This window comes from Filicampus tigris, chromosome 6 (genome assembly GCF_054856515.1).
Source record: "Filicampus tigris isolate MCC_2025a chromosome 6, RoL_Ftig_1.0, whole genome shotgun sequence".
Lineage (NCBI taxonomy): Eukaryota > Metazoa > Chordata > Actinopteri > Syngnathiformes > Syngnathidae > Filicampus > Filicampus tigris.
The window spans coordinates 10,272,897-10,343,909 of NC_141222.1; the positions used below are offsets into that span (position 1 = coordinate 10,272,897).

At 40.8% G+C, this 71,013-nt stretch overlaps 3 protein-coding genes and 1 long non-coding RNA gene across 7 annotated transcripts in view; 3 read left to right on the plus strand and 1 right to left on the minus strand.

Annotated features, from left to right (window-relative positions):
• The first annotated feature begins 12,856 nt into the window (after positions 1 to 12,856).
• Positions 12,857 to 42,306, plus strand: abcc6a (ATP-binding cassette, sub-family C (CFTR/MRP), member 6a). 2 transcript variants are annotated; one of them, XM_086033508.1, is made up of 31 exons: positions 12,857 to 13,263; positions 16,618 to 16,794; positions 16,900 to 17,025; positions 21,711 to 21,848; positions 23,879 to 24,001; positions 25,065 to 25,126; positions 25,255 to 25,386; positions 26,467 to 26,673; positions 28,013 to 28,190; positions 28,589 to 28,750; positions 28,836 to 28,928; positions 29,376 to 29,579; positions 30,715 to 30,861; positions 32,763 to 32,850; positions 33,340 to 33,409; positions 33,501 to 33,627; positions 34,064 to 34,240; positions 34,305 to 34,472; positions 34,660 to 34,843; positions 35,250 to 35,334; positions 35,436 to 35,553; positions 35,645 to 35,852; positions 35,942 to 36,252; positions 36,433 to 36,632; positions 37,765 to 37,891; positions 38,480 to 38,581; positions 38,702 to 38,848; positions 38,935 to 39,093; positions 39,221 to 39,387; positions 39,466 to 39,660; positions 41,024 to 42,306. In XM_086033508.1, exons 1-31 carry the CDS (start codon positions 13,222 to 13,224, stop codon positions 41,130 to 41,132), a joined length of 4,533 nt encoding a protein of 1,510 aa, XP_085889634.1. In that variant the 5' UTR covers positions 12,857 to 13,221; the 3' UTR covers positions 41,133 to 42,306. The 2 variants fall into 2 exon arrangements, with proteins under 2 accessions (XP_085889634.1, XP_085889635.1); XM_086033509.1 differs by lacking the exons at positions 12,857 to 13,263; positions 16,618 to 16,794; positions 16,900 to 17,025; positions 21,711 to 21,848; positions 25,065 to 25,126 and having other exon boundaries at positions 23,974 to 24,001.
• Positions 42,307 to 42,956: 650 nt separating this feature from the next.
• cep20 (centrosomal protein 20) lies at positions 42,957 to 47,012 on the plus strand. The gene is made up of 4 exons (XM_086033774.1): positions 42,957 to 43,104; positions 43,514 to 43,711; positions 45,314 to 45,398; positions 46,654 to 47,012. Exons 1-4 carry the CDS (start codon positions 43,077 to 43,079, stop codon positions 46,763 to 46,765), a joined length of 423 nt encoding a protein of 140 aa, XP_085889900.1. The 5' UTR covers positions 42,957 to 43,076; the 3' UTR covers positions 46,766 to 47,012.
• Positions 47,013 to 51,754: 4,742 nt separating this feature from the next.
• Positions 51,755 to 54,066, minus strand: LOC147145728 (uncharacterized). The gene is made up of 3 exons (XR_015087313.1): positions 53,948 to 54,066; positions 52,105 to 52,207; positions 51,755 to 51,888 (listed from the first exon to the last, which is right to left on the minus strand). It is a non-coding gene; the product is annotated as an uncharacterized LOC147145728 (long non-coding RNA).
• myh11a (myosin, heavy chain 11a, smooth muscle) overlaps positions 53,854 to 71,013 on the plus strand; it is a 28,999-nt gene continuing 11,839 nt past the window's right edge. Inside the window, exons 1-16 of one of the 3 annotated variants that reach the window (XM_086034643.1) lie at positions 53,854 to 54,010; positions 56,996 to 57,361; positions 57,958 to 58,114; positions 61,527 to 61,554; positions 64,829 to 64,928; positions 65,043 to 65,069; positions 67,899 to 67,991; positions 68,134 to 68,197; positions 68,410 to 68,508; positions 68,692 to 68,835; positions 69,391 to 69,486; positions 69,716 to 69,834; positions 69,917 to 70,069; positions 70,164 to 70,337; positions 70,419 to 70,592; positions 70,730 to 70,844. In XM_086034643.1, coding sequence (XP_085890769.1) covers positions 57,020 to 57,361; positions 57,958 to 58,114; positions 61,527 to 61,554; positions 64,829 to 64,928; positions 65,043 to 65,069; positions 67,899 to 67,991; positions 68,134 to 68,197; positions 68,410 to 68,508; positions 68,692 to 68,835; positions 69,391 to 69,486; positions 69,716 to 69,834; positions 69,917 to 70,069; positions 70,164 to 70,337; positions 70,419 to 70,592; positions 70,730 to 70,844 — 1,885 coding nt within the window. In that variant the 5' untranslated portion in view covers positions 53,854 to 54,010; positions 56,996 to 57,019. The remainder of the gene's footprint in view (positions 54,011 to 56,995; positions 57,362 to 57,957; positions 58,115 to 61,526; positions 61,555 to 64,828; positions 64,929 to 65,042; positions 65,070 to 67,898; positions 67,992 to 68,133; positions 68,198 to 68,409; positions 68,509 to 68,691; positions 68,836 to 69,390; positions 69,487 to 69,715; positions 69,835 to 69,916; positions 70,070 to 70,163; positions 70,338 to 70,418; positions 70,593 to 70,729; positions 70,845 to 71,013) is intronic. The other 2 variants (XM_086034641.1, XM_086034642.1) reach the window with 2 other exon arrangements.

Genomic DNA, 71,013 nt, shown 5'->3' on the forward strand with positions numbered 1-71,013 from the left:
TAAAAGCCTCAAAGTACATGTTTTCCTGCTTTTTTAGATTGTTTTGACTGATGAGTGAATAAAAGAGCAGCCCAGAAACCTGGAGAAAGAGTGTCTGTGCTTCACCACGTGTCTCTTTGTGTAATGGTTGCATGCTTCTGTGGACAAATGTAAGTCTGCACAGCCTTGCTCCGAGGCTCTGGTCAGACAAGTGCATAACTGTGGTGGGACGCAGGCAAAGAGCCCCGAGACTACAGTGAGTCAACAATGTCTGCTTTCACTGCAAGGAGACGTGACAGGTCTTGTCTCATTTGGTCTCTGACTAGGACACCTAAGTGTGTGTTGCACGTCAGTGTCTGTTCTCTTGTATGTAATATTGTTTATAACTGCTCATTTACCAAATCATGAGCAGGGCTGGTCTATCTTTTGGGCCTTAGTATATTTTATTTCAGGAACCTGGTAACCTTTAGGCCTTGTGTGTTCAAGAGGGAATCTAACACATTTCTGGACTACTCTCCCAAGAATGTTTTCAAGAAGCTTGTCTGACTATCCTGTCTCATACCAACTCTAACCATAAAGAAAAAATTCTTCTAATTACACGTATAGTCAAATGTACCCAGCCACATTTATTAGAAATGTCTTTTATGACTCATCACCGGAAGCTGAAATCACAGTCAGGTATGAAATTTGGAAGTGTGTTTCTTGGACTTTAGATCACTCCTTACACTTCCCATATAGAGTATATGCCAGAATTGGGCATTCTACTAAAAATTTTCGGTCCGTTTATCGCCTTCCACCTTCCGTCTATCCGCCATTAGGAGATTTGACTTTACGAAGAGGCCCCATGGCTTTGTGTAATGATTGAAGTTGACTTGATAGAGTTGAGACAATTTTCTTCAGCATCATTTTCCGCTTCACTTGCAAGATGGAATCAAACTTCCCTTAGGTAGGCAAAGTTTTCACATGATGGTATTTGATGGGGGGGAAAATGACGCATAACTTTGTTTCCACTTCAGTATTTCATATTCTTTCAGACAGATTGGCCAATAGTTGTATTTCACGTGGCATCATGTGGTGACATGGGCTACGTGGCCAATCGGGTTCATTAACACGGTATTCAACATGTTTTGATTGAAGCAGGTGTAGGCAGCTAGAGGGATGAGCTGCACCTAACCTTTTGGGGACTGTGAGTTGCGTATATGACTTCATTCAGTCTAATGAGCATCATTTGTCAGCTGCTTGACAAACAATATGCCTATTTTCCAAAATGTAACATGTAAATAAGACGATATGAAAAGCCTGGTGTCCATGAAGGAAGTGTTTGTGTGAAAAGTTAATGTCAGTATTATCAATGCATGGGTTAGGAAGAGATCTGATGAAAGGCAGCACGAGATCTGATGAAAGGCATCAAAAAATATTTTATTTTCAGATGTGTATTTTAGCAAAAAGCCATCCAATATTTTTCACACAGTGTACTAAAATCAATCCAGAGTAAAGTGATTTGTTTTGCATTAATGGTTTGTTTACGCTTGAAAATTTTGTGCAGTGAAGAGAATGCCACACAGTCAAAACCGCTGCTTTCATGGACACCGGGGAGTGTACTGTTTATAGCGACGTCTAGTCCAACTTAAATGGCCTATGTCTGTCTGGCATAGTTCCGTCTGTGTTTTTTTTTTGTGTTGTTCACACCATAGATGCACATTTTAGTGGTCTTTATTGAGACACCTGTAGTGACTTTGGAATCGAACACTAAAAAGAAAAAGAAAAAAGTATCCCATAGAAATGTATCCATCCATCCATTATCTATACCGCTTATCCTCAAAAGGGTCGCGGGCGTGCTGGAGTTTTTCCCAGCTGTCTTCGAGCAGTAGGCGGGAGACACCCTGAATTGGTTGCCAGCCAATCGCATGGCACACAGAGACAAACAAACAACCGCACTCACAATCACACCTAGGGGCAATTTAGAGTGTCCAATCAACTTACCACGCATGTTTTTGGAATGTGGGAGGAAACCGGAGTACCCGGAGAAAACCCACGCAGGCACGGGGAGAACATGCAAACTCCACACTGTGAGGCGGACGTGCTAACCAGTCAACCACCGTGCCGCCCCCATAGAAATTTAACAGAAGTTAATTAAACATGTAATCATATCTACGTCTGGACTGATAATTCAATATCAATATGTATCGCTATTGACACGTGATCGATTGAAATCGTTATCGAAATGCCTTCGATAAAACTTTCGATAGCAAAAAAATTAGAAAACAAACCCGATCGTGGCATGGTCCATGATCCGCAGCAGCGCGCACTCGCCTCCAAACGCGAAGAAGTTAAACCAACGAAGAAGAAGCCGCTAACCCAATATGAAACACTTATATTGGGATATACTTTTCAGCAGGCAGAGCTGGGCATCGCCTAACCTCCACCACGTTCCGTCCTGCATATTTAATCGACCACGTGGTCCCGGTTCATCCCTTGTCGGCGACAGCCAGTCGGCTTCGAGAACGTAATCTTCACGTCACAAGCAGGCGCCGCACGAGCAGACACGCCGCCAAACAAAGAAAAAATATCAAACTAAAACAACAGACACACACACGCACGCACGGCATGGCGATTGGTGATATAAAAACAAAATGGAGCACATGTCATTGTGTCTGTGGGACCGCCAGGTACACAACACTGTTTTAGTTTTTAATTTTTCCTTACTCGGCCGCATGTCAGGAGTGCGGCACCTGCGTGTGACGTGGTACAGGTTCAGTCCATTCTCGATGCCGTTTAGCTGACCTGGACCGACTGAGACCACGTGGGTCGATTGAATATGCAGACTTGAAATAGGCGATGCCCAGTTCTAATCATATCATAATCAACTGGACCAGGCACAGGTTGGTGTTAAACTTCTTGCGTGTCTCTGTTACAGTGCCTAGCATCGTGAAGTAGAGTAAAAAAATCATTGACAAAAAAAAATGTTCCATCACCTAGCATTGCAAAGTATGGCTTAAAAAATATTGATTCCAGCCTGAGACTGCTAGGGACAGGCTTATTTTTAAAAGTCAAAACTAATTTAGACCCGAAACATGCACAACACACATTTATACGCATACTCACATATCATCGCTGTCCTGTGAAAAACATGTATGTCCATTTTTTGCAATTTGTTTTATTTTTACGTGAATGGGGTTTCTGCGTTACAGACATCCATTAACATGAACATTTTTTAAAAATTACTGAATTGGACAAACGTGTTTTTCACAGGACAGCGACGATATGTTGTAGCTTTATAGAACAGTGCAAAAATGATTCTGATATGTGTACTTAAAAGTAGAGCTGGGCGTTCCGCCTATGTGGTGGACTGGTCCCCGCCTATCCACCTATGACTGACACCCATTTTGTAAGCGATAAACGATAGACGGGAATCTTAAAAATATGGTCGGACTAAGCGTAGTCTGGATCCCATTTTTTCCGTCTCTATGTCTATGTGTGATAAGCACTTGCACCCAAACTCTGCACAAATCGTTAGTCAAATCAAGGCATAAAATATGATTGACAGTGTGTCGCTTTGCTATGTGATCAACAGCACTATGCTGTGCAACCGGGAGGGCTTATTTGTGAAAGTCACAATTTTATTTTGATTTTCAATCTGTTTAGCTGCCTATTAGGTAGGAAATAAAGAACTTGCATATATTGTGCATCTGTTTTCGAACACTTCAATTCAAAATGGGTACTATTGACTACTATAGAACATTTTTTTCAGTGCTTGTGCAAGCCCAGAAATGTTCATATTGCTTGGTAATAGTTCCGTTTAAACATGATATACTGTAGTGCTTTTGTTAATTTCCTCGAGCGACCTCGAAAAAGACGACAGAAGAAACAACTTGATATATTTCATATTTTAGGGGGGCAAGCAAGACATTAAGACAGTAAGAAGTGGAGGGAAAGAGAGAGGCGTGAGATAATAAAAAATATATGAAATATAATATATTTTGAGGGATTTTGTTTGGGGGTGCACAACATTTATTTGAGGCGTCCAGGCTCCCTCTTGCCCCTGGCTTCACCCGGGATGTAGCATACATTTGAGGTTCATGGGGCTGCTACTGAGTTGATTCTATCAATGCCATGTTACTGTAAATGTATTGTACAATGAGTAGCACCTGGCTATGGTATATGTACAAAATACTAAATCTACTCATCCATTTCTTATCCTGTTAGGTTGGGAGAGAGCTGGACTTCTTGGCTGACTTTCAAGAAAGGCAGACTACACCTTGGACTGGTTGTTAGTCTGTATAGGGCACATAGAGACAGACAACCATTTATTCAGATTTGCTGTCATTGATCTTGAAAGGACCCCAAATACAGTCATTTGAAATTTAAAAAAAAACCCTCAGTGAACTGTGGCTTGCTCATGTGGAATTTTGACCTGCAGTTTGTCATTTTAGCATTTTACCGCATCAGACTTATGCTATTTGTACCCCACCCTGAAGACGACAATGTTTTACAGCTCCGTGGGAGAGGATAATTTCTTTATAAATGCCATAACCGCAATCCTGGCCTTCTCAGTTTTTCTTGCTGATATTTTTAGAAGTGCTTGCTCAGCAATCATCAACAGGAAAGGCAAGGATTTTTTTTTTAATGCCACTCTTACCACTCCAGTGTGGTGACTCGTAATGATATAATGTCATTGTGCGTCACTGGAAGCCAGATTGAGTGGGAGTCTGGCTCCAAGTTCTATTAGGGAGAGAGCAATCCACATTATTGGGAAACTAGTGACAGAGCACTGTTCCATGGATTTCCACTCGCTTCTATTTTCGGGTAGGAGCACTCATGTTTTGAGTTAAGGGAGAAGCCACAGTATCCTGATGAGCATTATTAAAATAATTTTGCAGTGTTTACTCTGAAGACTTGCATTTTTAGGCTGAAGCCCTCAAGTGTCTGCAGATGCTCTATGAAATTAGTGATGGATACATGAAGAACAAGTATTACGGTTAGCAGAGCTGGGCATTATACTACAATGTCCAGGTCCGTTTATCGTCTGCGGCCGGGGTACCCTTCCGCCGTCTGTCAATCCGCCTTTCTATCCTCACCGCGGCATGGAAGCCTCATCACGGCCGGACTAAATGCGTCTCCTTTTAGGTCCCTGAAGCTGTCAAAAAGCCTCGCCGCGATAATAGACGAGGGATGATTACATAGACGGAAAAAGTGGCCTTCCGACAATGCTGAGTTGTTGTTTTTTTTTTAAGGTTCCCGTCTTTCATTTATCGCCTACAAATGTGCGTCCATTATATGCTGATAGACGGACCAGTCCGTCACGTAGGAGAAATGCCCAGTTCTGACTGTTAGTCTGTTAATACTTACGGTGTATACAATAAATTGTTTATCCATTTGTTCCTATAAAATATGTTCTACAATACTGTATAGTCAACTGCCAGTCCTTGGTCCTTAGTTGCCATCGTTCAGTGAGTGGTATATCAATGGCAGTGTCACTCACTCACATAAAAAAAACAACAGCTGACATAAAACCATTAAAAAAACATCACCTGAATTTGGTATATCTAATTTTTTTCCCCAACCTTTTACTGAGAACATTTATTTTGCTCTTCAATTGTATATCCTGAATTACAATGCATTTGATTGCATGGGAACCGTTGGCAGTGGAGTTTACTAATTAGATTACATTACATCATTACATTAAATAATAACAAGTCATTTAAATAGTCACTGGGAAATAACAAGAAAACATTTTGGCAAAAATACAGTGGACGCATGACGCAAGGTCAAAACATGGACAAAACAAGACCAAGTCAAAAGAAATAATGCTATTTTGGGGAACCACCCACAGGTCCAGAGACATTCTGCCACATTGCTGTTACCTAACTTAATACCTTTCCTGAATGATTCATTGAGGAAGACAAAAAAAGTTGTTTTAAAGATTATGTAACCCAAATTAATACCTTTTACTGATACCTTTTTAGACAGTGTCATAAAATCAAAATATAACAGGCACTGATTTAGTTAGTTAGTTAGTTAGTTAGTTAGTTAGTTAGTTAGTTAGTTAGTTAGTTAGTTAGTTAGTTAGTTAGTTAGTTAGTTAGTTAGTTAGTTAGTTAACATATTTTAGAGCAAGAACATTCTTACAGTAGTTGACTGACTGTATTCAAGTGTAAACGTTTTCTTTTGTTGGATAACCACTGCCAAGTTTCATTCAAGTGTCTTAGTGGAGAAAAAAAAGTATCAATACAGTGTGTGCGGTGATTAGAAGATGTTCTACTCAGATTACAGTAGAGACTGTGAACAGAAAGAGTAAGAAGGTTGAGGAAAAGCAAATTAAATTTGTTATGCAACAGATGCCTGCGTTGCCAATTTTCACGCTTCTTGTTTCTTACTCTTAATGTCACACTTCACAGTAAATTTTCGTTAAAATGAAGCAAAAGCTGGAGACAAATGAAGACAGAAGGCCATTCATAAAAGTTGTGTGGTATTCTGATAAATTATCCCTCATGTCTAAGCAGATGTTACTAATTTATACCTCTCTTGGCATCCTCTGCCCACTCACATCCATGCCAACACAATCCATAACTGTGGAGTTTTGCTGACTTCGGGTTAAGGGGAGAAAAGGAGTAAAGTGCTTCTAAAATGGTCTGTGTAGATTCTCTGCTGGTTGAGTAGAAGCACCTGTGGCTAAAGCCAAACTGTGGTAGGGTTTTTACTTTCTGGACCTGGATTTGACACCGGTGCATGGAACACAGTAAAGACAGCCATTGTCAAATAGAGGAAAGAGGGCACAACGGTGGTAATGCTAAAAAACTGAATCAATGGAATCATCTTAATTGACCAAGTATGTTAAAACATACAAGAAATTAGCCTCTGTTAGTTGTGGTCACTCTAGTCATACAGCAATCAAGCCACTATCACAAAGTATACATTTAGGATGTGAACACAAAAGTATAGAGACTCTAATCTACTTTATAAAGCTTACAGGAGTGCAGCAATACTGATACGACAACAAATGTGCAATGATGCAGTCACAAAGCTGCAATGATGAATGCAGTAAGCTTGGCACAACAGAAATGTGCAAAACTCGCAAATTGTCACTATGAAAAGTGAACTGTTTAAGACAGGGTTGTCAAACTCATTTTTGTCGCGGGCCACATCGTAGTTCTGATTTCACTCGGAGGGCCGTTACGACTGTTAATCCGTGTAAATGTATGATCGCCTTATACTCAACTAATTGATGGATCACTAGTTTTTAAATCAGAAGCAGTAAATGGTTTGTTCAACAATTTTTCAATGTATTTTAAAGCAAGGATTGGTAATAAATGCTTGAAATATCGAATATGTTGTGTTAACAGTGAAGACAATTAAAAAAAAACATGTCAGGTCAACACATGATTAGTCTTCGCGGGCCACATAAAATGATGTGCCGGATCTGGCCTTGATTTTGACACAATGAAGGATGAAGACAAGAGTGATTAAAATGCCTGCTGTATAAATTTGTCTCAAAGCCTCTGTGGCAGGCAGCCACAGGATGTACGTCGTCTGTTGGGCCTTTTTGAGGATGGAGTAGGTGTTGGCCTTCTACTTCAGGTCCTGAGAGACAGTGTTTCCCAGAAGCTAGAAAGTCTCTATGGTTGACATGGGGCAGTTGAACAGCATGGAGGTGGGGGGCTGCTGTGGCAACAAATGTTTGAATCACCTCAATTAATCCCTTCTCTTCAACTCTGTTGATCGGCCTGCAGTTCATCGCTATTCGCTTTGCAAGAACATTCGTCAGCCTGTCAGTCACAGACTTGCTCGTACGCGGGTTGTTCTTGAATTTAGTTTAGCGAAGAGCTTTGCAAAGGCTCGCTACATTAGCGTCTTCGTTGCGATCATTAGCTGTGGCTTTAGTCGCGGCTGGTTGCTTTGCATTTATGTGGTAGGGTTGAACTGCTTCTTTGGTAAGCAAAGTCCTTCTTACAAAGAAGGCATATCACTCCCCCTTTATCAATAGTGCCACCAGGGCATTTTTTAAATTTACCATTCATCGGACCAACAACTCTCACATGCAGCTCCATTTTCAAATCTTCTCTCTGCTCCTCAACTTGCCCTCTGCCCTACAATAGGAGTCTATCTGGTTATGCCAAACACAATGACAGCCAATCAGTGTCCACTTCAGGCTGTGACACTGACCATTGTTTTTTACACCCCCACAACTCAAGCACAAGTCCCACGCATCAAAACGGATCTCATCATCATACAGAAACAGTAATGTTAGGGATACACTATTACAGGTACACTATTTTGACACCTCTATATTTTTCTGTACTTCACAATTAATGATGGAAAAACCTACTGAAATGATTTATGATGTTCTCACTTTTTTACATCACAAAATCACGGCATTTGAGGAGTGTGTATTTTTACATCCACTGTACAGGCATTATTGTCTTACCAAGAGTTAACAGCTGTGACCTTAAATGAGATTACATTATACTTATTTAGACAGTTTACCTTGCTTGTCAGTTTGCTCTATGTTGAGTCCCCTTTCACCTGTTGTTGTTTTTATTGAAATAGCCACCACAGCGCGAGCGATATTAGCTCAGAGTAAACATGAGCATGTACATTTATTTCAAATCTATTGACACATTACCCGAGAATGTTTTCTACTTGTGAGTGAGCATCTTAGCAGGTACCATGCCAGGAAAGGTGGTAAATACCTTTGGCCTCATATCACTGACAGAGTAATGTGAGGCTAGTCTGGAGTCCAGATACTGGAATTAAAAAGGTCTCGTACACCCAAACATTACACAAATAGCATATGATGTGCCCAACACAACGGAGCTCCTGTGTCAAAATCCAGTCTCATCTTAAAAATTAATGAGGCTTTAAATGAAGCTGGCACCATAAATAAAACAACACGGTGACAAGCGGAAGACAAACCCTGTTTATAATTGCTTGCGTAGGCTGATCTGAATTTAAAGGCGGCAGGAAGATGAACTCCTAATTTAAGACCCTTTATTTAATAGTTAAGAGAGAGCAAAAACAGAACAAATGTTTTGCTCACTTTGTCGCTTTTTGGCGCCTCCCTTTGCTTTGCTGTTGCTAAATTTGTCTTCCCTTGCTAGAATGTATATGAAGCCAAAATGACACCATTATTTTGACTAGACTGTTTTTCCTCCCAGGAACAGAGGCCAGAGGAAGTGTAGATGACCTAGACTGGTTAACCACACCACACCACCACAGGCTGGCTCAGGCACTGCCACCCCCGCAGCCAACCTCTGCATCAAGCGTCTGCCAACTCGACGTTACTACTACTACTACATGCCATGACCACAAAAAGCCCAGCTTTTACCAGCTACCCACTAGCTCTGCGCCGGGCCGCCTTTCACTCCCTACTGCTGTAAACAGTCTGTCGCCGGGCCATCCGCTGACACCAACCTTATTTTGGTTATATTTACAGACCAGACGTGCATCGGCTTGTTTACATTGTCCCGTCTTTGGCCTGTACCAGCAGTTTGCACATTTCTTGGTTTTGCTTGTCCACAAATCTGTACCAATTTTTTTTTTTTTTTTTACTTCTAGATTGCAACACTTCTGACCTCACGTTCTCTGGGAATGATCAGGTGAGAAGCGTTGGCCCAAAAGCTGCTCTGACATTTGTTCTGGATGCAGCAGTAGTGATGACGTATCCTTAAATAGGAAATACTATTTTGTACTGCATCTGTAAACTATTCACAGCGTTTCACTTTTTCCACATTTTGTTTTGTGCCTTTGTCAATACTTTGTTGATGCACCTTTGGCAGAAATTAAGTCTCAAGTCTTTTTGATTATGTTGCCACAAGCATGGCACACCTACTGTAGCATTGGGCACTTTCGCCCGTACCTCTTTGCAGTACTTGTTAAACTCCAGTTTGGATGGGGAGCGTCGGTGCACAGCCATTTTCAGCTCTATCCAGCAATGTTCTATCACATTCAAATCTGGGCTCAGACTGGGCCACTCAAGGACATTCGCAGAATTTTACTGAAGCCACTCCTTCGTTGTCTTGGCTGTGTGCTTAGGGTCATTGTCCTGTTGGAAGTTAAACATTCGCCCCAGTGTGAGGTCCAGAGCAGTCTGGAGCAGGTTTTCATCCGGGATGTCTCTGCACATTGTGGCATTCATTTTGCCCTCATTCCCGACTAATCTCCCACATCCAACCGCTGAAAAACATCCCCACAGCATGATGCTGCCACCACCATGCTTGACTTTAGGGATGGTATTGGTCAAGTGAAAATGGTGCCTGGTGCTTATTTGGCTGAATATTATTGTTGAATTTACCGTTTTGTCTCATCAGACCAGAGAATTTTGTTTCTCATGGTCTGAAAGTCCTCCAGGTGCCTATTGGCAAACTACAAGTGGGTGCCATGTCCCTGTTGATAAGGAGTGGCTGCCGTGTGGCCACTCTACCATACAGGCTTGATTAGTGGAATGTTGCAGAGATGGTTGTCCTTCTGGAAGGTTCTCCTCCCTCCACAGAGGGCCACTAGAGCTCTCTCCGAGTGACAATCGGGTACTTGGTCACCTCCCTGACTCAGGCCCTTCACCACCAATTGCCCCATTTGGACTTTCGACCATCTCTTGGAAGAGTCCTGCTGGTTGAGAACTTCTTTCATTTTCAGATGGAGGCTGCTGTGCTCATTAAGAGCTTAAATGCAGCAGACATTTTTTTGTACCAATTACCACATCTGTGCCTCAAGACAAACCTGTGTCGGAGATCTACAGACAATTCATTTGACTTCATGTTTGGTTTGTACTCTAACATACACTGTCACCTGTAGGACCTTATAAAGACAAATGTGTGCCTTTCCAAATCATGTCCAATCAACTGAATTGAGTTTGCATGTAATCCCTGTGATTGAGTGGGTGAACAGCGGGTATTCCGGCTTCCTTCCACTTTCCAAAAACATGAATTTTAGGTTGATTAAAGGCACTATATTGCCCAATGTTGTGTATTACTTTTTTCTCTATACAGTATCTCACCACAAACTGACTGCTGACCATTTCGGGGCTACCCCGCCTCTCACCCAATAATCAGCCATGGGCTAGGCTCCAGGTAACCTGCAACCCTGTCAATTATATAAATAAATAACTAAAAAAGAATGGGAACCTATGACAAGTCAACACATAGTCAATTCCTTCCCTGACTCCCACCAAGACATGAAGGGAGGGGAGGGGTGTGTGGCTTTTGTACAGACTAGAAAGGGGCATATTGAGAGTAGTTAGTTATTCACTAATTTCTCTGAAACAATTTGATCAAATTGAAAATGCAAGATAATATTTTTAACATTTCCCTGATTTAAAAAACATACATAAATTGAGCTTGTCGGTGAAAAATAGACCATCCCGGCCGGATGATCCCTCAAACTGTCAAAATCTAATATCTGCCGATTTGATTTTAAACAACCTTTTTTTTTTTTAAAATCAGTCATGAGCAACGTATGTATAATGCAACATACAGTTTGGCATTTAGCATCGGGTCTTAATGAATAACAACTCCCTAGTCTGGTGGAGAACATAACGTGATGATGACTAATTTTAAGAATAATAATCTCATATTTGCACGTCCAGACGTAGGATCAGGTAGTGGTCGTCCTCCTTGCCAAACTTTCCATGTTTCTCTCTGTGGCTATGATGCTGCTTGTTTTAGTCCCAGCAAAGACTGTCATACTTTCCTGCACAGCTGTTGTGCTGTACTTTTCCCTTGTGTCTTGACCAGGGTGACCAAAATTGCGCAATTGGAAGACACTTTTCAGTCGACCACGAGGAGCTCTAAAGATTTTTGCCCTTTTTTCAATATACGTGGGTTCTATTAATCAATATGTCTTGAGACTGCATTCGTTTTTATGGTCCACACAGGAGACATGACATGCATATTTGTTGAAGTGTTGAAGCTTTATGATCGGAAAAAAAATGAGAGCACTGTTTGCCTTTTTAATCTATGCATTCATCACATGTAGGACAGGAAGTTAAGACAATCATGAACATTTTTAATGCACAGGGCATTAATTTTTTCAGGCTTTTCTCTGTCCCTCACTTGTAGTTGCTATAGTCCTGCAGTCTTTGGCCACAGTGAAGAGCAAATGTCCTTCTTTGACCTTGCTGTCCACTGAGGATGACATGCAATTACGATAACGCGTTGTACTCTCAAAGAGATAGCTGGACTACAAAAGGGAACTGAAAGTGGAAATGTTTAAAGGAATAATTCCTTCGCTGGCTGTTTTTGTGCTGATGTGCTTCCCAGTTTTTGTATTTTTGACAGCGTATCATGGTGATTTTAGGGTTTCTTCTACTACTACATTTCCCAAACTGGCTTCGATTACTTATTAATGAACTTTGTCCTCTATTTGTCCTGTGTCAGCATTTTTTTTTTTTTTTACCAATACTTGGAAATTCATGTGACATTAGCAATCCCACAGAAAATCACGTACCCATATTTTTACTTGGACTGAAAAGCTACTAATACCAGTATGCTTCAACTGTGCACTCACAATGTGGTTTCTGCACAAATGTGCAAGTTTGTTCAGCTTTACATGAAGACATGTCACCCAACAGCGATTGAGTTCATAATATCCTGACTTTGACAGTTTTTGAATGGTGCTTTAGCCCCACTTTAAATTGTACAAGTTGCACAAACTGTGTGGTCACACGAGGTGATGTCTGAGATGTGGGCTAAGGAGCTGGGAGAAGGCTGGAGAGGAGGCAGTGAGTGAAAGTAGGAGGAGTTTTTCGGGGTGGGGGACCGTCATCCCATTGAGGGGAGTAGCTTTGGTGTTTTGATTGAAATCTAGCAGATGTGGGACAGAGGAGAGGGGTGTGCGCGCGAGAGAAAGAGAAATATTTCCACCCACCTAACAAGGAGACACACTCATAAACAGGCAGGCAGACAGGGTGAGACTCAGAACGACACAAGCTCTCAGGGCAGCAGCAGTTCAAACCTATGCAAACTTTGATTGAGAGCTGATGTTCTATATAGAAGCGGAGGACAAGTCACACAGACACACTCCAACACTTGCTAATAAACACTGAGCCATTCAGACACATTAGCAAGGAAAGGCTTTACTAGAAATATTGGCATCCAAGAAAGAGGAGAGGTCCGTCAAGGACACACAGTGAATTCTTTATCCTGACTCGGACACACACGTGTGCTGAAGGTGTGCTACCCAGTGTGAGGAGCAGGACTGTTCCAGCCCAACAAGTGGAGCATCATAGAGGAAGCAGCAAGCGAGTGGATGGATGCCTTCTGCCGACTCAGTGGCCTGGACCCTCTGTGGGTGAGTCTCAACAGGCCTTTTGTGTTTTCTCTCTCTCTCTCTCTCTGTGTCTCTCTCTTTCGCTCGCTCTCTCGCTCTCTCTCTCTCTCTCACTCTCTCTGCTGTTTATCATGTAGATTAGTGTCCGACTTTGTGACTCTCGTCTTGAATGGTGGGTATTAGCTGTTGTTGGAGGTAAAAAAAACAAAAACATGAGCCAAATGAGGCTGACACTTCCTGTCCTCAAATAATCAAACATGTTGTCAATTAATCTCGCTTCTTGTGGTCCATGTGGGAATTTCACAGATTTTCCACATTATATTTGGCAGGAGAATATGCATGTTGCGGCCGACGGGAATCTAAAGTTAGGACTAGGGGGTGAAAATGTTGCTTCCTATTCATTAGGAGTTCTCCATATTTCATATCTTTGCGAAAAACAATATCTACGTTTGGGCTGGAATGTTCATGGTCAGAACTTGCCTCTTTTCTCTCCTCTTTCATCACGCCCCCTTTGTGTTTCTGGTTCTCATTACAGCACTTTCTGTTTTTGCTCCTGCAAGCATTTAAACAACCATCACATGTTGCTGGGAAAATGAAAGTAAAGTATGACTGGTATCACATTAAAGTGAAGATTTAATGTTTTAGCTGTGTAACATAGCAAAGAGTATGTTTTGCACTGATCTTGTGTTTGCATTTGTCTTCCGTTTGCTGTACCTTCACTTTTTAACTGTAGTAGTAATGAACCTTACACATACCTCTGAAACAACGTCATTGCTGGCTTTTAGGTCACAGCCTTGAGGTAGTGATGGGAATTTCTCTAAAGCGTACAAAGACCAGCTGTCTAGAAGAAACAAGAAAACTGGAAACTTGGAAATGTACTGTCCATATACATTATACATACACAATAGGATCAATCCCAGCTTTTATTGAAACATTTCTTGCATTGCAGCTTTATGGGCACAGCCTATTAAATCCATATGGTATAAGGAGGCTTTAGCAGTTTTGTCTTCACATCAGTGTGTTTGTCACATGAAGCATGCCTTTTGGCATGCAAGCCGATGGTTTGCTGAAACCACTTCAGTCAAGGGTGAGAAAGTGGATAAGACGTGAAATGTACAAGAAAATGTTTGGAGTGCATCTTCATGAAAGCGTTCTGTTCATCTCTTTGCCATTGACCACAGGAGTCAGAAGAGTCTGTGAAAGTTGCTGCCCACTCACTGGCTCTCAAAAGTAATACTGTTTAAATGAACCTAAATGCACTTACAGAGTCCACAGATGCACAGTGAGTGCAAGTCCTTTCATTACGTAACACTGACCTTTGATTTACTTTCTCTTTTTGGTAGTTTTTTTTATTTTGTTTTTTTTTATAAATTTGCAGGGATACTTACCGGTATATGACTGTCGCAAGACAAACATACAGCTGTAGTTCAACATGAAACAGGTAGCTGCTAGTCAGACCATGATTCACACCCTTTTGGCTCCAGAGGCTATGAAAAGTGGCAAGACTATGGTAAACAGAGATTAATCACTATTCATGCTGTAACAGTCACCCTTTTGATGTTTTTACATGCTCTTTGAACAACAAAAATATCAAGAGACACATTTTTATCAATTTAGTAATCAGGAGTTAAGTTGGATATATTTGTTCTCCCAGTATTTTAATTCCAAAGTAATCCATGTTTGGAAGAGTTTGGTGTGGAACGACCATAACCTCAGTCCCATCAAAAACCTTTGGGGTGAAATATATGAGAGATTGTGAGCCAGACCAACATTAGTGATCTTTCACCTCATAATTGTGGATGAATGTACAAAAGAAGCCTACAGATACATCTTCCACAAGTTTTACCAGAGGAGTTCAAGTTGTTAAAGTGCAAAGGTGGGACAAATTACATGGCCTCCATTTTCGTTGACAGTGACACTGGCGTAAAAAGTAGCGCATCTTCATTTTCTTTTCGAGGCAAGTCTAGTTTTGCGTGCTTGGAAAAATTTGCTATTACATACCCCCGGCATACCTGACAATTTGGTGGCAGAAAATAGACTAGACGCTAGGTCAGTTAGAAGCAGGTCTAAGTTGTGGTGCAGGTGGTGAAAAGCGATTTATTTTATTTTATTTGATCAAAGCGCAGGCTGAGAGATTTTGATTTCCACTGATTGTGTGGTGGATGTTATCATATTTTGTTCATACATATGACATCAGCATGCATCGAACCTTCTGAATCATTATGCATTATTATCACAAACTTTTATATAGTAGCCCCCTGACCACGGGACAAGTATGTGTGTGTGTGTGTGTGTGTGTGTCGGGGGGTGGTTTCACACACAGATGCATGATGGGGGGTGGAAGGCGGTCTCCAAGTACACTTCACAGAAGCCAATTTAACATGATCTGCAAGTGAAGATCTTCTTGCAGTTGTGCAATCTTCTGCATGGAATCCAGTGAGTCTGTTATGCTTCCGCCATATAGACCGCGCCCCTCTCTGGAATGATAGGAGCCACTTCGACTGGCCGGGAATCAAGTCACCTGTGTTCACTCCCACAATGGCGCAAATGTGCATTTTGTCCTGTGCACGTCAACGAAAATACAAATAGAAAGAAAACTCCACCCATGTGCACAATTAGTCTGGGCTTGGTGCTGGACTTGCGCTGGCCATGAAAATCAGGCCCCATATGTTCTTTCATTTTCACTTCATTTGCAATGAGTATGTTTCCAGTCCACATTTGACGAACTGGTGCACCTTCAAGGGTTTAATGACAGAGCTGTGCCTGGTTGGTTGTTATATAACGACATTATGGCTTCAAGCCACTCTCCCTTGTTTAGCAAAGCCAATCTGTGCTGCCATACGAGGAACTTTTAAACCACTTCCTTTGGCATCTTGTTAGAAGAGCCAGACACACTGCAGGCCATTGAGGTGATGAACAATAAAAAGCAAGACGACAACAACAAGCCACGCACTGTGTTATTTTGTTGCGAAAGTCTTTGGTTCTGACAATCTTATGTAATCTATAAATAACTGTACCAACAAATGGTTAGTTGGGTTTTTGTTAGTAAACTCAGTTTCTAGTCTAATGTTTGATCTCTTTGACTTGAAAAAGACAGTGACAAGGTCAAAGACTGACTAAGGCTGACTCAGCTTTTCAGAGAAAGAAAGAACACCTCCTCACACAGTGCAGCCTGGACTCACTCCCAATTTTGTTGACTGTTTGTGGTTTCACTCTGTCCTGCTAGGAATGCTAAAACATAGTCTGCATTCTCTGGATTTGGGCCTAGTCTTCTCACATTCTCAGATGATTGCAGTGTACAATTTGTAGTTCATTGATCATTTTAAAGCATAATATTCAAGGAAAAAATCCTCTTCTTTGTTATCTCTCTTGCAGGACTGGAACCGCACATGGTACACAGCCAATCCAGACTTGACGCAGTGTTTTCAGAACACAGTTCTAGTGTGGGTCCCATGTGTCTATTTGTGGATCCTAACCCCTCTGTACTGCCTTCACCTTTACTGCCATGACCACGGACGCATTCAGGTGTCCTCCCTTTGTATCGCCAAGATGGTGAGTCTTGCATTGAATATGTGAAGTCCTCTGTTGCTTGTGGAGAGGATATATATGATTTTTTCTTGAAATAAAGCCTGAACCTGATCTCACTGTACTATTTAGGTGCTTGGGTTTCTGTTGGCCTCCTTTGGCTTTGTGGAGTTTTTCTACATCTTACTGGAGAGGAGCGAGGAGATTGAGCAGCACATGATCTTCCTTCTAAGCCCCATCATTCGCAGCATGACTGTGGTAAAAACGATGGCTTTCCTTGATTTTTTTTTTCTTCCTTTATTTATTAGAGAGGGCAAATGTACGTTGATAAATATTTCAAAATACAAGTGTAAATGCAGCCAATTATAGCCAAAAGAATCACTTCCATGTTTAGCCCCCCTGCCGAAGGAGCATGGGACAATTTTATTTACTCATATTCAAAATTCAATTTTCAGTCTGAAAACCCAAACATTTGGACACAGGTCTAAAACAAACTAAACTAACTATGACAGGTCAGTGTTAGTGTTTATAGACCTCTCCAAGCAAAGTGTACAATGTCCTGCACCCCTACTGTGACCAGAGGAGTTGCATTACCTACATATTTGAAAGGAGGTAATGCAAAACACAGTTTCAGAAATTACCCAGTGTATAAATCAGTATACTGTATGTGTCTAGTGGGTTTTTTTCCCCCAAAGTGACATTGCCAAATTCTGACCTGGCATACACGTTACAGAATTTTGGCAAGTTCATGTGAAAGGGAATCGTTGGACAATCTTGTCGTCATCATGTGAAACTTTCTCTTTTCTTAAAGCTATTTTCTCTAGATAATTTTACCCAGACCATTTGCATCAACATTCACAACAATCAGCAGTACTACAACATGATGATTCTGCCAGTCAAGTTCGGTGTGTGTCAGTAAAAACTATTGATTCTATCTCAAACCACTTGTCAGACATTCCCCCTGTGTTGCCGGGGGCAACAAGAAATTTCTGGGAATGTGGCTCACACGTTAATGCGCAAACACATGAAAGAATATAGAATGTATGTATGTATTCATTGGCAAGACAGAGGTGAAAAGAAAAATAACTTTTGATAGATTTATAGTGTTGCAGTCAATGTAAATATTGCATTACTCTGTAAACGTGCTTGTATTTGACCATCAATCATCAGTTTGCAGAGTAGACTTATACTAACATCAATTACAGTTTCATGTGGGAATAGTGTACATGAAGGCATAGGACACTTCAAGTGTGGTAGTTAGGTGTTAAATTGTCACAAAGACATGGACTTTGCATTGATTCATGAGCACATGGCTATAATGACCAGGGTTTGAATCGTAAAAAGGCGCAAAGCTTTAAAGGGGGGAATCAACCCGAACATATTTTTTTCAAGAATATGTTCCCAGCAGGCCCACAAGTTGAAACATGGCATTCTGATTAATATTGCGTTTGTGGAATATGAGTTAAACAGCAAAATCCACCATTTTTTAGCCATCTCAGGGGGCGGCCATTTTGTTACTTCTGTCGACTGAAAATGACATCACAACTGCTCAGGGCTCAGGTATGACCAATCACGGCTCAGCTTCAGAAAACAGGTGAGCCGTGATTCCGTTACCCTGGGTAGTTGCGACGTCATTTTCAGTCGACAGAAGTGACAAAATGGCCGCCCCCAGAGATGGCTCAAAACAGGTGGATTGACTCATATTCCACAATCGTAATATTTATCAGAATGCCTTGTTTCAACTAGTGGGCTTGCACAGAACACATTCTTGAAAAAAATGTTTGGGTTGACTTCCTCTTTAAAGCTGCACAGTCACAGAATGCCAGTTGCGTACAATACCTTGACAAGACTTGGGTTGATAAATGCAGCACATTGCAGTGAACAGTCAGATGGACATTGATCCACTGCTGCTTGCCTGTCGCTTTGCTTACAAAGCTCCCACTCTCTGTAGGCCTTTTTGGGTTTCTTGCTGCCCAACCCAGACTGTCTTGCCCACCTGTGGTCTTTGCAGACTCACGAATAAACACGTCTTTGGATAAAAGACATTTCTTGTATTGAGGGTTAATTTCATGCATTTATTTTAGGGTTGGGGAGATATCATTTATCACATCAACAGAAGAGCCAAAAAACATAGTTGTGTGAAATATACTCAGGATGGTGATTTTTTTTTTTTAGGGAGTGATACCACATATCGATACACGGGGCCGGAGTGGGACTTATTTTCAGCCCTGAGCTTTCATGGCTCAAACCAGCCCAATTTAGTTCACAACGCGTTTATGAACATATACAATTCTACCCTTATTGTACCTAAGGTTTTTTTTTTACTTGGCTTGATGAAGTGTTATGACTTCTGAAAGTAAATACATGTTAATATATAAATTTTGCATTATCCCTCGAGCAAAATATTAGATAAGGAACAGACACAACACAAGCCGTGTCTTTGTCATGACACTTGCCAAGTAAACTGTGCTGACTGTACCTTGATACACTTTACCATTATGCAACCTTTCTTTTTTTTTTGTCTGACAGTAGGTTGTGCAGGAGACTGAACTTTTGGTGCAGCTTGTATTTCTTTTTTTTTAAGATCAATGTGGCTCACGGAATTAGTGATCTTCAGGTGTTTGAACAAATTGCTAGTGCTGCTTCCGTGTAAAAGAAATTCATAGCAAATGAGTAGTATGTGACATAATGTGAGTATGTATTTTTCGTTAGAATGGTATCAATATGCCGATCCCTGGTGACTGTAGCCACGCATCACCACGAAGACCAGCTGAACATACTGGATGGCATCACTGTGTCAGTGAAAGGGAACTAATATCAGAACTATATAAAGCATCCATGACGTACTGTAAAACTTGAGCCTTCACTATTCCTGCAGAGCGTCCACGTAATTACAAGGTAGGGGTTTTACTTGGGGCTCAATGATGGATTTAGTTCCACCCACTTACTCATACAGTAGATGCAAACAGGCTTGATGGCCTTACAGTAATATGGCTAGTCATAAAAGGGACATTCAAATGCACAGCACAATTTTCAGTCTTTTACAGTGAGGTTTGGGGTAATGCAATTTAAAACTCATCATCTGAGGACCGAAAGTGCCAGAAACCAGGGACTTTGAATTCTTGCTATACAGTATATTTAAAGCAGCATTCGTCCAGAGTCAAGTCTTTCCTGACTACCCATGACAGCTAAAACTTAAATCGGATTTTTTGCAGCTTGGCATGCGTTGTACAGTGTATTTATTGCATGAGCATTATTTTACAGTGGAAGGCATGGAATGTCTGACAAGTGGTTTGAGAGCGAATCAATAGTTTTTACTCACTCACACTGAACCGAGACCTTTGTAAATCATTCCAGGAAATGGTCATTAACAACCTCCACATATTTTGTAGCGAGCATTTTGACACCTTCAAGCACCCTAAAGGGAGGCCCACCTTCTCACTCTCCATTATTCCAGCCCGTCAAAGAAAATCAGTAAATACAACTATATGAAAGCTAGTCTTTATGTATTTCTGAGCACAATGCATGCATTTCTCCCTGTGAGATTGGTTTGGGGTGGCTGAAATACAGCTTTCTGCATGGCTGAAAGCTTTTGCTAGATCCTGTGTCAAGGCTCCCCGTCTCTTTGCAAGAACCTATGTACGCGGTCTGCATTTCTGGGTGGTGTGAAAAAAAATACTATATTCTGCAGAATTATTGATTATATTAAAAAAAATCTTGAATAAGACCAGAAATCTGGTTGTTAAGAGTGCGTACGTTACTGTATGTTGTGGCCTGCGATTGTATGTATGTAATGAGTCTTCTGTGACGAAGAACTCCAGTTCTTACAATTCCCTGAGCTGCGTTGGAAATGTGAGCATCTTTCAGTCAAGTATTCTTGCGTTCGAGCAGCTGTAGGAGTTAAAACTTTTGGCTGAACGACTCTACTGTCTTACTTAAAAGTAAGAGATATTATACGATGGTAGAGCTCACGTTATTTGTCAAAACATGTTGTCCTCCCAGTGCCTACTGAAATACATTCACAACCACACAAACAACAAGTTTGTAGTGGAAAAGAACAGCCAAAGAGCAAATGATCAATGTTAGACCACCGAATGAGAAGCCAGCGATGTTGTTTACATCAGTGAGGGCACACAGAACTCTCCCCATATCAAGTTGTTGATGGGAAAATCCTATTACTCCTAGTCTTTAATAGGCGGTACTGTGGCTCATCCCAGACTAACCAATGTGGTGCTCTAAATTTACTTTTTCCCCACTTGGTGAGCTGGCCCAATAGTGTGACGTCTCATTTGGCCACTTGGATTGGATTGTGGCTCAACATCCCAACGCATGACTCCACTGAGGACAACTGTGTCCCAGCATAGGCTCTTACTTTCTAGAAAAAAACAACATGTTAAGAGGCTTTATCTACTCTATGCTATAAATGTTTTTTTAAGGCAGGGTTGAGCAGGGCAAGAGCAAACCCTACAAACTAAATTGACAAAACAAGTGCTGTTGGTCACACCAAGTTGAACTATTCAACTCTGTTTTTAGTGACATTGGCAGATAGCTTTGTTTTCTTCCACTGAATCAGTGAAGCATCCTGCCAGTGCCTACTCTCTGGTCTCATTAAAGCCAGAGGTGTCAAATCCAGGTCCAGAAAGTAAAAACCCTGCAGGGGAGCTCCATTACCTGCCGGCTGAGTAGGAGCACCTGTGGCTAATGCCAAACTACTTTTTGGACCTGTATTTGACACCTCTTATTAAAAAGCATGTGGTATTATAAAATACTACAGTAGGCCCATAGTAAAATTAAATGTGGGTTTCTGTTTGTTTTGTTGGTTTGTTTTTTGTTTTATAATAGGATTCCAAGTGTTGGAATGACTTTAGCACTTCTTAACTAGCTCTGGTAAGAAGCCACCCTATAAATGTGTAAATCATTTTCCGCTCTCTGTTTCTGTTCAGATCCTGGCTTTATGTATCATCCAGTTGGAAAGAATACGAGGTTGTCGCTCTTCTGTATTCCTCTTCCTCTTCTGGGTCTTGGCTGTTGTTTGCTCCCTGGTGCCACTCAGAGCAAAGATCCAGCTGGCCATGGATGAGGTATGTTGTTATCGTTATGTATTTACTCCAAATTTCCAATCATTGATTACTATGTTTGTTTTATATCAATTTATATGTACAAATGTTGGTCAGGCATGTCCCCAGTGAACCTGTATTGTCAAATACCATGGAGTCATATCAAGTAAAGTGAGTAGCTGACCATAGTCTAGACACAAATTTCCAGGAGCACAGCTTGAGCTATATGCTATGTCAGCAAAGTGGTATTTCATCCTCCATTTTAAGCTAAGATAACTGTACATTAACCATGTGTAGGAGGATGACACTGCCAATTCTGGTCAAGCCTGCATGCGTTTAAATTTTTCTTTTCTTCCTGTGTCAGCTGTGCGACACTGCAATCATTGTTGAATCGGCCTAAGTTTATATTTAGGGGTTCAAAGCGGGCTGCTTCATTTGCATTTCTAAAAAATAAAAAGAAAACACTCAAACAAACACGCATCCATATTTTCGTTTTATCGCCCTCAGTGTGAGATTCCCACACTGCTTGGGGGTTTGTAATGATTGGTCTGGGATAAATGCTGGTGAGCCATCGCAGTGCAAGGTCAGACCAGAAGAACGTCAGTGCTGGAGTTATTGTCTTATTTCCTGTGAACGCTCTGCCAGATGTAAATCCATACATCCACACTTAAAAGCTTTCACACTTTCGACAGACACTTTGGGCCCTATGTTGGTAGACTGGCACCCATGCGCTCGGCATAAATCTGGCATAACTTTATTTTTTTGCCAGCGCAAGTCTCGTCTAGCGTATTTGGGGCCATGTCGCGCCTCTCTTCGTCTACCCTTCCGCCGTCCGTTTATGCAACACAATACAATACAATACAATTTTATTTATGTAGCTCATTTCACAACAGCTACAGCTCTAACAAAGCATTTTACATCCAACAAAAATTAGCCATAATACAGCAAGTGAAAGCAATAAATCAACACAAAACACTATATACATTAAACACCTGAAAACAGACGAAAACTGTCAGTCTCACGTCGGATCAAAAGCCAAATAATAGAATGAATCTGCCATTTTGTCTGTCCGGATCAAATAGAAATTGCCTATAGGCTGGACCGACTCTCATTTTAAACGGGCTTTTGTTAGCGTTTCCGTCTACCAACTTCAACAAAGCCATTCTTACTTGACCTACATTTTTCTCAGCCACACTTCTGACCAGCTTGACCCGTTTTTTTCTATATGTGGAAAGATCCATTTGGTCACATTATATTATCTTTCTGGGCACAGCTCCATAGTTTTCAAAGAAAATGTTTGTTTACCATACAGTTCTGGATTGCATACATAACCATACATTTGCTGCACAACAAACTAGCTGTGACTGTGACGCTGACTTCAAGAGTCAAAATGTGCCAAAACAAACAGCTTCTGTGTGACAAGGATAACATTTGCAAAAGGTCCTACATTACAGAATATTATGAATGAGTAGTTTATGTAACAGCTGATCCCATAATTTACAGTTACATGATGGATTTTAAAACCACAATTTCCCTATTTGCACTTGTGTGTCAGGGTGACCGAGGAGCACATTTAGATGTTGCTGCATTTATATGTCTACCATCTTGAATTTTTTTTTGTTTTCAAAGCAACCTTAATCTAAACATAAACATTTGTGTTGTGATTTTTACAGTTTAAACCATATCCTGTGCTATAAAATTTGCGGGGAAAGCAAAAAATGGGAAAGTCAATATAGTGCTATGACTCTGGTGACACTGCATTCAAAAGCATAATGAAGACATCTGAAGTTGACAGAATGTTGTGTGATTTGTTAAGCAGGTTTGGTGGAGATTAAGCAATCAAACAACATATTGATGCGACTGAAACCTATTGGTTATATAATGTTATTTTTGCTGTAACATTTCCATCCACAAAACCATTAGTTATCTTCGTGGCTTTGAAGAAAAAAAGGAAGACTTATAAAGTGTGCCTGTAATAGATTAAACCAACTAAACTCGCTGACTCATGTGTTGCCATCATGGTCTCTAAAGGTTGGTGTTTACTTACTCCACAGGGCATTGACTCTGATATTGTGAGATACTTGGCGTTTTTCTCCTACTTCACCATTCAACTGGTCCAACTCTTCTTGTGCTGCTTTGCCGACCTGCCTCCAGATGGGAAAAACGTCTTCGAAAAGGTAAGGAGGGGAAAATGTATCCCACTTGTGTTAAAATACTGCAGCCTTATTCTACCTGAGCATCTTGTGGTTCAAAACCTTTGTTTGCAGGGCACTCTGCCTTTTGGAGGCAACGATGTGATGTGATTCACCTCTTTACCTTCTCACCTCATTGCTTTAGCTTCCTGTGAGGAGAGTGTGAACAAGCATGTGTATGTTTTCCAGCATACCATTACTATGACACATCTACTGTATTGCAATGTCCAATGGACGCTGAAACTCGGCAATCAATTAGCAATGACTTATCACTGAACACAGCTACCATGTCGCCCCCTTTTTTTTGTATTTGAGCTATTAATGAAACGTTGTCTTTGTTGACGAAGGTCAGAGTAGTGCAGGACTGCACAGTGTCATACTGAGAGCTATTCCTGCTATTTTGCCCACCAAACCACCTCCTTCAGGAGACTGAAAGTGAGACCCTCATCAATCAAACAGAGTTGTGATGTAATATTTCCCTGGTGATAAACCATACAAACAGCTGGAAAAGTCCCTAGCAGATTTCTGGCCGGTGGTGCGGTGGAGAAGCCACAGACTGGCGTTGTGGACACACCCATTGGTTGTTCCTTGGTGTGTCCACCTCTTCTTCCTCTACTTCCTTCTCCTCCTCTGGTTAAACTTACTCACAGTCAGAGAGGAAATGAAGGATGAAATGGAGTGTTGGTGTAAAGAGAGTAAACAGCCTCGTGAGGGGGCGGCAGGATGGGGAGGAACATATGGTTGCGTAGGCAAACTTTCTATGTGTGCGTGTGTGTGTGTGCATATGTATAGGACAGTTTGCGATGACACATTTCCTCCCCGTCTGCTGCTTTTGACCTCAAACATCATTTTTACTCCGTGCTAACACTGGGCTCTATTTACAGGATGCAGACTTGTAGGAGCTCATGGCCTCTACTCTGAAACAGCATTTATTTGCATTTCATAAATAAACTATTTGCTATCATACTCAGCATGGATGTCAAAAAGCTCTGCAGCTTAGCATATGCTGTAAAAAGAAGAGTCACCCTGGGTTTTAATTCTGTTGCAGAATCCTTGCCCTGTGAAAGACGCCTCTTTTTTGTCCAAGATTCTCTTCTGGTGGTTTACTGGGTATGGTCTTCAAAACGTCTCTTTTTTGAGCCCACAAATGACTCAGCCCAGCAACATTTGGACTTGTTTGAATGTGTGTGTTCTGCTGATAATTATATGTGTGAATCATCTCCACACTTGTTCCTCAGACTTGTTGTGAAGGGATATCGGACTCCTCTAGCAGCGGAGGACCTGTGGACGCTGAGAGAGGAAGACACATCACATAAGATTATCTCTGTGCTGCAAGAGGACTGGACAGTGGAATGTGCCAACATTCAAAAGTGAGATAACCTCATGCAATTAAAATATCCCAAATTGTCCTCAAGAGTCAGATACAAAAACACATTCATATTGCATGAAGACACCTTAACTCACATGTACGGTACAAACAGTTTGAAACACTTTATATTCAAGTCCCATCATGCCAATGATTAGATCATTTCAAAATAACACTTATGATGTAATATGATGGACTTTTCCTGACTTCAAAAGGCAGAGCAAGCACAACAGATTACATTACTAAACTGTTAGCACAAGATGACAATCACACACGCTGTGTTCATTAATCATTTCTGCTGGTTGCACATGTAGTTTGCAGGCTGTAACGATAGACAGTACTCATCATGTGGCCTGTAAGGTAATCCATTCCAGTGCTTTCATAATGTCTTACTTAAAGTAGAAGCCAACCCAAACACATTTTTTCAAGAGTATTTTCTATGCAAGCCCACTAGTTGAAACAAGGTATGCTGATAAATGTTGCGTTTGTGAAATAAGAGTTAATCCACCTGTTTTCAGCCATCTCCGGGGGCGGCCATTTTGTCACTTCTGTCGACTGGAAATGACATCACAATTGCTCAGGGCTCAGGTAACGACCAACCACGGCTGACCTGTTTTCTGAAGCTCAGCTGTGATTGGTCGTTACCTGAGCCCGGAGCAATTGTTATGTCATTTTCAGTCAAAACAAAATGGCCACCCCCTGAGATGGCTAAAAAGGGGTGGATTTTGCTGCTTAACTCATATTCCACAAACGCTACATTAATCAGAATGCCGTGTTTCAACTAGTGGGCCCGCTGGGAACATATTCTTGAAAAAAATGTGCTTGGGTTGATTTCCCTCTTTAAGAGCATTTTCCAAATAAAGGAATATTTCTAATTTCCAACATAGCCAACTGTCATCTTGAGCCATCTTGAATCAATAGTCCAGGCAAAGTATGGCTGTGCTCAGATTACAAATGCATTCATACAGTACAATACATACAGATGTACCACTGTACGGAGCCACTGTGCTGCAGAACAAACAATAATATTGTGTCCCAGCAGCAGAGGCCATGTGTCTTACTCTGTTTTTCATCCCCGTGACAGGCAGGAAAAGGCCTTGACATCAGGTGTGGCACTGGGGAGCAGGTTGCCCGACCAAGCTCAGCTCCTCAGGAAGCTTCACAAAGAGCAGAGCTCTGGCTTCTTTCTGCTCAGAACTCTGGCACGCAAATTTGGTCCATACTTCCTTACTGGTACCATGTGTATCATATTCCATGATGCCTTCATGTTCGCCATTCCCCAGGTGTTGAGGTAAGACGAAGCACAACAGTTTGAAATTTTTGGAATACACTATATGGACCAAAGTACAGTATTGGGACACCTGGCATTATAGATACAGGAACACTGAGTATGTTTTTGGAGTGTGTCTGTGGCATTTTTCTGTTCACTCATCAAGTAACATTTAGGAGGGTGGCCTGTTTTACAATCTCTCTTATTTCAAAGGTGTTTGATGAGGACGAGGTTAGACCTTGAACATTCTTCCACTGTAAACCCATCCAAGCATGGACAATTCTTTGTGCACCAGGATGTTCTCACAAGCTGGCAACAGAATTTACGGATGGGGGTGTCAGTCCTTGATTGATTATTTCATTTATTTTAATCGGGCTTGTGTCCTGATACTTTTGTCCATATAGCATACTGTATTACTGTTAATGTATCTGAATATGGTTAATGCAGTTTGATGTTGGGGGCTCCAACATTACAAAAAAACAGTTTTGAAGATGTTGTTAACTCACTGTCTCTCATATATGAGCAAGTTTAGGTCAAAAAAACAAAAATGAGGTTTGCGGAATGTTGCAGTTATGTAAATCATTATATTTAGAAATGGAAACCGTTGAGTTTGTGTTGCTGAGTCACATTTTCAGTGCTTGTGTCCCACAAACCAAGTGACACTGAGTTCAATGTGCTGCGTAAACAGCTGCCAAAAGCTCCAAACCTCAAGCTGGATTGAACCTACCTGGATGTAATTCAGTTGAAAAGAAAGATGTCCTTGTTATGATGATTTAAAAACAACAGCCCCAAAAAGTATCACATTCAAATTTAAACTCACATATAAATAGTTGTGGTATATTTTATCCCCAGATACCAATGCCATTGTTGTTTTCTAGGTATTTGTGTCAAAAGACAACTAAACAAAAGTCAGTAATCTGGCAACAATGAAAGCAAGTCAAGGCCCCCTCTTGCCGTACTGTGCCAGTGGTCAGACTGGAATGTTGTTTTTGAGGCACAAACACTGAATTATTTGAAGTGTTAATTAGGGTCATGGATTTGTAAGCAAGAAGTAGACAAAACCACAGCCCTTTGCCTCAGTAAGGCACACAGCATAGGTCTCTGAATGACACAGACACAGACAGACCACAATAAGACAGTTGCTGGCATGGTGTGAGGGCAGGCTGGCTACAGGCTGAGCAGTGTTGCGCAAACAAAGCTGCTTTGTTTTAATTGAATTGAATTTGTGTGCCAATCACTGGACACATGAAAGTCTGCCTTAGAATCATGTTGACAGTGAAATTGTATCTGTTTCTTCTTGATTTTTCTAAGCTGTGCATGCAACCGAGTGATCGAGTTGTACTCTTCTCTGTGTCTTCAGTCTTCTCCTGGGCTTCATGAGAGATCAAGATGCGCCATTGTGGAAGGGGTACTTCTACGCCACTCTCATGTTCCTGCTCTCTTGCTTGCAGTCCCTCTTCAACCATCAGTACATGTACACTTGCTTCACAGTGGGAATGAGGGTTAAGACAGCTGTCATGGGCCTGGTTTACAGGAAGGTGAGCATTGTATTACATTATCCAAAAGTATTAAGCCATATTAAGCCAGCTTTCTAGGTACAGTACTGTCAAGAAAAAGTCACAGTGCACAGTGTAAACTGTCTGGAGAAAGACATTTGGACTGTGTCCAAAACAAGGCTTTTCAGAGTGAGGTGTGGTCAAGATGTCGAGCAGCCCAACCCTCATTAATGCATTAATTCACAAGAGATTTTTACCAAGACACTTGTACATATAGTATATGATTCACATCCTTAAATCACCATAAATGTGTTCTTAATATTTAATAAATAAATTAATTAATAAATAAATGGATTAATAAGTTAGTTAATTCATTCATCCATTCATTAAAAAGTATGAAAGTGCACTCAACAATAATGTCTCTTTTGTTGTCAATCCAGTCTTTGGTGATAAATAGTGCTGCCAGGAGGACCTGCACTGTTGGAGAAATTGTAAATCTGGTTTCAGCAGATACTCAGAAGCTTATGGACTTTGTGGTCTACTTCAACGCTGTCTGGCTGGCCCCCATAGAAATTGCCCTTTGTCTCTTCTTCCTGTGGCAGGTATGTGAATGTAGAATGCTATGTGTGTCCGATTTGTCTGATTGAAACTTCTGCGACTACTGACTGTTTGCCTTCTTTTTGGTAGCACCTTGGACCATCAGCTTTGGCAGGAATTGCCACAGTCATCCTCATTTTCCCACTGAATGGATTGATAGCCAAGAAAAGAAGCAAGCTGCAGGTAAAATTGTAATATTCATAATGATAATAAAGGAATGATTCTACAATTTTTTCAGAGCAGCTCTCATGTTGCATGTTAGGTCCTGATTGTCACAGCTGGTTTAGATAGTAGCTGAGGAGCCATGTGGGTTTGGGGCCTGCATGATACACTTTGTCTTCTCTTTGGGTCCACCCTTCATAGTGTGACTACAACAATGACTGGAAAGAGTAGTCATACACAACTTTGCATTTCTCTGGGACAACATGTGGTTTCATGAACTAGAAGTCGAATTTAATCAAACCCAGTATTGGATTGTGACCACATTTATGGCACGTAATTGCAGACCTCCCATGAATTCTGACAATATTTATAGGGCTCATTTATATTCAGAAAAACGTGTGACGCTATTGTGACAACAGATCCATGCTCACAAACACTCTTTGTGCTTCATCTTTTTATGCTTAACAGGAGATTCAAATGAAGTTCATGGATGGCCGCATCAGACTCATGAACGAGATCTTGAATGGGATAAAGATTCTGAAATTCTATGCCTGGGAAAAGGCCTTCCTGGAGCAGGTGTTGGGTTATAGAGAAAAAGAGCTGAAGGCCCTGAAGAAATCCCAGATTCTTTATTCCATCTCTATTGCATCTTTCAATTCCTCTTCTTTCATGGTAAGAGCATTGACAAAACAGTTTATACATTTTGTGAACAAAGCACCACAAAAACACAAAATCCAACATCATAAAATACAGATCTGGGCTTTGCCTAACTGTCATCGAGTTCCCGTCTGCATATTTAAACGACCCACGTGGTCCCAGTCAGTCCGAGGCAGCCAAACGGCGTCGAGAACGGAGTTAACCTGTACCACGTCACACACAGGTGCCACACTCCTGACACGCCGAGTAAGGATAAAATAAAGAATTAAACAGTGTTGTCTACCTTTTGGTCTCACAGACACAATGACATGAGCCACATATTGTTTTTATTTCACTGATCACCACGCTGTGTGTCTGTGTGTGTCAATTGTATTTGTTTGATATTTTTTCTTTGGCGTCGTTTCTGCTTGTGCGGCGCCTGCCTGTGACATGAAGATCACGTTCTCGACGCCGATTGGCTGTCGCCGACGAGGGACGGACTGGGACCACGTGGGTCGTTTAAATATGCAGATGGAAACTCGGTGACGGTTAGGCAAAGCCCAGATCTGATTAAATATACATACCTTATTTCTCAGTCAATAAGTCACTCCGGAGTATAAGCCACATTTTTGGGTTAAAATTTGTATTACAAAAACCAAAAACCAATAGTATTACGGGTGCTTTTGGAAATACGCTCTGAGCACACAGTGCTTCACTCAGACAGTTCAGAAACATTGTTCAGTTAATCAGAGTGACCCAAAAAAGGAGTGCCAGAGCCCAGTGCATCAGGCAGAACATATGAAAACAATCCAAGCACGAGATACTGTTTGGTTTAAAACATACGCTGCAGTTCAGAAATTTATGGAAAGGGAGTGTGAAATTTATGGAAAGGGAGTGTGATCTGATTCTCAGAACAGACACACTCTCAGAGTGGTGTTTGGGTATCAGACTGAATTTCTGCAGCATAGATTTTTGACCAAGGCTAATGACATCATGTTGCTTTTCATTTTCTACACATGCCTACAAATGTGTTTTATCTGCTGATTTATGAAACTGTACATTACCTTTGTATCTTTGATGGATTGTTGGTTAGTGGTTTGATTTGCTGTTAGTGATGGAATAAAAATACTGTAACTGCATTCCTAAAATCGCATGTGTTGGCATCCCCCAGATTGCTTTTGCGATGTTTGGAGTCTACATAATGCTTGATGACAAAAACATCTTGGATGCGCAGAAGGTGTTTGTTTCAATGGCACTTATCAACATTCTGAAGACCCCACTTAGCCAGCTTCCATTTGCAATAAGCACAACCATGCAGGTAAGCATATGCTCAAAATTTCCATGATATTATTGAAATTATATTAGTTCTTAGCTACACCTTCATACACTAATGCCCAGTGAGCTATTAAGTTAACACTATGCTTTTTTTATTGTGGTTGTATCCTGTTGGATATGTCTACATTGGCTAAACGTGCCTACATTTAAATCAACCGAACGGCGCTTCTTTATGTTGCGGCATGTTGAATGATTTAATCAACAGATACATTGCCAGACAAGAGTCGGATTGCAATTGTAAAATCTCTTCTTTGTCTCTGTATGACAACCTAGTCAATATTTTCAAACATTCTGTGATACAAATTTTGGATGATATAGCTCCATACAAAACTAACTCAAACTCTGGTAAGGCAAAGGCACCCTGGAAAAATGCAGAATGTGTGAAGACACTCAAAAGTGTCATGTCATGTCATGTCATTTTCCAAACCGCTTATCCTATACAGGGTCGCGGGGAGTTGCTGGAGCCTATCCCAGCCGTCAACGGGCGAAGGCAGACTACACCCCGGACTGGTCGCCAGCCAGTCGCAGGGCACACATAGACACTGTCACTGAGCGGGAATCGATCCCACGCTGCCCGCACACAACTCGGGCGTGTGTACCACTACACTATCAGCGGACTGACACTCAAAAGTGCTTGTCGCAATTCTGAGCGCAAGTGGCGTAAAGCAAAATTGCAGAATGATTATGCTCCTAACTGGTTTTCCTCCTACCTCATGAATGGATCATTTTTAGTTTGCCTCGGTGACTATAAATCAGATCGTGTAATCTTTCCATGTGGTGTTGCCCAGGGCTCCATTCTTGGCCCTCTCTTGTTTAATTTATACATGCTCCCACTTGGTTCCATCTGCAGCGGCACAAGCTATCATATCATTCTTATGCTGATGACACACAATTATACGTATCTGTTTCTGCTGACCACTTAAACCAGCTTGATGAGCTCATCCAGTGCATTAGCAATGTCCAACACTGTATGACATACAATTTTCTCCATCTTAACGAGGAAAAACTGAAATTTTGTTGGTAGCCCCAAAGGCTCTGAAGCATCGGGTTTCACTGCTGATGACTCCCTTCTCTGTAAAACCCACTGAGCATGTCAAAAACGTCAACATTTTTGACGCGAATCTCAGCTTTGAAAAGAATATTTCCTCTTCTTCCAAGACTGCCTTTTATCATTTCGGGAACAATTCTAAAGTTACATCAATTTTATCTGTATCAGACAGAAAAATTGGTTCATGCATTCCTCTGTAGTCATTTAGATTACTGTAATGCTCCTTTTTTCCATCTTAACATTTATTAAGCAAGCACTCAACAAACTTCTTCTTATTCAAAATTCTACAGCTAGAATTCAAACAAAAACAAACAGGTACGTGCACATCATTCCAGTGCTAAAGTCTCTCCATTGGCTTCCGGTTAAGTACAGAATCGATTTTAAGATTTTAGTTGTGTTTTAAAAATCTTAAAGGTGCTGCACGACTTTACGGTATGTTTTCCAACATACTCACTAACTTTACAGCAAACCTTAGATCCACATGTGAATCTCTCCTCAGTAAACCACGAATACATTCAAAATCAGCTGATGGTACTTTTTGGATATCGTGGTCCAACAATGTGGAAGCCTTTGCATTTGGGATGCTGATCATGCCCAACAATATCTTCCTATAAATGTAATCTTAAAACATATCTCTTCTTAGTAGCTTTTAATTTGTGTTGTTTGTTTGCTGGTTTGTTTGTTCCAAAAACACGCTGGCAAAATACTTGACATTGAAAACGTCTCTGACAGTGCCATTCAATACCTTGATACAGCTCTATTAGATCTCATAGTATTTGTAAGGGATCATAATGTTGTGTTTTATGTCAGAGAACAAACTACTTTCTCTGTTCCAGGCTGTGGTTTCACTAAAACGTCTGGGAAAATATCTGTGCTCAGAAGAGCTCAAAGAGGACAATGTCTTGAAGGCTCCATTGAGTTCTGGTAAGAACCCCACCTATGTTTAAATGATTACACTGGATGAATGAGCTGCTATTTTCCCTACAAAGACTGTCAAAATAAATGTAGGCATACCGCAAGATTTAGTTGTTTGTGTTTGTCGAGCACAACAGTTTGACATAAATGATGTGCACTGTCACTTCCTGGGCCTCCAGAATGACAGACAGACAAAGTAATGACAGGATGCTCCCATTTAGTGGTTGAACATAAATCAGCACAAGAATTCAACCTTTTGATTTATGGTGAGTCAAATTAGGCAAACATGCTCCACTTTTCTGTCTCACATCTGTCAACACTTGCTCAGACAATCTGTAATTCCTACGATAAAGTAAATCTACTTGGAATTACAGCCTGACAGCCCTCTGATGAATCTCTTGAAGGGGAATTTCTTTTAAAGTGTTGTTTATTACTTGGAATTAAAGATGATGACAGGTATGCAGCTTTTTATTGCACATTTTCTTTTCTCTTGCTTAGATGGGGAAGATGTGCTGATTGAAAATGGAACTTTTAGCTGGTCTGCGGAGGGCCCCCCATGTCTTAAAAAGTAAGAGCCACCAACAAGACTGGTTAGAAAAGACTAGATACATCAGAGAATCAGCAGTGACAAACAGAACATTCGTTGGTGCTATTCACAGAATCTCCATCCATGTGCCGCGGGGTTCACTTGTGGCTGTGGTTGGACATGTGGGCAGCGGAAAGTCGTCTTTATTGTCTGCCATGCTTGGAGAAACAGAGAAGAGAAGCGGCCGTGTCACTGTGAAGGTACGACAAAATATTCTCCACATTTAAGCCATTCACCTTGTTTGTATCTGTAAATACTTTAACACCTTGAGCCTAGGGCTGCTCGATTATGAAAACAAATGTGAATCATGATGATTTTGGTGATAATTGAAATCACGATTTTTCAAACGATCATTTATTTTTGGTACAAAACAAGAAAATGTTTAACTCTATAATTATATACGTTACTTTTGGACCAAACAAAATTCATAAAATTTGTTTTAAAAAAACTAAAAAAAAAAAGGTGCAAATGTGTAAATTCAAGTATGGTTTCCTTGTGTATACAAACATATTAATAATCGTTTTTTACGATTATGCCAATTTTGTAATCGTGCAGTGTAATAATCGGAATTGTAATTGAATTTCGACTAATTGCGCAGCCCTACTTGAGCCTTCTCTCTGATATGTCTATTTGAAGGGTTCCACAGCATATGTGCCCCAGCAGGCCTGGATACAAAATGCAACAGTCCAAGACAATATCATTTTTGGCCGTGAAAAGCTAAAGACGTGGTACCACCGTGTGTTGGAGGCCTGCGCCCTGCTGCCTGACCTTAACATCTTACCCGCTGGAGATGCAACAGAAATTGGAGAGAAGGTGTGGATATTTTATTATACCGTCTTCAATTCTATGAGCATTGCCTGACAGTCTTCCCTTACAGGGGTTGAACCTCTCAGGTGGACAGAAGCAGAGAGTGAGCTTGGCCAGAGCTGTCTATCGGAAGGCAGATGTGTACCTGCTGGATGACCCACTGTCAGCTGTTGACGCACACGTTGGTCAGCACATCTTTGACAAAGTCATCGGACCCAGAGGAGTGCTTCGAGACAAGGTAGAGTCCAACTGAGTTCCCATAGAGAATTTGCGGCGTCATGACGCCTCAACCGCTAACAAGAAGGTGACCTTCATTGTTGTTGTAACAAAACAAAAACCACCACTTTGGCGGCATTTCTTGTCTTCAGTCAGCCACAATGTAGTGTTGGATTCATCCGATTTCTCTCGTTTGTGTGGCTCTGCAGACCCGTATCTTGGTGACCCATGGGACGAGCTTCCTGCCGCAAGCTGACCTCATCCTTGTCCTCGTAAATGGAGAAATCACAGAGAGCGGCTCTTACCAGGAACTCCTCAGCCGCCGTGGCGCCTTTGCGGATTTCATCCACACCTTTGCCAGCACCGACCGAAAAGAAAGCGCCATACAAAGAGGTGAGGAGTCGAGCCGTGTTCTGAATGTTTAAATTGCTTCAGCTGTAAAAGCCTAAAACATTTTATCTACAATATGACTTGTACAACATGCAATTAAATCAGATTGTTTCTTTATCTAATAGTTTGCTTACCTAATTTATCTACATAAGGCAGTTAGGATATTAGCTCGCTCTCAGTATGATGAAGTGCAGTTCGACAGCAACACCCACATTAATGAACCATTTTTATATTAATGCCTCAATGACAGTTTCGATTGAAACTGAGCATTATCATCTTTGTAAAGTTTTTTTTTTTGTAACTAGTTTTTTAATCCCATTAGACTGTGCAAGCAGTCTTCAAATTGTGGCTGGTCAGCATGAAACAAACACTGTAACCTATAGTAATGTAAAACATGACTTTTTCGTAGCTGGCTCAAGGAGGTCCAATGCTCGTCTCAGCATGGTTGATTTCATGCCATTCTCCAGAGACTTGTCTCAGGAGCAGCTTATTGGGTAGGCAAACCTGAGCCCCAAAAACTACATGAATTGTGTCAAAGCAAGCTTCTCATTGAATTTGATAAAACTGACTTCTTGTCTCTCCCTTTTCATCCCAGGGGTGACACAACAAATACAAACTTGCAGAATATGGAGCCTGTGTCTGAAACAGAGCAGGAACAGGTTCCTGAAGAGCTTGGCAAGCTCACAGAGGTTGACAAGGCCCACACTGGACGAGTAAGACTGCTGTATAATTCAAAAGATTCCGTAAAAAAAAAAAAGAGCCTTTCAGTTGGCTGATGATTATTTCATTTTTCCCCCACAACAGGTGAGGCTGGAGATGTACCAAAAGTACTTTAAGACCATAGGCCTGGTCATCATCATTCCCATTGTCTTCCTATACGCCTTTCAGCAGGGAGCCTCGCTGGCCTACAACTATTGGCTGAGCATGTGGGCCGATGACCCAATTGTTAACGGTACCCAGATTGATGCCGACCTGAAACTGTCTGTCTTTGGAGCACTGGGCTTTGTTCAAGGTTAAGATCCATTATTCGACTTTTTTTTTTGCACAATGGAAGAAATGGGTTCGGTAATAAACGTAACAAAGCATTTTTTGTCTCCTCAGGCATTGCGATATTTGGTACCACCGTAGCTATCTCCATCTGTGGCATCATTGCCTCCCGCCATTTGCATATGGACCTACTGGTCAATGTGTTGCATTCGCCCATGTCTTTCTTTGAATGCACACCCAGCGGCAACTTGCTTAACCGCTTCGCCAAAGAAATTGACGCCATTGACTGCATGGTTCCCGAGGGCCTGAAGATGATGCTGAGCTATGTCTTTAAACTCATGGAGGTGTGCATCATTGTGCTCATGGCGACACCCTTTGCCGCTGTGATCATCTTGCCTCTCGCATTCCTCTACGCCTTTGTCCAGGTAACCTCCCATACCCAAATTTCAAGTCACAACTCATGATTTTGATTTTTCACATGACTTAGCATTTTTACCATGTTGTAGGAACGCCGATTGCACAATTTCCCTGTGAATTCTGGGTAACCTCCAAGTGCCCTTTTTGATGCTGTTATTAATGTTTCATTTTTCCACTGTGGGCTATAGAGCTTCTACGTTGCTACATCCTGTCAGCTGCGGAGGCTAGAAGCTGTGAGCCGCTCCCCTATCTACACCCACTTCAATGAGACGGTGCAGGGCGCCAGTGTCATCCGGGCCTTTGGCGATCAGTCCAGGTTCATTCTGCAGGCCAACGACAGAGTAGATTTTAACCAGACTTCCTACTTCCCACGATTTGTGGCCACCCGGTTAGTATCAGTATCCGAAGCAGAAGTCGCCGCACTCAAAAAATGCATCATGAGGAAGAAAAAAGACTTGAGTCACTCCAGAGTATAAATTGCATGTTTGGGGGAAATTGATTTTACAAAAACCAAGACTAAGCACAGTAGAGCTCGGACTAGCACCCAAAATGTCCGTTCCCTAATCGTGGGCGCATTCATAAATACACTCCAAGCACGCACTGCTTCTCTCCGACCGTTTGGAGCATTTGTTCAAATGTGCTGTATTCAGAGTGCCCCAAATAAGTAGTTCAGGAGCTCAGTGCGTCAGGGAGCAATACAGATGGAAACAGATGAAGTAAGAGCTGCAGATTGTTTTATAACATAAGCTGCGTTCGGAAATTAAGGGGAGGGGAGGGGAGTGCGCTCTGCCTCAACAAACACACAGTTTCAGAGTGGCGTTAGGGATTCAGAGTGAATTTCTGAACACCCCCTCCCGTGTTGATGGCAGCCAATGAGTTCAGATTGGACAAAACTTCTGCTTCTAAATATGGAAAGGTTTTCCTTTTAAGCTTAAAATGGCTTACTTCGTCAGGTCCCGCGTCGCATTGTGGCCAAAGCTAGAATCCTAGTTGTTTATTGCGCCTTTCGGTGGCTTTGTTGGGGCTTAAGGAAGCCGCATACACTAGCTTACATCACATATACATTGCCATGACTACTCTTCTACTTTAATTCATCTTCTACATTCTTTTGACAGTTTGCAAATACTTTTGGTGCACAACCGCCACTTTCTTTAGCATGCTTCGAAGAAGATGCATGGCCACCAGCGGTAATGCATGACTACTACTACTACTTCATCTTCTGTTCTTCTTCATCTTCCAGTACCATTTCTTCTTCTCCTGTCTTTTGGAAGTTGTCAAACAAACATTGTGGCATTACTGCTGATGGGAAGCTTTTACTAAAGCACAGAAAGTCAATACAATTAAAGAATTAAAGAATACAATTTTGGGTGCCAGTCCGGGAAGTTATTTTAAGATTTATAAGTCGCACCTGAGTATAGGTCGCAGGACCAGACAAGATATGAAAACAAAGTGTGACTTGTAGTCATAATGCGTTATTCCCATTGTCAATAAAGACTATTAAATTAGTGTTTTATCCACAGATGGCTGGCAGTGAATCTGGAGTTTGTTGGTAATGGAGTAGTGTTAGCAGCTGCCATTTTGTCCGTGATGGGAAAGGACACCCTGAGTCCAGGCATCGTTGGGTTGGCTGTGTCACATTCCCTCCAGGTAAGAGGCCATGCTTGTGCTGTACTGTTGTCTTAATACTATTTTCATAAACCTCAGGGGTCAAGCAACAAGTGTCAATTAAGGACGAAATACCCTAACTGTTAAATTAAAAGCTTTGGGACACGCAGATGTTTTGTTTTAGCAAAAACGTAATGACTGCATACCTGTATAACTACAATGAAACTCAGTAGAGAACAGGCCCCCCTCAGCCACCAATGTGGCATGCTTGTGTTTATTTGTCCATCTGTTAGTTTGATAGGCCACTTTCTAGTTTTTGTAGGATGATGAACATACAGCGCTTAACAAATGTGTTGGATCACCTCCCAGTGTAAAGGTTTATGCCACAGCTGCCCTTCCACTGAAATGAAATTGTATTTTAATGCTAAAATAGAATGATTATTTTGTCCTTTTTGCATAATCCTGTTAGCTGTCAGTGCTGTGCTATATTTACTCTTTAAAATTACGTCATTAAAAAGACATATCTGGTGCTTGCTGGTATGTATGAATATGTTTATTTTCAGAATCAGTGAATGCTTGTCAGTCATAATGATAATTAATAACCTGGTCTTATTGTGCTGCGTTTTGCAGGTGACCGGAATCCTGAGTTGGATAGTTAGATCGTGGACTGATGTTGAAAACAACATTGTTTCTGTGGAAAGAGTAAATGAGTATGCTGACACTGCGAAAGAGGTCAGTGTTTCCACCACACATGCACTTTCTACAAAAAGGGTTTTGTTTATGTATTTTTATGCAAATGTAATATTATGCACCATACACAGTGACTTATTTCATTCTCTTCACATCATACAGGCCAGCTGGAGTATAGAAGGCAGTTCTTTGCCTCTGGCTTGGCCTGAGACAGGCACTATAGAGTTCCAGGACTATGGCTTGCAGTACCGCAAAGGCCTGGAGTTGGCTTTGAAAGGCATTACCTTGCAGATTCATGAAAAAGAGAAGGTGAGTCATTTTAAATCATGTGATCTTTACCTAATGAGGCTTGCGTGGGACTTTGTGGTACATTAGACCTCTCTGATGTGTTCCAGGTGGGCATTGTGGGAAGGACGGGAGCTGGGAAGTCCTCACTTGCCCTGGGAATATTTAGAATCTTAGAAGCGGCAAAGGGAAAGATCTTTATTGATGGAGTCAACATCGCCAACATTGGACTTCATGATCTTCGATCACGCATTACTATCATTCCTCAGGTAAGTTATTAACAACAGAAACAGAGCTCTGGATTTCCGCACATAAACTCTTTACATGACTTCAAATATGGTGTTAAAATAACAACTTTTATCCGTGACCAAAGTTATCCGTGGGTCTTTTTCTCAGGACCCTGTGTTGTTCTCGGGCTCCCTCCGGATGAACCTTGATCCGTTTGACACTTACACCGATGAAGAAGTTTGGAGTTCATTAGAGCTTGCTCACCTCAAGAACTTTGTGTCCAACCTGCCTGACAAACTCAACCATGAATGCTCAGAAGGAGGAGAAAATTTGAGGTACACATGAATGTTACATGTTGCTTAATCCAGCTCATTTTGGTTCTTACCGTCTACAAATTGTTATTATCTGTGCAGCTTGGGTCAGCGTCAACTGGTGTGCCTTGCGAGAGCATTGCTGAGGAAAACCAAAATCTTGGTTTTGGATGAGGCAACAGCTGCTGTTGACCTGGAGACTGACACTCTGATCCAGTCTACAATCCGCACCCAGTTTGAAGACTGCACTGTCCTCACCATCGCTCATCGTCTTAACACAATCATGGATTACACAAGGTATACTATCCATTTCATGAAGAATACCGATAGAATACACATTTTGATGGCACCTTTTGGGCAACATCCCAACATCCATTTTTTAGAGGCCTGCGACATTTACTAAAATTCACAATTAACGCTGTCCATGTCTTTCCCGCATTGCATTAATTTCTACACTGGACAAGGCAAAAAATTGGAGGAGCAATTTTGCTAATGAAGGACGTTATTTGAGGAGAAAATTAGTCATTTTGAGGAGCATTTTTTTTTGCACGTTAATTCCAGGTGCCTGAACCATAGGTTTTATTTAACAATAAAAATACGATTATATAACGTGGGGGGGGGGGTTGCTCTTTGCCTCCCAAGTCCCACACGGAGGGAGCGAAGGGAAAACAAGTCCTCTGTAGCGTTCAATGATTTCCATAAGAGTTGACTCGTAAACTGCGATTCGAAGCCGCTTATTTAGGTTCTTGCTGGATGGCAAGGCAGGAGAGGAGAAGAAGAAATTAGCTCTTGTCTCACACCCATATATCATATATATCATCATACAACATCATATATCAGTCATATAGTAACTACATTTCTAATCAATACATCCCAAAGACTAAAGATAATTCAGTTACAGCAGCAAATGGCATGAATTGTCATTGTTTGTTCCAATTTGGGCGGCACGGTGGTCGACTGGTTAGCACGTCCGCCTCACAGTTCAGAGGTCGTGGGTTCGATCCCGGCTCCGGCCTCTCTGTGTGGAGTTTGCATGTTCTCCCCGTGCCTGCGTGGGTTTTCTCCGGGCACTCCGGTTTCCTCCCACATTCCAAAAACATGCATGGTAAGTTGATTGGATACTCTAAATTGCCCCTAGGTGTGATTGTGAGTGCGGATGTTTGTCTCTGTGTGCCCTGCGATTGGCTGGCAACCAGTTCAGGGTGTCCCCCGCCTACTGCCCAAAGATAGCTGGGATAGGCTCCAGCACGCCCCGCGACCCTTGTGAGGAGAAGCGGTACAGATAATGGATGGATGGATGGATGTTCCAATTTGTGCTCTCAACAAGTTAATCTAGATACAGATTGCTCTTTTTTGGTTCTGAAGGTGGAGTTCTGATTCTACTACTGTTCAATAAATACATTAATGAATTTAATAAATGAATATATGAATAGATGGCTGATGGATGGATGGATGGATGGATGGATAGATAGATTTAAATTTAAACTAGCTCTATTTCTCATATATCGGCCCCTGGGCAAAAAGATAGTTTGGACACTCCTGCTTTTGATAATTGACAACAAGTAAAAAAAAAAAAAAAAAATTGCACTAAATGTATTTTTGGGATTAAATGTGAATTTTGGTGGCACTTAAACCCTTTCCCCTTCTTGCTGTTGTACAGAGTGATTGTTATGGACCGAGGCCACATCTCTGAGATGGATTCTCCAACCAACCTCATTGCACAGCAGGGACAGTTCTTCCGAATGTGCCGAGAAGCTGGGCTAGTCTAGGACCATGGTGCTTCCGTGCAAACTTGGCACCTTTTTTTTCCATGGCTTTTCAACAAAAGTTGAATTGGCCTTTCCAAGCTGTGTGGCAGCTCAACTGAGGGCATTGTCATCGAGGGTCCAGAAATGCTCCCAATACAGCCCATAGTCCTAGGTTTCTTACACACATGGACATGCTGTCCTGAATCAGGAAAAAAACCCTCAGATTATCAACATGTAAATGAAGCTACAGTGGATTGCTGGGAGTGTGCAAGCGATTATTAATGTATACATAGAGTTGTGGAATCTATTCATTCTATTTAAGGATTAAGGAGAAGCCTGGAATGAAAGCGAACCACAAATTATATGGATTGTTATTCCTGTTTTTAATGGGAGCAGTATTATTTACGTGTCGTTAAGCACATGACATATATTTAATGTTTTCTCAGGCTTTGATGTTGATGTTTAGTTACACAATTTTAAGCCTTGAATACCAAAAAGAGGTCATATGCATTTATATACTGCTTTGTTTTCCAAGAATGAGGACAGAAATTACTCTGACATACTGACCAACTGGAGGGTTCAACCGGGCGAATGTGAGGATTTGAGGTTTTCAGAGCCTTCAGAAATGAGTTTGAAGCAGCCAATTTAGATTATTTATATGTCAGAGAATAGGAGGAAAACAATTGTGTGAGCCAAGACATTGGCAGGCAGTTGTTTATTTCTGTCAAAGTAAACACATCAAGTCCAAAGAAACCTTGTTGGTCAGATTTAACCTGATGCCTATATGTGAAAACCCACATTGAATGAAGAGAATGTCTCTTCTCAAGAATGGTAATAAATCTTGGTGAGTGAAATTCTCTCCACCACCGCACAACTCAGGCCATACATACAGTATATATACTGTATATGTGTAGAGAGATTTCACTATTGTTCTATTTTTTTGCTGACAGTACAAACTGAAACTGTAGATAGTCCTCAATGACCTTGATCCTTGATTCAAAGAATTATGAGCTTTTCGCAGAGAAAAGTCATGATCTGTTTTTGTCTTACTGGTTTAGACAATCTTTTCAAAGAGAAACCATATAGTTTATTTATGTGGTATTTCAAAACATGTCAAAACAGAGGATTGTATTATATTTATACTTTTTTATAACAAGCTGTTTTCATTTTTCACTGACTAATTACTATTATTGTATTGTTGTATGCGTTGTGCTGAATAATAAACATGTATTTGATTCAACAGTATGTGTGTTACTTACTGTTAAAGACTGTCAATAACTTTTTTTTAAAAAAACAATAATGAATTCCAAAAAGAAAAGTGGAAAAAATAAAACTGACGGAAACTTTTAAGTATTACTCTATAAGTATGTAACGCTAATTTACTATATAACCATGAGCAATGGTGGGAAGTCTGTACTTAATGGGTTTTTTTTCAAGTATCTGTACTTTACTTGAGTATTTATTCCTCTACCAACTTTTTATTTTTACTTCAGGCATTTGAAACACATATTGTAGCTGTAATTACTATTCCTTTCTTTGTCAAAATAGCCGTGTTACTTATTTTTCGTTGTGCTAAGATATCAAAACAAAGATATTTTACCGAGTAAAATTCATTTGACCTTTTCTTTTTATACTCTGTAGTGCAAAGGTCAGTGGGATTTTTTTTATGGATTAAAGAGGTACTTCTACTTGTATCCGAACTCTTTTACACAATTTTCTCTTCTACTTAATTACAGAATGCGACTGGGATGGGCTCCAGCACGCCCGCGACCCTTGTGAGGAAAAGCAGTATAGATAATGGATGGATGGATGGAGTACAGTACTATTGTTGTGCTTGTAATGGATTTTTAGGTTTTTCGCTCATAATAGCACTGACTAGAATAGTCGATAGATGGCAGAAGTCGCCGAGTCATTCCCATTGTAGATGCACGAAGAAAAGCTGCTGGTTTGTTTACTCCTGTTGCAATGGCGACCACTACGGAACTCAAATGCGGTATGTGCTCGTTGATATGTTTTGTTTGCTATTAGACTTGCAAATAAAACTACTAGTCGGTGCCTCTTCTGTGGAGCAACTGCTAATAACGCAGTTTAGCGTACTTTACATGTTTTTAATAAACTACTATTTACGACTAGTAAGACAATATTGTTTAACGTTGCACGCCGTAGCGCAGTTAACCTATGTTGAACCAAACTTTGACGAGAGAGCTTCAGTGCTGTTGGCTGTGTTTATTCTAACGTATCACATTCTTTTTTTCCAATTGCTGTTTTGGGGACGTTTAATTTGACAATGCTGGTCATGTCCTCGTTGGCCACAGTTTGTTTATATTAACTATCCCAGTACAAGTTGCAGGGATCCCTGTTCAAAGTAATGTTGATATTGCGTTAAATTGCACACATTCTAGCTGTGAGAGAAACGCTGGAGCGCCGCGGCGTGTTGGGCCAACTGAAGGCACGGATCCGGGCCGAAGTGTTCGGTGCCCTCGATGACCAACGCGAACAGCGTCCGCCGCTGTCCCACGAAAACCTTCTCATCAATGAGCTCATCCGGGAGTACTTGGAGTTCAACAAGTACCGACACACAGCGTCGGTTCTGACAGCAGGTAAGCCTCAGCCTTTTTACACTTTCACCGTATACAATACTGTATAATATTCACACTCTGTACTGGGAGTACAGATACTCTAATAAAAGTAGACGTACTGCTTCCTCTCCTGAGATAAAAGTTAGAAAAGTAAAGACTGCCCCAAAAGTAGTCGACATGTATTCGTACACTACAGTCAACTGTTCACAATACTGGTTTTGATAACTTGATACACTGGAAATAACAAACTTCTTGTCTGAACACAAATTGTTTCTTCTTTTACAAGTTACTTCTACTAGTGCTTGTACCGAGAAGAAGAAAAAACATACCTGGTCACACACACACACACACACAAAAAAACAGGTCCATTAGCTTTGTAAGCTTGAAGCACTGCCATACAAAAATAAATGCAGCAAATGCAATACAATAAAATAAAATTTTCTTTGTATAATTATTTGTATAATACACAAGTTAAAAATATATACCTTACCTGTACTTATTTTTATGATTAGACAGAGAAATTTTGCATGCCAGAAGCTGGTGGTTGTTATGCTGGCACAAGACACATGCTTGCCACGAATCCTTTTTAAAGTCAACAACATCAAACAGTAGTCATAAGGAAGTCTATTGATGGGGAACATCTTGCTTCCCCGAATCTGTTGTGTTATCATCGTTAATGTATGTTGGTTCAGGTTGCTGCCGTCCCTGTTTGTTTGTTTGACTTTACTCAAGATCTCAACCAATCAGTCAACCAAAATCTTATCTGTTGTTGACTTAACCTTTCTTTTGTCTTTTTAAAAAATAATTTATCCGTTCTCAAATGTACGGCGCAAACGTAAGAAGTCATCAAAAAAGTAGTTAAGTAAAGTACCGTAACAAACTATTTGTACTTTTTTACTTCCCACCCCTGATTATACTGGCTCAAAACATGAGTTACATTGCAACTGGACACTTCTTCCGCCCTAGATCCACTCATGGGGTACTGTTATTGTTTATAATTTCCATGCGGATACACGGTTGTCTGAGCCCTCAGTGCAAGAAGAGGATAAATTGTCACAATTGTCGTGTAGGTCAACAGGCTGCCAGACTCCACTTGGAATGTGCCCACTGAAGGACTGATTTATCTCGAATAAAATTTAAAAAGAAAAGTTTGAGTCATGCATATCATATACATAGCATACCGGTATTTGGTATTTGAGTAATCCAAAAGTATTGAAAAGCAATCAAGTTACATTACTTTAATATTATGGTAGCTTGATTATGTCACTAAATACATTTTTTAACAGGTAACTGTATCGGAATACATTTTAAAAGTAACCCTACCAACCCTGTCAGTGAGATTCAACCCGGTTCCAGGAACATAAACCTGGCAACCCTGCCGCAACCTGACTGCTCTTACGCGTCACAATTGACTTGTTTTGCTCAAGAAGATTGTTATGAAACCTACTGGATTCATTGCGCTGTGGTCAAAATGCAAAGCCAAGTAGGAAACCGAGTAGAGCAAAACTTGACAGGGCTTTTACTTCAGATTACAGCTGCGCTTTTTTGAAACATGCCCAATCTCTATTGTTGAAAAGAGTTTTTGAAGAGTATTACTAAACTATGCTTTGTTTTTTATCCAAGAGTCAGGCCAACCCCAAGTTCCCTTGGACAGACAGTTTCTGGCGAGCGAGCTGAGAGTCGCTGAGGATATGAGCTCCAAGTCGGTGTAAGTGAATTTGCCAGCACACAAAAACTGCCAGTACACATCTTTTGGAACGCTGGTCATTTGTTGGAGAGATCTATGAATCTTCACCATCATTATATTTTCACACACAGAGATTACATAACCACATCTTTGTTTTAGCTTCCAGGCTTAGCAAAGGGAGTTTTGTCAACAAACCTCAGCAGTTTCATTTTCCGAAGAATAAACAATGCACCAATATACAGCTAGGGGTGTAACGGTATACGTGGGGGTATTAATACGTTTCGGTATGGCATGTTCGGTTTGGTCCACTTGCGCACCGTTTCTGATCAGTTTTTATTATTAGCGCGGGCTTACGCACTGACGCTATTGACTGTTGTTCGCCGGAGAGGAGGGTGGCGGCACAAAAGACGAGCCAGTACGCCAGAAGCCGTGATAAGTCATAAATGCGTGGATAAATGGCATTATTATGGCATACGCAAACAAGCCAGCTCGGAGGCACCCCGTACACTGAGGTCTCCTGTTTCTGGCATTCCTGTTAAAATTGCCGATGGGGAAAGGTACGTGGATAAGTCCCAAAGTTGTGTGCCGACATTTCTCCATGAGATCGGCGGCTACGTTGCAGGTAGCACGTCTAAAATAACGCACTTAAAACGGCTTCGTTCTCCGCTGCTCCTCTCGCTAGCTGTATGATTTATTCATGAACCTCGGAAACATCACAACTCAGCAAAACACAAATCCGACCACAACACAGATAACCCAATTCGTTTGCAGTATGCTGTTGAACATTCAAAGATTTCAATGCCTAAAAGTATATATAATTTCAGAAAAACTTTTTAAAGTTACTTTTTTTTTTTTGTCATAATAAGGAGTTTTAATATACTTAGCAATAATTGTAACTGTTATTGTATGTAATTGTTTTATCACAAAAAGTGTATACATGCACTGTAATGACAACTTGTCTTTAACTTGAATACTTAGATGTGTCATAGGCTGTTACTGCTGAGTGTTTAAAAATCTCAGTGTCTTAATAGTTAGTGTATTTTTTATTCTGGTGTAATTTCTTAGAACCTGAATGGTTCACTTTTATTTATTTTTTCCAAAAAATGCAGCGTTTACTTGTCATCTTTTCAAAATAACATATATATTTTTTAAAAAGCTGTTTTTTTGTACCGAAAATATACCGAACTGAAGTTTCCAAGAAACCGAACCTAAATGTGATTTAGCGTACCGTTACACCCTTATATACATCCTTAATGTTTTTTTCTTGACTTTCCAGTCCTCTTCTGTATGGTTTGGTGTCGCACTTCCTGAATAGCGGTGAAGATGGAACGAAGGTGTTCCTCAGGGGCACTTCTGCTAGCAATACAGGACCCAGAACTGACAGCTAACACACGAAGCAATGCACAGTGGACCAAAAAGGTGCCAATGGAATAGACTGAGACTCACCCCATTCAATTATCATCATCTTTTTTTCCACATCTCATCAGAGAGAGAGAGCTCACAAATTGTGCTGATGTGTAGTTTATACTTTCAAATTCACGCTTTATATGTTTATTTCTTTTTGCTTGGCTGCTCTCTTCATGTTTTTCCGTTTTATTTCATTATTGTATGTAAAATAAATATTTTTTAAAGCCATTTACAGCTTTGCTGTTGTTATTGAGTACAACCACATGATGGCACTGTTAACCAAGGGAAGACTAAAGCAGGGTTTCCAAACTTCAAACGTATTTCCATAACTTTGACTTACCAAATGTTCAGGAATTCAGCAGACTTCCATTCCATCTTTTTTCTGTATCACTTGTCCACACTAGGATCGCGAGTGTTCTGAACCCCATACCGGCAGACTTTGGGCAAGGGATAGGGTACACTCTGAATTGCTGGCTAGCCAATCGCCGGGCCACAACTTTGGACCTCCAAAACAGTTACTTTTCAGGACACCCCAAAAACGGCAAGGTTAGCTCAACCGCATTGCATGGTGAAAGAGAGCAAGTCATTTTCAACACTTTAGATTGGTCAATCATGTGTAAAATTAACAGCCAGGTGTGTAGACTGTCAATAGTATAGATTTGTTTTTAAATACGAAATTTACCAAAATGGGATGTATGAGGTTTTGGCCCGACACCAGCAATATAATCAATCAACCATTCACACTGCCATTAACGCCTACAGACAGTTTTGAGTCTTCAATGAACCTTCCGTGCATGTTTGAGAATGTGGGAGGAAGCCCATGCAAGCATGGCGAGAACATTCAAACTCCACACGGCAGTCTGCAGCTGAAGGCTGATGTGGTAACCAGACACCGTGGACTTACAGTTTTGAACAGGGGTGTTCAAACACGGTAATCATCATAGAACCAACCTTTGCTATTTAAAGCTTGTGAATGCCTTCTCGTGATCCGCCCACCCATTTTCTATACTGCTTATTATTTTCATGATCGTGGGGAGCTAACCTCTATCCCAGCTAACATTGGGTAAAAGGCAGATTGCACCCTGGACTGTGTCGCTAGTCAATCACGACGAATGTACTGTATAGAGACAGCCAACCATTCACGCTGTCATTGAGTGGGAACTGAACCCACCTACCTGCACCTAAATCCTACACCATTACAGCTGTGACTCCCTCCCTTTGGGAAAATTCTCACATTTATCAGCTTGACTTTCCTGTGATAGGAATGTGAGATGCAGAGTAGTTGCTCACCCTAAATCCAAATGAAATGTCCAATGAGTTCATTAAAAACAACAACAGCGAATTGCAGAGTGACGCTGCACATTACAAACACACAGAGCAACAAGCTGGCAGTTTTTGCATTTCCTCCTCCCTCGCCATTTAAGGGAACCTGACATTCTTATCGCACACAACTTGTGGAACTGATTATTTACAGAGAGGACCATTTATTTCAGGGCCTGACCATCAGCTGTAAACAGAGACAGTATACTTCTGCCCTCACTAACATTATTCAACTATGAACAGTTTTGAAATGATCGCTCATGCCTTTGCTGCATTTTCCTCAGTTGTGCTGTGTGTTGCTGTACGGAAATCGAGGAGCTTGGTGTGAAAGGAACTGAGAGCTCTAACCTCAACAGCATTATACACCTCTGTGATGAATTTGATTGTGGGCCTCATTATCTGCAAATCTATTTTCTCCCTCTAGGCCAAATCAATGTAGAGGTGTCGCAGGCCTCTAGTCTTTGACTCAAGCTGCTTTGGAGCAAACCTTATTTGAAGTTGAAGTGGCAGAGTCACCTAAATTTATTGGTAGTTGATATGAGTGGTCTCTTGTAAATGGCTATATATGTGGAGGCAGAGTAACAGTGGTTGGTCAGTTGGCAGAAAGCCGTATGATTGATGGTACTGCTCCTCCACACTATAAAACAGTTGAGTGAAAGAGACAGTTGTATAAATAATAAATATAGTGTGTCTTTGACTATAAAACAGTACGTTCATGTTTGCCCTTGGGCTCGAATGAATTCCTTGGGGGTCAGACATATTCACAAATATATTTAGTAGATGGCCATTTATGGTTGTGATGGTGAGGAAAAAAGAAAGGAGACATCTGTTTATCACCAATCTATTCGTTTTCTATACGGTTTGTCCAAGAATTGAGATTTAGCCTTGGAGTCTTCAATTAACTTAATATGTATGTTTTTGCAATGTAAGAATAAGCCGAGTACCATAGGAAAAGCCACACAAGCATGGGAAGAAAATCAACATTGTACTCTGAAGGGCCTGAGCTGAGACTTAAACTGTATACCTGTAGACTGTCAGGCAGACATGTCCACTCAACCCGCCGTGCTGCCATTTATTACCATCCATCCATCATCGATACCGCTTATCTTCACAAGGGTCGCAGGGCGTGCTGGAGCCTATCCCAGCTGTCTTCGGGCAGTAGGCGGGGGACACCCTGAAATGGTTGCCAGCCAATCGCAGGGCACACAGAGACAAACATCCGCACTCATAATCACACCTAGGGGCAATTTAGACAGTCCAATCAACTTACCATGCATGTTTTTGGAAAGTGAGAGGAAACCGGAGTACCCGGAGACCACTTATTACCAGTATTTGTCAATTTCAAGATAATGAAAAATTCTTAGCTGGTGTGATACTAGCCATCAATGTCCAGTTAGTGGGTTCTCTAAGTCAAACAATTTGAACCGGATGTCAAAATTGACTCAAATTTTTGCTCCTTGCACCTTGATGTTCTTCTTTGAAGGAGCTGTCTGTGCCACACCAAATTGAATATTTTCAGAGTCATTGGTAGTGTTAAGTTCACAGCTGACTTTGATTCAGTCAATTTCCATTTAATGTGCTCTTCAGTCGCCCTCTATATTAAATGTTTGTCAACCATTCCCAAAGTTAGCTGGGTTGGACTGCTATGATGCTGAAGGATGTATGGATGGATAGAACAGTGACAAAAAAAAAAGCTAAAAACAACAAATACCTGCATATGTCATTTTAGCTTCTATGAATCTATGCTGCTTCTGTGCAATTTAGTAACTACGGATGAGCTTTAAGCCTATCACGGCCGATTTGGGGCGAGAAGCAGTATAGACTTACTGTCATGCATGACCAATGAGATGACCACCGTCTTATGCTTCCAATACGTTAAAGGACTTAAATGGCTCAGCTTCAGAAAACAGGTGAGCCGTGATTGGTTGTTACCTGAGCCCTAAGCAGTTGTGATTTTGTCATTTTCAGTCAACAGAAAGTGACAAAATGGCGGCTCCCTGAGTTGGCTAAAAATAGGTGGATTTTTCTGCTTAACCCCTTGCCACTCGCCTGGTATTTTTACCCGAACGCCTAAAAAGTAAACGTTTTTACTTTTTAGGCGTTCAGGTAAAAATACCAGTAAACATTTTTACTTTTTACCACAGGAACATTCCAAAACGGGTCTTTTGGACTGTTCGTGTGGGTAGTACCTTGTCATATTCCACAAATGCAATAGTAATCAGAATTCCGTGGTTAGACTAGTCGAGAACATATTATAAAGAATATTTTGGGGCTGACTTCTCTCCCTACTCTATACAGTCTATGCATAATGGCCTAATTTTAGGTTTCTGTTCTTCTACCTGTATTGGGTGGACAAATTAAATTCAAGGATTTCAGGACCACAAAACGATTTTATTTCCATGTTAACTTCACAGTTGGGCACTTGAACATATGCGTCCAACATATAGAAATTGCATGGACTGCATAGAGTCATATTAGTTTGGCACTTCTGACATTATCCTGTACTCTAGATTAGACTGCTGCTGTGAGTAGTTCAGATGAGGAAGATACCTTTATGTAGCAACATATTCATTGAGGAAATCACAAGAAAGCTGAAATTAATAGTGATTACATTGTGATTGGAGGAAATGAGTGACTAAGGCAGTGTTTCCCAACCCCCACTGAGCCAAAGCAGGTGTAATAAATCTCTTGGCACTTGACCAAACAAAAATGTCACAAAAAATGAAGGCACACGTTAATTATGTCAGCATTTTATTGTGGCATGGATGAACAAAGATACCTTACTTGTAGCATTTAGCAAACATATAATTTTTTGACTAATTAAGGGAAATTTGATCATTTCCATGCAGCAGCACACCCGATGATCTCTCACCGCACACTGGCAAGGATCACTGCATAAAAATGACTCCCATTACTTATTAAGAGAATGCAAATCTGGAACCAGGAGAAAAAAAAACATCGTCTGGGGTAAGAGGGAATACACCCTTGCCACACCTACAGTAACTCCCAAGTAAAAAGAATTATCCCCATCGATGTAAGATAATTCCCAGTACTATTGCAACACAATTGCTACTGGACCATATTTAGTCACTAGGGCTCTTAGTGTTTGTCTGTGCTACACTTTGAAAGTAACACAGAAAGCTGCTGAGATTCCAAACAGAACCTCTCTCCTTATATGGCACAGACTGCAACTCCTGTTCAATGTATCGCCTGCTTTATTTGCCTCCACCTCCGCCGCCGTTCCCCATCGTCTCGTTCGTCATCCCGCCCTATTCCTCGTAGCTCGACCCACCTTCCCAATTCGAGAACATCGCCGCTGCTTCCTTGATGTTGGCCAGGGGATGCGCCGAGGTCCTCCATGTAGGTCCACACACGAATATACACACACACTTACACACACACCGGCACTTCCACTCTCTGGCCCAGAACAGGCTCTGGCTATCAACTCGCACCTTGATTTATTGGAGCAAACAGTACAGTGTCCTTATATAGGAAGTTCCACTGGAAAGACGATGGAAAGAGGGCGGAGGTAATGTGGGATGTAGGAGGTGGGGTCCCGCTCTTTGTGGTGGTGGAATTTCAAAGTTCTGTATACTCTGACAAACACACACGCACAGTGGGAGACTCACCATCTAAATTATGAGTTTGTTTATTGAGGTCTCTCTGGACATCCAGTCAAGGGGGATTCCTGTGCAGGGGACAGCTGACTTGCCTTATGAGGAGTGGAGGTTGATTACATCATCGATAGACTGTGTATACATTCTGTAGCATTCAATCAGCCTCTCTAATGAGAAAATGCAACATCATACATTGAAGCCAGGCTGCCATTAAAAATGTCACCCGCCCCAAACCCCTCCCAGAAAAAGCCCAGTGTCCAGATCATGTCAACAAGTTCTCTGATGTTCTATATCCACACTTTTATATAGAGTGCTAGTCAAATCTAAGAATTATTATCTAAGGAAGACTTTTTTTTACACTGATAGTATAATGGTTCATTTGCCTGAGTTTTCTGCTGGCAGCGTCGATTCCTTTCCCACTCAGTGACGTGTAGTCTGCCATTCCAAATTCAGCTGGAATAGGCTCTGGCTCCCCTCAAACCTAAACTGAATGAGAAGTTACAGAAAATGAGTGAATGGAGAGACCTTTTGATGTACCTATAATATTGTAGCTCTTTAAATTGTGCAAGTGTTCCTAATGTGACACATTTTCCGTTTAGATTCTAAACGGAATTTGGGCGGCAGGCCGGTCACCATCCAATCACACGGCACAGTAGACAAACATTCACAGTCACATTCGTACAAGTGGACAATTAAAAGTCTGCATTTTGGTGACATTTTTCGTTTTTCTATATTGTTTATGTTTTTTTATGTAACTAAATGTGACATGATAGGGGTGGTGTTAAGAGTCAGGTGAGTCCCCACAGATAAGAAATAAAAAGATGTTTAATTTATAATGTACAGTAAAATTGCTTAAAGATTGTACCAGAATGGTTCATTATTCATCGTAGATAAAAAAAAAAAATTGTGGACACACCATCACACATGTATGGTATACAGGTTACACTGTATAAACACACTAACATCATGTGGCAGAGATGATGTTTGTTATGTACCATGATAGTAGTGGGAAGTAAATAAGTGCAAAGAGTTTGTTTCTGTATGTAAATAGATGTTCAGGTATCTGTAGTTTTATTGAGTATTTATTTTCTGACATCTCTAAACAGTCACTCTCTGCATCTGGAAACTAATATCTGTACTTGGTATACTCTGTGTCAGTTCTCACCAATTCCGGTCCTCGAGGGCCCCGATCCTGCATCTTTTTAGATGTTTCCCTCCCCCATTATACCTGATTCAAACGATCTGCTCATCAGCAATCTCTGCAGAAGCCTGATAATGATCCTGACCTTTTGAATCAGGTTTGTTGGAGGAGAGAAACCTTCACGGACTGCAGTAGGTAACGCCTCCTACAACTTTTGAAAATAGGCCTGTTACTTTAATTTATACATCGAGGAATGATGACATGATGTGAAAAAAAGACGTAAAGAGAGAGAGAGGTCAAATCAATCATGGTTGAGAACTTGATTTTTAGATTCATTAAGATAAGGACGTACAGTATAAGGTGAGTGTGAGCCTATATTAACAATGATGACAATATATTTAAAGAAGCAAGATATTTCCCATCCATGGCCTTATTGAAGAGTATTGTTTGATTTTGTCGGCTACAAGAATGTTCCATAGCGAATGTGTCGTCTTGTTCCAGTATAAAAATATTTAATCGGAGGAAAAAGCACAAGTAATGTGTATTTTGTAAGTTGTTATCATTAGCTAGTTTAGCAAATGCTAGCTAGCTCTTAAACAACAACATGCGACATGTAACATAATTAATTTTGTTCTTCTCTGTACGAGCACTATGTAAGTTAATAAAAGAGAAAAACTGTTTTGATTTGATTTTTTTCATTGTTCAACATTATCAAAACGGGTATGATGTAATTGATAGTATTTTTTTTTACTTTTACTTAAGTATAGGAGTTGATCAGTACTTCTGCTTTTACTAGTATTTTTCCCCCACACTTATCTGTCCTATTGCTAAATGCCACCTCTGCATATTATAGCTAAACTCTTATGTCCATCCAGATCGTGGTTCACGCCATCACTTTCCAACTTGCCTGAGTGAGCAGTGCGCATGCGCACTGCCTCTCGGGGAAGAGACTTCCTGGTGGAGGAAAGCACAAGGAGGATCGCCAGTGCACGCGTGTAGCTCCTCCCACGCGCGCAACTCACGAGTTTAAATGGTAAGGCTCGCAATTTGACAGGGGTCTTTTGGACTGTTCGTGTGGGGAGTACCTTGTCTGTTTGACCGCTTTCTGCATCCGACGCTGCCCTCGGCACACCTTTTCTTCTCTTTAAGTGAGTATAGTACATGAGTAGAGCGTCGCCGCTCGGCTGCTGATGCTTTGCACACCTGTCAAACGAGCTGATTGTGAGGCGTTCGAGGAACAGAAAAGTTTGCAGTAATATCGAATACTGCTTTACTCTGGTTGACAAAATGAATAACCCTCATTATTGTTAAATAAATTAGACTGTTTTGGTGTCAGACACAATAAAATGAATGTATTCAATTAAAGTAAAACTAATACTTCTATTATTTCTACATTGACAAACTTTTAAGTAAGTGTGAGTGAATACCGAAATTACTGTTCTAACGTGGTTGTATTTGCCCTTGCAGTTCAACCACACCAATCAAAAGTGGTGATTGTATTTCCTTTTAAACCCTTTAACTTGAATAAAAACTATATTATCATTAATTATTGTATTTCCTGTATTTTTCAACAACTGTGGGAGCATTAATGTTGCAGTCATGAAACTCTGTTTCCTGAAGACAACTTACCTAAATGTGCCGATTAAACACTGACGCCACCAAAGATTTAAAAACACTTTTGCACAAATATTGCATGACATTAACATAATTGTAACAAATTGCAGCCCCAAAGACATTTTAATAATCCTTGAAGAGTCAAATGTCAGCCGCTCATTCATTAATGTCGTATCCCATGATGTAATTCCTCTGCACAGAGCTATTTAGATCTAGTTGTTTCGAGGTTTATTAAAAAGATGCAGGAGGAATGTTGCTCAGAAAACAGAGGAAATGAGTGAAAGCCTTCACGGGACCCGATGGCCACACAAATACAAAGGTCACCTTATCCCTTGGGTTGGCGTCCCTCTGTTTATTTTAAGTAAACATTTTGTTGGACAACAATTAGTTCGTTTTTTCATATATGCTTGGCAATATTTTAAGAGAGCAAATTACTTAACAGGAAAACACAACAACATAACCAATAAAACATAAACAATCCATGTCTTGCATTTACCCGAATTTTCACATTCATTTACACAATAAGTTACAGTACTTAACTAATTTATTGGACTAATTGTCATAAAAATTAGAAGAGCCCATCCTAACCGCAAAAAAGTGTTTTAATGCCGAATCAATCGCAGTGAGCTCGCAACATGTTGTCATTTTGAACAGGTATGAGGAAAAAAAGAATTTTTTGTTCATTACCAATCCTCTTTATTTAAGACAGCTGTGCCATAATTGTTGGTTGGTGCTCTAATATATACACTGGTGGTATATTGGTTTGATTTTGTTTTTCTTGTCTCGTTTGTTAAGCACTACATGCATCATTTAATGAGGAATTAGGCAATTGTTAAAAACGCAATGTTTGAGTCTGCCCATCAGCCATATCAACTTCTATTCCTGTCAACTCTATTTCAGACATCTGTCCTCAGCATACACTGCTTATGTTGACACAATAGAGCAAGGAGTTGCTTTATCACAAGTCACAGTGGTGAGGACAGTTCAAGAGTGTGAGGTGCAGGCTGCTCATACAGGAAAAGTCTGTTTGGTGTTATCAGCTCAAAGCATTATCATTTCTTCCTGATGAGCATGTTCATTCATTGTCACAGTCTCCCGTTAATATTTATACATCCTTTTGGTTGGTTTGTTTTACCATGTCCCTGAGGTCTAGTCCTATTTTCTCAGAAGGCTTTAGGGGCTTTTTCTGCATAGTTCCCACTCTATTAAAGACTGCCAGTCTTGTACAGAGAGATGGAGGGAAAGGAGGTCAAAGCAGCAGCCCGTGGACAGCTGACTCTACATGCATAATCCTAGAATCACTAAATTGTCTTCAAGAGTCAAAAGGCCAATCTCATTTGACACATCAATAAAGCTAGTGCTAACATGCTCACTGGACCAAGGCAGTATGATAACAGAGGAGTGTTACATATGCATGTGTCGAGCTTTTTGCATTCTCTCATAATGCTTGCATGGCCCTTCTAATTTAATCAGTGACATATAAAAATGGTTTCCTCCAGGGGCTAATATGAAGCATGACTTTTAAAGGCCCAGGCAACCCTCTAGCTCTCTGTCTTACTATCATTTTGGAGAAACGACAAGGGCAGCTCGAGACATATTATTCCCTATATGGGCTTTGTTTGGGAGTTCACTTGCCTTGCTGTTTAGGAAGAAGGCAGAAAAGGACCTTGCTCCAGAGAAGGGGCCCTTATATGGTCATCACAACAGGAGACTGAAGCCCCTCCGAGCAGACAGACAGAAAGACAGAGAGGGGGAGAGAGTGGGGGTAAAAATGGATATTGTCAATTAAATGATGACTTAGAGTTAATAAATGTCATTTAGCTTGACTGTTTTTGGAGTTTTCTCAGATAGATCTTTTTTTTTTTTTTTTTTTTTTTTTTTTTTAAATGACAAACTCCATTCCACCTTTGCAACATTTTGGGGAAATTGACTGTGTTTGTGTGCTAATGGAGTCCGAGTGAATGGAATATGTTGAAACTCTGACTGGACAAAGAAGATCAGAGAGTACCATTACTCTTTTGTTCAAATTAGTGTGGTTAAACTTCATAAAAAGTACTGTGCAAATATCTTTGGGATCATTGTATTTGCAACATTTTAATGACCACAATGATTTTTTTTCTCAAATGTTTTTATTTGAATACAGACAACACACAAAATTTGTCACACAGAGTTGCAGAAGCCTGCCTCCGAAATCTGCACGGAATGTGTACATTAGAGCTAATGACAAGAGCCAAAGCTTGTATCCGTCCCACTATCTGTTTTCTAGTACCAAAATGACAGACAAAGCTAACAGTGGCCTGGGCTTTTTCACAATTCTGTAATGTGTGCACTGGCTCTTACTGGATGGAATCTTACTCACAATAGACAAACACTTGAGTCATCATTTATCTGTTATTTGAAGATTGTGTCAAAACCTCTCGCACAAACATGTTTCCTTTGCAAGATCGGTTCCCATTTGCTGCTTGCTGCCTGTTGTTTCTGTTTTAATGCAGTTTTTTTTTTTTTCTTTGCTCCACCAGTTGTCCCCCCCACCTGGTCCAAAGATGTCCAAGAAGGGCCCAAACGAGGACGAGAAGTTCCTCTTTGTTGACAAGGACTTCCTGAACAGCCCCATGGCTCAGGCCGACTGGGCAGCTAAGAAACTGGTGTGGATCCCTTCGGAGAAACATGGCTTTGAGGCTGCGAGCATCAAGGAGGAGCACGGCGACGAGGTCCTGGTGGAGCTGGCTGACAATGGCAGGAAGGTGACAGTCAACAAGGACGACATCCAGAAGATGAACCCGCCCAAATTTAGCAAGGTTGAAGACATGGCCGAGCTCACCTGCCTCAATGAGGCCTCGGTGCTGCACAATATTCGTGAGCGGTACTTCTCGGGCCTCATTTATGTAAGTATGCACCAAAACACATTCATTCAAAACAACTTCATCGACTTTATAATCCCAATCAGATTCGGACCCCGTTAAAGGGGAAGTCAACCCAAAAATGTTCTTTACAAGAATATGTTCCATGGAGGCCCACTAGTCGAAACATGGCATTCTGATTAATATTGTGTTTGTGGAGTATGAGTTAAGCAGTAAAATCCACCCATGTTTATGCATCTCAGAGGGCGGCCATTTTGCCATTTGCTTTCAACTGAAAATGACATCGCAGTTGCTCAGGTAACAATTATGGCTCAGCTTCAGAAAACGGCTGAGCTGTGATTGGTTGTTACCTGGGCAACTGTGATGTCATTTTCAGTTGAAAGCAAATGGCAAAATGGCCGCCCTTGAAATGCATAAACATGGGTGGATTTTACTGCTTAACTCATACTCCACAAACACAATATTAATCAGAATGCCATGTTTAGTCTAGTGAAGGCGCACAGAACATATTATTGCAAAGAATCTTTGGGGGTTGACTTCCACTTTCAAAATAAAATCAAACACGCAGGAATATGAAGATGCGCAAACATCTCATCCTTCCTCCTGCCTTCTGCTCTCAGACATACTCAGGCCTGTTCTGTGTGGTGGTCAACCCCTACAAGATGTTGCCCATTTACTCCGAGAAGATCGTTGAAATGTACAAAGGGAAGAAGCGGCATGAAGTCCCCCCACACATCTATTCTATCACAGATAACGCCTATAGAAACATGATGCAAGGTATGGTTTTTATTCCTGTGTCCAACCAGGCCTTACTGTTTGAAAGCACTGGTGAGAATATGATCCTAAAGTATCTTGGCAGCAGCTCTGTCAATCTACTGCCCTATTGGAGAGTCACTGTTTCGTAGAGGTGGCAGTAGTGTTGGCGGCAGAGCTGTGCTTACAGTAAATTAGTCTAAGCTAGCTCGGCCGCGGTGCGACTTTAGATGAGATGCTTTCCCATGGAATCCGTTTCGTGTGGGCCCAGGGGGTCGTGCCCACTGGATCTCTTGATGACGTGAGGAGTTGCTCTCTCTAAGGAGTTGACATCTATGTTGAGGGATGGGTGGGGGTCTGTAATGTATTTCCTGTCCCATCACCATGTCTGTCTTCATTCAAGCCTAGCCATTTGGCATGCAAAAAAATAATAGCGTAAGAATGGAAAGGAATTACATTGTTGCTCCTTTAGGCAAATGTATGTTTTTATATGGTTTGTATAAATGACGCGTAAAAAAACTGAAAAAAATGGACTTCCGACTATGCTTAGTCCGACTTTTTTTTTTTAAGTTTCCTGTTTATTGTTTATCACCTACAAAATGGGCATCCATCATAGGTGGATCGGCGGACTGGTCTGTCACATGATCTGCACAGCTCTGCTGATTAATATTGCGTTTGTGGAATATGAGTTGAAGGGAAAATCAACCCAAACATATTTTTTTGAAGAATATGTTCCCATTATGCCCACGAAACACGGCATTCTAATTAATATTGCGTTTGTGGAATATGAATTAAGCAGCAAAATACATCTGTTTTTAGCCATCTCTGGGGGCGGCCATTTTGTCACTTCTGTCAACTGAAAATGACATCACAACTACTCAGGGCTTAGGTAACGACCAATCACAGCTGAACTTCAGAAAACAGGTCAGCCGTGATTGGTCGTTACCTGAGCCCTGAGCAATTGTGATGTCATTTTCAGTCGACAGAAGTGACAAAATGGCTGCCCCCGGAGATGGCTGAAAACAGGTGGATTAATCTTATTTCACAAGCGCAATATTTATCAGCATACCTTGTTTCAACTACTGGGCTTGCATAGAACATCTTCTTAAAAAAAATAAGTTTGGGTTGACTTCCCCTTTAAGCAATTTTCTACTATATGCTTGTTTGCGGGTTACGTGTTTTAGCTGCCAATTGCTAGCACATTATTACTGTCCATATGTTCTCCTTTGAGACAGACTTGATCTCATTTCACAGAGAGATCACCTTTGATGAAATGTAGGAGCCTGTGGAAAAGAATCACACTTTCTAATGTGTCCATATTATTTTTAGATTTGCACTCATCGTGACTTGCCAAGTTGTGTCTCACTTACTCATTATACCAAAACCACCGCGGTCAATAAGCATGAGTAAAGGGTTTCTTTTATCTGCGATCTGCTTCTCATACTACTTAGGTATGTGCATCCTAATCAAACAATGTACAAAAATAAAAAATAAAAAAAACAATGATTCTCTTTAGCACTAACCATTACCTAAGATTTGTTTGTTCAACTTGACAAGATCTGAAGAGCGCTCTTACTAATGTAAAGTTTATGCTCGTAACCTTCAGAAGTTTTTCTTCCTAATATGACTTTTCTCGTGGCAAAATTTCATCCTTGAAATTCTATCAGTTTAGTCTCATAGTATTTTTTCTTTCCAATCTTGCGCTAATACTAATATTATTAATCCTCCTACGTACATTATCTTTTGGACAAAATCCATCTAATTTCCTGAGAGAACAAGCTCCTTACTGTCACAAGTACAGTATGTATACAGTGACAAATTTTAGGTTTCACCAGGTCATTGTATTGTATTATTTACTGCTACAGCTGTGCAACATAAACATCGCAATGGTTAGATTTGTGTTTGTGTGGGTGTTTGGTTACTGCGTGAAAAGACTCTGAGATTTTTTTTCTCCAGCACATCCCTTAAATACACATACAAGTCCTCAGTCGGTACAACTCAGTAAACTTGTTCACGATGAAAAGTGGACCTGTCAGCACCACCAGAGAGACTTCATCAGTCTCATGATACTGTATATAAAACATTATGTTAGTAAACAGTATGCGATCGGATGGCGACCTGTCCAGGGTGTGCTCCGCCTCTCGCACAAACTGAGGGGATCGCATCCAGCCCGTACGTGATCCTAATGAGCATAAGCAGTGTGAATGGTGAACTAGTTGCTATGCAAGCACATGCAGCAGAGGATTTGTTCAGGGTAGTAGAAAATAGTGTCATTTTGAACCAAAACAATTATGTTGTTTTGTCCTGATGTCAAATTTCACCCACTTGAGGAATGGGGGGCAGAGGGTCTTTTCCTCCTCCTGCCATCTATCCACAATTCTGCTATCGCTAATAAATTAGCCATCATTGAAGGCACAGCTACCTTGATGTTGTTCTTTTCAATGAACCAGTGGAATTTATCATGATGTGGTGACTAACAGTGCACAATGTTTTACACCCAGTGCCAAACTATTCAGTTTACACGGGAGAGTAGTAGAGTGGTGCAGAGCTCAAACTAAGCTATGGAAACATTTCAATCGTGATTGAGGTCCCATTTGCTGCATTTTTGCATCAGCCTTTTATGTTCAGGGAATAAACGTGAAATTTTCTCAGGAAGTTGTCCCAAGAAGTCTATTTAGTACAGTACGTATATCCTGAATTATTATATATTAATTCTCATAAATGGATCATTGTCATTAAAGTAGAAGTCAACCCAAACATATTTTTTTCAAGAATATGTTCCCAGCATGCCCACGAAACACGGCATTCTGATTAATATTGCGTTTGTGCAATATGAATCAAGCAGCAAAATACATCCGTTTTTAGCCATCTCTGGGGGTGGCCATTTTGTCACTTCTGTCAACTGAAAATGACATCACAACTACTCAGTGCTCAGTTAACAACCAATCACGGCTCAGCTTCAGAAAATAGGTCAGCTGTGATACTGCACCAAAAAAATGATACCACACACCCTCAGGGCTCAGATAATGACCAATCACGGCTCACCAGTTTTCTGAAGCTGAGCAATAATTGGTCGTTATCTGAGCTCTGAGGGTGTGTGATGTCATTTTCAGTCGACAGAAGTGACAAAATGGCCGCCCCCAGAGATGGCTAAAAACATTTGGCTTTTGTTGCTTAACTCGTATTCCACAAACACAATGTTAATCAGACTGCTGTGTTTCAACTAGTGGGCCTGCATAGAACATATTCTTAAAAATATATATATATTTGGGTTACCTTCCGCTTTAAGTCGCTCTAAAAAAATATATAGCTTGTATAGCTGCGTGAAAAGAAAAATGAATGTATACATACAACTCACTCAAACAAAAGGGACAAAAGGGGGGGAAATATTTTGTGTATTTGTAACAGACTTCACATTATATTTCTATGTCTGCAGATCGGGAGGACCAATCCATTCTCTGCACGTAAGTGAAAACCTGACACTTTTCAACTGTCTTTTTTTTTTTTGGCCCTGGACCTTTTTCCATGATGTCAACACAAGGCTGTGTGTGTTTGCTTGTGCTTTGCACTGCCTAAAGATTGTTACAAAATGCTTGCGTGAATTCAAATTCAATCACAGGAAACTCCTCTCTGCCCTTAAATAGAGAAAGAGAAAAAGAATTGAACTACTGTATAACTGTGATCTTGAAATAAAAGAAGGGACATAAATTGTTTGATTTGTCAACAAATACTCCATTTTGCCTTCATATTTGTATCAATAAAGTCCCTTTGGAAGTGCTTTAAAGCGACTACAGTGCTCCCCGATGACTGTGGTTTTCCACTCAGGCCTGTGGTCCGGAAATTTGGCCTTTCTAAGTGATTGGAAAACCAGATTAGCTTCCCTAAAGTTTGGCGTCCATGTTATTTGTTTATTTCTTTCAACCTATTTGTTGGCAGCTAAATCGGCCATCTAGAGACAAGCTGTCTAGCAAACTTTGGACCACATGGGATGCAGTTCATTTATTTATTTTTAGTTGTGTTTTTTTCTAACTGTTTCATGTTCTCAGTTGAGCAAACTTGAGCAAATCACTTTGTTTTTTCTGTCAGTGCTGAACATCTGTCCATGATTTGGCTTGTGTTTTACATTCTAACGTTTGCTTTTAAATATGTATGATATGTACAGTTAGGGCCAGAGGTATGGATTGGACATAAACAGCATTTTTTTCATTATTTTTGCCTTTATGTACAGTAATAAACATTGGCCAAGCTGGAATTTTACATTTTAAGAGTTTGTTTCACAAGAAAATGCAGCATTTGCCATTTAGGAGTTACAGACATTTTATGCAGATTATCTCAGTTTTCAGGGGCTTCACTTTATTTGAACAAAATTTCGTAAATGTATCCATAATTTGTACATTTTCAAGTCAAGGTGCTGACAGTGAAGGTTCTGGCAAAGAAAACGGCTTTCATGTCGAAGGACTCCAGACTTTGTCTATTATGTGCACGATTATGGTTACATTTACAAACTGTGCTACTTTGTGCTTTACAGCCCCTGAAAAATGCACTCGACAAAAAGGGTTGAATTCCAAAATGTTAAATGTCATATTTTAGCAAAGCCTCTTAAGTTGAGGCTAAATCGCGACATTTCAAACGCATTCTTGATTGTTTTATTTTCAATCCATTGTGGTGGTATAGTAAGGCAAACCCCCCAAACTCAAGTCATTATTCAAATACCGGTACCTTACTTTACACAAGGAGCCAAAGCAAAAGCTGACAGCGGAAAGTGCTCTTCTCCCCATGCCATGATGCCCTCTGGGCTTCCTCTACTCCAAAATTGCAGCACTGATCCCAGGATGCTGTATAAATTTTGATAAAAATCCGACCACTTCCTCTTCTAGCACAGGGTTAGTTACAAGTATTTGGTTGTCTGCATCTCACTATATGTGTGTGGGGCAGGTTAAAAAAACGCTTTTGCACCAGCGGGGATCAGTGTAAACAGCATGGGATACACAAGATTAAATTCATGTAAGAAAATCCAATCCATGTGACGTGTGATTTAAAATATTTTAAACTGATAACCTGGAATGACACAAGAGACGTGAACACTTGCCCAGTAATGTCCCAGTAGTCAACATTACCATTTCAGTTAAAACTACAACTGCTCTGAAGCTCAGCAAGCCGCTGGTGCCTTATATGGTAGAAATGTTTCTGGTGAAGTACATGGAATGTCATGTATGACGTGTGCATTTGTGTGCATGTGCGTGTGTGTCTATATGCGCTGTATGTACACCGTCAGTGTTATTTTTACAGCAGCCATCACAGAACTGGCTTCATATGGTGTGTTGCCACATACTGTAGCTCTGTGTGAACTAAATGTTTTATGAATCAGACTGAGGCATGTTTTAGAAGTAGAAGTAAACAGCTGTATGTGGTGAGGAAGCCATGCAACCAGAAGTGAAACTTTAAAGATAACCGTCTGCTTTAGGGTTATTCCTGAACTCTTGTAATTCCCTGAAGACACAGATTTGATCTGCTCCACCATGAGAGGTCAAAGTTCAATCAGAGATATTAAATCGAGCATTAATTACTAATGCAAAATATTTAATGAGACTTTGGAAATGACCTAAACAAATATTACAAACGTGTGTATTGTAAGATCCCTGTATTTTCTCGCATTTGTGCCCTGAGCGGATCAGAAAAGATGTGAATCTGTAAACTTCAACAAAAGTGGAGCAGGTAAATTTGAATTTTGAGCAGAATTGTGCACTTGATGTTGCAAGATGGTATTTGGCATGGGTGTTCCTTAAAAGTCCACTTTTCAGAAAAAGTGCTAGCCATTAAAAAAAAAAATCAACATGGCAGTTGATTGGGTTTCTGTTTTATGCAAAAGCCTGTTTGGTGGCCTTCATTTATATTTTCTTTTTGGAGCTAGCACTTCTTTCTGAAAAAGTAACCTATAGGGAACACTCATGCCAAGCGCCATGCTTATATGGTAAAATTTGCTTTATGGTTTGCTTTACCTGCTCCACTATTCGGGATCTATACATACATACATACATACACAGATAGTTTGTCAGCATTTTGCTTATTGTGACGGTAGTAAAGTGCTGTAGAAATCTAGCATTTTGTAGTGTTTCATGGATTTTAGTGTAACTTTTTCAATGAGACGGCGTCAGTCAAAAGGGAGCATCATGATCTTTACTTGGCGCAGTTTTGATACAACTCAACAAACAGATCAAGTGGTTCTGGTGCACCTAATGCCGTTGGTTGTCTCCTGTTTTACGAACATTGTTCTGATACTGAGCAGAATGTGGATTTAGTTTGATGGAACCTGTGGAGGTAAAAGTCCCATTAGAATCTTTCCAGCACTCACAAGTGTCTACAGTAGGGGTCTGGATGTTGTGGGTCCATGCCAGATGAGAACAGGAAAAAATAGATCGAATGCTCTCCGAGCTTCCAAGCCCTAACATGGAGCCTCCCATGCCTTTTATGGAGCCATGACTTAGATGGCTGATGGCTCTGGGATTGTTCAACTCTGACTTTCTCTTAAGAATCAAAGATCACAGGCTGCATTTTATGGAGGAAAAACGGGATGAGCGTGTGTTTGCCTTTAAAAGCATCACAGTTCAACAATGAATTGCTTTAAAACAAAGCCTTAACTGCTTGTCTGAGCCAGGACGATACTGTTCTTTTCTAGTGAGCTTGCCCTCCTTTTTCATCCTCTTTACAGTCTTGCCATGACATCTTTTTCCTCCACAGTGGGGAGTCTGGCGCTGGCAAGACAGAGAACACCAAGAAAGTCATCCAGTATTTGGCTGTAGTGGCCTCGTCACACAAAGGCAAGAAGGACAGCAGTGCTGTAAGTATGCATGCTGTAATGAAAAGTAAGGGTCTGTCAGCCAGTTCCCTCACTCTTAATGTATTTAGGATGCTGCACACTTTAATTCTGTATATCGCCATTTCCTCCAAATAGCAACAATCAGGATCACAGTTTGCCTACGTGAGTAAAGGGAAATGCCTGAAGTGTGTTTTTGTGTTTGCTGTTTCTTCCTGAGATTTAAAAGTGCATGAAGATAGTGTCACTCAGTTACCAACGAACTATTTTTTTAGCATACATTTTTCAACACTAAGGTTCAAATCCTTTCGGAGAGAGTGTTTCATCTAACATTAGTATTTCCAGTTACCCAGTGAGAGTGGATTTGCATGATCATAGTATTTTTTGTAGTCACATTTGAAACCTCCAGAATGCCCAGTGAGGGCCAACTAGTGTTGCTGGTTTACTATGTTGAGTTTGGTGTCAAACATCTTCAGTGAACACCCTTTCACTGCCTGTGGTGATGAATTTAAGCCTCCCCAGCAGTTAAAGGGTCTTTCACTGATCAGTGTGCACAGTGTGAGCATGCCCATCTACTCTTCTCATGTCTCAAACACGTCCTCTTCCTCTCTTTGCCCTGAAATTGCAGGAGAGTTGTTTGTTCTGACCTGATGCATTTAGTTTAGTATTGTGGTTTGCAATTGTCACTCACTATTGCCATCTTAAAACAAAAACTCTTTCTGAGCCACCCTGCAATATAATATATACTCAGCGGTCACAACATTTGATACATAATTTCACTGGTGCTCATAAGGTCACTAACGGAGCTAATATTCCTTGCTACCTGCCGCTGCAAGGGTCAACCTTGGCAACATCACATTTAAAAAAACGTTTGCCCACAACAGGGCCCATGGGTGTACAAAACCCACCAAGCCCACGTCATCTACGCCAGTGAATATAGCCTTAAATTTTTTTTCATCATTTCAGTAGTCCAGATTTTTTGAGAGTGACTACAATGAAGCATAATACAAAGCAAACAAAATAATAGCTTGGCCTATTTCTACCCCTACAGCATGCAGTTAGCTAGCAAAGCCATCCCAACATCCTGAAAAAAAAGCATCTTCCCTGAAGTAATACTGTGTGTGTTCTGTGTTATTTGGACCACTGTGTTTCTGTTGTGTGAGACACTCCTTGGAAAGTGAAATGTTTATTACCGGTACGTTCGCTAGCCAGCAAGCTCACCTAGCCACTTAGCTACAGCCTACAGTAGGCTACATACTGTACGAATTTAGCAGACATATCCACAAGAGTAGTAGGGAATAGGAATCTTTTTTTTTTTTTCCACACTTTTGGAGCCTCATTTGTCATTTTATATACTCACTAATTTTGTTTTTTTATTCGTTCAAATTTGGCAGGCTTATTAATTACACTCCTCTCTGTAGTGTGTTACTTTACAGACACTATAAGAAGGCCGGAGTTCTTTACACCTGAAAAATCCTACCAGTAACTGGAGTATAATTTAAATGCATATCTACCATATTCTGTATCAGGTCCAGATAAGATTTTGACATTGCATCTTCTGATTCATATACTGGTACATATTAGATGTCTTATTATTATTCAACCGCATCAAAAAAGGTAGATTTGTAAAAATCATCATCAATAAAAAAAAAAAAAATAATACCTACCCATCACTTTAAAAACCAATTTGCATTTCTTTGCAAACAGTTGTGCTCATAAGTTTACATACCCCTAAGGTACTTAAACTTAATAGCACAACTGTAAGTAGTCTAATGTTGTGGCCGGTTAGTGTATTGGATATGTGTGATTCTTTTTTTATTTATCGGTGACAACTTTGGGCTCCCATTGAGCTCCCCTGAACAAAAACTATTGTTTCGGCTCTCTTCTCTGGCTTGACTCCCTGAATTTAATATGCAGTAAACCTTGAGACAAAAAAACCCTTGCTGTGAGCTAGCTTTCCCATTCTCTTTCTTGCTGCTCTGCTGTGCTCTATTTCTCATTTTCTCTTCTCCAGTGACCTATCCCAGGAGCTTAAATGAGCAAGACAATCCTTTCTGCTTTGATAGCTCTGATCTTCAGTACATCAGCTGGTCTGTATCTTGTCCATCTTCTCAGCTTTACAGGATCTACCACCATGTTGCACATGTTCCATTATTATCACGTCACCATTCTCAATCAGGCTTCAGTCGTTGTCACCCGTCTCCTCATCTGATAGTTTTAGCTCATTTAGGCAGATAGAAACATGATTTGAAAAAGTCATTGAAGGGGAGGGGGAGAGGTTCTGACCTTGCATCAAATCTGACAGAGCCTTTTGATCCGGTGGATTAGCTCAATTCACATCAAGGAGGGGTCTGCCTAATTTCCATTCACCTGGTTCCACCCACGAGCCGACAGACTGGTGGCATCGTGAAGGGGAAAAGAGTGATGATGATTCACATTCACAGGGCCTATGACTGACTGAGTCAGTAGAAAAATATTGTTGTTAAATTGAGACATTGGCGTTCATGTTTTTCAAGCAGTGCCAAATCCTGATGGCACCCCTGCCACAGATGCTTAGAGATGCTACACTGAGGGAAAAACAATCATTTTATTGGATCAGGATCATTGTAGTTTGCTAACACATGCAGCATGCACACACAGATGTATTTACTTGAAGGATTCCTCAGAAGCAATGTGCTGGCATTATTATGTTCAGCTGAACCAACCTGACCTCCTTATCTGTTTATATATCAGCTTCCCCTCATTTGCCTCCAAACCTCAGGTCAGATGTTGGTTACGTAACTTGCTGGAATTCTGAGATGTTGACAATATGCAGGTAGTTTGAGATTCTTTAGAAAGAACAGTTTCTACTTATTATTTATGCTTTCAGAGTCTTTATTGTCTCCTTTTTTTTCCTCAACACACATGAATTATACTCTGGGGAACCTACCCATCAATCCAATCTGTATCCCACATCAGTGTCCATTAATTGTGTAAATGTATTGTTGTCACCAGGGAGAGCTAGAGAAGCAGCTCCTACAGGCCAATCCCATCCTGGAGGCTTTCGGGAATGCCAAGACCATCAAAAATGACAACTCCTCTCGATTTGTGAGTTTTTGTGAGATGCCACGTTTAAAATATCTCTTAAAACTCTACCGTTGCATGATTTTTTTTTATTTTTTTTTTTACCTTGCATTTTCTTAAGACCCATTATTTCATTCATTAACTCCTTTCATTGTTTTTCACACAGGGTAAATTCATCCGAATCAACTTTGATGTGACAGGCTACATTGTTGGCGCTAATATTGAGACCTGTATCCTTCATTCTTTTAGATCTGCAGAGGGCAAATGAAATTGTGTCTAGTTTAGGACTTGGTAATATGGCCATAGAAGTGTGCGCCCGGCTAATTAGCACAGTAAGATTCACAAGGTATATGGGCAATACACCAAGGCTAATAAAGACAGCTTCACAGCTAGAGGATAAACTTGAGAATTTGTTTGTGTTCTTTAATCAATGAGTTCTCAGACCTCCTGGAGAAGTCTCGTTGTATCAGACAGGCAAAAATAGAAAGAGCCTTCCATATCTTCTACTATATGATTGCTGGTGCCAAGGACAATGTTCGAGGTAACATACTTCAAATGTGTTGTGTGGATGATATTTTTACTTTTACTTATGACTCAAAATCATGACGTTGAGGCCTATAAATACATCTCAGTGATTCAATTCATTAAAGTTGTAACATTAAGAATTGGTGATGAAAACCTGAAAAAAATCTGTGAAATTATTTTTTAAATTTTGTCTTTTCAGAGGAGCTTCTTCTGGAGCCCTTCAGTAACTACCGCTTCCTAGTTGCGGGCCATGTCCAGATCCCAGGCCAGCAGGATGATGAGTTGTTTGAGGAGACTATGGAGGCCATGACCATCATGGGCTTTACGGATGAGGAGCGAATTGGTACCACAAATCTGATCTAACCTTAGTTTGCTTTAAAAAAAAAAAAGAATGTAGAAGGATAATGCCCACTCGTATGTATAGTTTGCTCTAATTGGGGGTCATCTGCTTCAACTTTTTAGTCTATTAATCTGATCAACCAATTTGAAAGTGATTAAAGCCTAAACAGAGTTGCCTGCTAACCCGCTAAAAGGTGATTACCTCTTCAGCTTCGTGGAATATAAATTAATTTATGATTGGTAACTAATTGCATAACGGATTACTTATTTTTAACACTTTTATTGTCGATAGTTTGTTACTGCAAGGCAACTTTATAAATTAAACTGCTAGCGCAGGCCTCTCTTGTGTGGCCATTTTGCATGTTCTCCCCTTGCATAGGTTTTACTCCCCCATTCCAAAAACATGCTTCTTAGATTAATGGAGCACTCTAATTTGGGCATGAATGTTAGCATAAATGATTGTTTTTCTATCAGCTGGTTAAGGCTTCATCTCAAAAATTAGGACAAGCGCTGTAGGAGATGGATTGATCCTACCATTACTGTCACTGTGTTACTGTAGATATCCTGAAGGTGTGTTCAACGGTGATGCAGCTGGGAAACATTGAGTTTAAGAAAGAAAGGAACCAAGAGCAGGCCACCATGCCAGACAACACAGGTTAGATACAGTATTTTGTTTTTTCTACCTTTTTGTATTATGAATCTGAGGTACAGAGATGTCTATTGTTTTACAGTACATGCCACTTGAGAAACAAAATAGTGACATTCAAACATGAAATGAAAAAAAAAAAATGCTGTTCAAAATCTAACAAAAGAAAAACAGAAATAGCATAACACTCTGATATGATGGTATTATATTATAATACATATATTCCTCCTCTCTGTAGCGGCTCAGAAGGTGTGTCACCTGCAGGGCATCAACGTGACGGACTTCACTCGTGCCATTCTCACGCCTCGAATCAAAGTTGGCAGAGAGGTGGTGCAAAAAGCCCAGACCAAAGAGCAGGTACTACACGGCGCGTACTTCGAGGAATAAAAGAAATGGCATTTCATGAGTTTCATGCATGTGTGTGCGTGTTACTTCATAGGCTGACTTTGCTATTGAAGCCCTGGCAAAGGCTGTGTTTGAGCGCCTGTTCCGGTGGATCCTAGGCCGAGTCAACAAAGCCCTGGACAAGACCAAACGTCAAGGGGCCTCCTTCTTGGGTATCCTCGATATCGCTGGTTTTGAGATATTTGAGGTATGGACACGTGAACGTCTAATGTGCAACGTGACGAGGTAAAAACCTTTTGTGGACAAAGGGCATCCTGAGTTCTGTCTGTTGGCTGTTGCAGGACAACTCCTTTGAGCAGCTGTGCATCAATTACACCAATGAGAAGCTCCAGCAACTCTTCAACCACACCATGTTCATCTTGGAGCAGGAAGAATACCAGAGAGAAGGCATCGAGTGGAACTTTATTGATTTTGGTTTGGACCTGCAGCCGTGCATAGAGCTCATTGAGAGGCCGGTGAGTGGCCTTGAGACAGTGACGATGAGCTTTTCTTCCTCATGGTGTGGTTTTGTGTGAATCTCTCCATACTGTTTGCAGAACAACCCTCCAGGCATTCTGGCCTTACTGGATGAAGAGTGCTGGTTCCCCAAGGCTACAGATGTCTCCTTTGTGGAAAAACTCATGAGCACCCAAGGAAACCATGTTAAATTTGCAAAACCAAAACAACTAAAAGACAAGACAGAGTTTTCTATTCTTCACTATGCTGGAAAGGTGAGGATAAGAGGAAAAGGGCTTTTTGGACATTGCGATTGAGATTTGATTTGGGTTATGCTTTTTTTTTTTGGGGTGGCTGAAGTAGGTGTTCCAGTTCTGCTGATTAAAATTAAACCGATATTGTTTGCTTGCAGGTGGATTATAACGCCACAGCCTGGCTGACAAAGAACATGGACCCCCTGAATGACAATGTCACAGCACTGCTCAACAACTCCTCCAGCACCTTTGTGCAAGACCTTTGGAAAGATTGTAAGATCACTGAGATACCTGCTTTAGGCAAATTCTTATCTCAGCAGATATCTATTGAGTGGTCTTATGCAATATTACTAATTAATATGCAATTGCAGAGATGTTCAGTTTTGATTTGTGTGCATTTTGTAGCTAATATGAAGACCTCAGGAGTGCTCAAATGCACTGT

What these genes read in the sequence shown, in the direction of transcription:
- cep20 (XM_086033774.1), top strand. Translation starts at nt 43,077, where the DNA reads ATGGCGACCACTACGGAACTCAAATGCG. An exon ending in CACTACGGAACTCAAATGCG is followed by an intron (nt 43,105 to 43,513) that starts GTATGTGCTCGT and finishes CACACATTCTAG; the next exon opens with CTGTGAGAGAAACGCTGGAG. An exon ending in GATATGAGCTCCAAGTCGGT is followed by an intron (nt 45,399 to 46,653) that starts GTAAGTGAATTT and finishes TTGACTTTCCAG; the next exon opens with TCCTCTTCTGTATGGTTTGG.
- abcc6a (XM_086033508.1), top strand. Translation starts at nt 13,222, where the DNA reads ATGGATGCCTTCTGCCGACTCAGTGGCCTGGACCCTCTGTGG. An exon ending in GGAAAAACGTCTTCGAAAAG is followed by an intron (nt 24,002 to 25,064) that starts GTAAGGAGGGGA and finishes ATTCTGTTGCAG; the next exon opens with AATCCTTGCCCTGTGAAAGA. An exon ending in AGCACTGGGCTTTGTTCAAG is followed by an intron (nt 35,853 to 35,941) that starts GTTAAGATCCAT and finishes TTGTCTCCTCAG; the next exon opens with GCATTGCGATATTTGGTACC.